Source organism: Bemisia tabaci, chromosome 1 (assembly GCF_918797505.1).
Source record: "Bemisia tabaci chromosome 1, PGI_BMITA_v3".
NCBI classification, from domain to species: domain Eukaryota; kingdom Metazoa; phylum Arthropoda; class Insecta; order Hemiptera; family Aleyrodidae; genus Bemisia; species Bemisia tabaci.
The window spans coordinates 68358894-68423401 of record NC_092793.1 but is presented as its reverse complement, the minus strand read 5'-3'; the positions used below and the strand labels follow the sequence as shown (position 1 = coordinate 68423401).

Below are 64508 nucleotides of genomic sequence, written 5' to 3'. Positions count from 1 at the left end.
ATCGTAGATCAATGTGTGTTTGATGGAGGTGGTAAATTAATGGGTGTTTTAAGTTCCACGTATTAAATGGGGATTCGATGGGTGGAAAATGTGTGGAGAATGTAAAATTTGGTCGTAAATAAAGGAGGCGCGGCGCCCGGGATATCGAAACGCGGACCGCTGATACACCGGGCAATAGCGCGCATACCGCAGAGCCACCGCCGACTGATAAGAAGGCTGATTGCTATACTACGTATATACGCTCGATGCGCTTCAAAGCAAGACTTTTCCGGATATTTTATTTTGGGGGTTTCTAGGGGGCGTTGGGAAAAAAACAAAAAGAAACTGGGTCAAATAAATTCAAATTACCATAGAGCGTTCGTCATGAATTTTTTCAGACCCGACCGGAGGCGGCTAGGCGGCAGCTTGGGAAGTTCCCCTTTTTAGTAAAAAAATTAGACACCAGCAACATCACGTTTTGGCTTCACAATATAATAATACTATGTATTTCCTACTTTACTCATACTTTTCAATTCCGATTTTTTAAAATTTAGAACCTCCTTTTCTAAATAATGGGATATTGTAGGACAGAATATCAGATGTGAAATTGTCCTTACCTTTGTATTTGCAGCATAGGATCTTGTTTTCTGCTTCCTCAAAGCAACCAGTTGTTTGGCTAAAATTGTGCACGCATCTTTGTCATTTTCTTTGGCAGCTTTTTTTATTTCTGCTTCCTATTAAGAAAAGCAAGATTAAAAATTGATGCAGAGGTAAAGCATAAAATCAAGAATATAAAAATTATATACATAAAAATATGGCTGAGTGTTTCCAAAAGTGCATTGTTGATGTATAATAGATTTTCAAAACCAAGGACAATTTAATAGTCCATTTTCAACCTGTTGGTAGCTTCTTGGATGGGAGTGGCAAGGCATTTTTGAAAGATTGCATTGCAATTATCTGATCTAAAATTTTGTGGAAAAATCAATTGGTTCATGGAGAAGTTTAAAGAATCATCTCGAAGGCAAATTAGGAATTTAGAAAAAAGCTAATCAAAATCCAACCAATTAAAGGCAACAGTCAAAATGGTGTACTCAGCAAGGCAACGTTGGCGAGGCTAGGCTCAGTCAATCAGCAAACACTATTTTTCATGTCTCGTTACATTATCAGCGCCAATCAACAATATTGTTACAAATGGGACCATTTTCATTAGACTTGTTTTGCCTCCATGACATGCTTCTCTGAATGGTTAAAGCTAAAGTGCCACCAAACAGCAAATCTCTATGAGGGAAATTATGCTCGAATGGACGTTTTACCTCAAGTTTACACACTTTAGCCCTCATTGACTAAGTCACTATCTGTGCCCATGTTTTCACGATAAATAAAATCAATCAAATTGTCAATCAAAATCGATTGTGATAATTTTAAAATTAATGAAAGAAATTACGGAAATTTTAGAAAAAATTTCTGTTACTTTTCATTAAACAAAAATAAAAAATTAGCAAAGGCTAATGAGTCACAACCAGTGATACGAATGTTTTTACTTCAGCATTGACATGAATTTCCTCCTATTTGTCTTACTCTCAACATTTATCAATTTTTTTAAAGTCTAAATTGTTCATCTCTACCAAATTACATCAGGTCCCTCCTCACCAGTTTTTTTTCCTCTCGTTCCAAAACTCTGCGATCTTTCTCTATTTCTCGGCCAGCTTTCCGTACAGCCTTATCATTCTCGCGGGTTAAATCTAGAAAACACAGGAGTTTCAAAAATTAAAGAAAACAGTAAAAACAAATATAAGAGTATTAATAACAATGGCAAGACTGGAAAGAATGTCGCCTTCATAGATGTGTGCTATGGTTAGGGTAATAACAATCTATCATCATGAAAATGATGAAAGTTTACCTACTAAAAGATATTTTCCATTATAATACATATTCTAATGCAAAAGTGGGCGCATCAGCTCAGTTTGAAAATTTCGATTAATCTTAATTGCATTTACAGTTTCTACTCTTTGGATTGTCAAGAAATCAGAGGACCGTTCTTTTCCTAGGTTCTCTTTCATGATTTTATACATAGGTTGTCTTAAGAGCAATAGGTCTGACTGATGCTTTCATTTCAATACTAATAATACCAGGATTGCTCTGCCTTTCTCCTAAAAATTTAGGAGCCACCTTGAGCGGAAAGCACAATTTTTTGGGAGCTATCTATAATTACCTTGGAGCCCAATTGACTTTTTTCACATGTACCACGTGCTACCGCTACTTAACGACTGCAAGTTAGAAAAAAATTTGACAAAATACATTGACTCTTAAGGCACCATAATGGTCCAACCCACCTAAACTAACTTCTCTGAGATTATCTTCTCTGAGAAAAGAAAATGCGGCAAAAACTTCAAGGCATGATGTCACTTTATTCTTCTTTAAAAAAATAACATAGAGACGGACATTTTCAGACATCGCAAACGAGATATGTGATTGCGAACTTACGCCGTTGACATACATGGTTTTCAAAGTGAACACTTCTACAACGTCTAATAGCCATTAGTTTGGCTCAGAATTGGCTCACTGGTTTCAAAATCTTCATGAATTTAATATAGGGTCAACTTTGCTGAAAAGTTCCGAGATAAGGGGCTTACCTTTAATAGTAGGAGGTTTACCAAATATTTGGTTACTTAACCATTCAGCCATGGTGTAATAAAGATGTATGAGGAATTGAATAGGCTTGAAAATATGTTCCTACAAGTATAGGTAGAGGACAAATATGAAAATAATTATTTGAAGATGAGGCTGGCTATGACTGAAATAAAACTAAAAAGATTAAGACAAACTACAAATAGCAGCTAGCTGAAAACACTAATGGAGGAGGGGGCAGACATAAAAGAAAACTGATTCCTGAGATAACAAGAAAGCACTGATCACTGACTAACTTTATAATATTTCCTTGTTGAGTTGATGACTCATAGGGAGGTAGGTACTTGTGGGAATTTGTTCATGTGAAATGATAAGAGACAGGGAATCCCTTTGTTTGTTTACGTTTTGAAGTAGATTGATGCTGAAAGTCCAACTGATGCAACGGTTTTTAACTGTAGAGCAATGTTGCCGAACTTCGCACTTTAAATGGCGCCTCGTTTAAATAATTCTGCTGCGTTCGTGGTCAGGGCCGGATTTGTACCTACTTGCCGGCCATGGGCCGCCTGTATTTTACCGGCCCCCTCTTATTCGTTTTGAAATATCAATAAAAACCATCAAGTGAACGTACCGGAGGGGAGGGGTGCATGAGACGCGTTTACTCGTGTTGGACACCTTTTTTTTTTTTAGAAAGCCCCGTTAACACTACTAGCAAAACTTCACGGAATTTTGGGCGAAAGTTAAGTTTCGTAAACCTACCTCTGTGCGGACAAGGCCCTCCATTTATGATAAATGAACGAAAAAATTATGAAAGAACAAACATAAATGTGGTTTTAAATGTTAACTTCCGCCGCCGCGCCGACCGCACCGTGCTGTTTGGCGCAATGCGTGAAGTATTCTTACAGTCTTGTAGGCGTTTTGCGTTTCACGCCGCGCGCCGACCGCTGCTGAACGCACTCTGTTTGACGCGATGTGTGAAGTATTCATGCAGTCTCGTAGGCGCTATGCGTTTCACGCTGACCGCAGTGACCACACTGTGATTGATGCAATGCGTGAGGTATTCATGCAGTCTTGTAGGCGCTAAAAAGCTCTCCTTTTGTACATACGTAATTCCGAGTAACTGTGCTTTTTCATCAAACTATCACTATTTGAATTTCCTCTCATTTCTTCTCCCCATTCCTCCTACATTCTCCTAATTTTTCATTCCTTCTTTATTTTTCTTCATTTTCCCTCCTTTTCATCTGTGTCTCCTCATTCTCTACCCTCATTTTTTTATATATTTGTTTTCATCTTTTTTTGTTCTATTGGTGATATGTGTCCTTACACTGATAGTTAGGTTACTATTTAATTGTAATGTGGAGAAAAACTTAAAAATATAACTATAGGTCAGTATGATGTGTCTCGAGATATGTCACCAACTCAAACAGAAAATACTACATCGCGCGCAATGATCCCTCATCATTTTTGTCAAAATTCGTTTATAAATTGCGTGAAAGACTAGACGAGCCGAAGTGTCGCGTCCTCGGTAATCGACTCAAAAAGCGCTCAGGAAGCCGGGTTTCTAAAATAAATCGTCTCCGATTTCCACGGAGGAACCTTTGATGAAAGCCGCTGGCATCTAGTGGTGAGGTGGGAGACATGAGCATCTCCGATTGAATTATTACTCAAAACTGATGCAGCTGTGAGTGGACCCAGACTGACCACTCCACCTCTTCGCTGCTGGGAGATCCTGACGAGTCTTCCGCTCGTGCAGTTCCACGGTTTTCAGTGCCGCGAACCGACGTGGATCCTCTTGGTATACATTCAGCTCGCGCAGTACACACCCCCCCCCCCCCCCCCCCTTACGTTCGCTCATCAGCAGGTGTATTTGCACCGATACTTCTACTGAGTTTTTTGGTGTTAAAGTACAATTTTGTTAGCTTTTACTGGACGATGTATTTATTGTATTGTGCCCTATCCTTATCTTGTCATAGCTGCTTACAGCCTTTTTAAGGCCCTCTCTTTTTACCAGCTACAATACATTATAAAGGAACGTTTCCATCAGCACCTTGGTGCGACTTCAAAAAAAAAAAGTTGTGCTTAAAGAGATTCTGCGCGGAATTGTTAAAGTTCCCTCTTAGATTTTTAGGATGACCCTTGATGACATTTTGCTCAATTTGAATTATAACTTTTTACCGAAATTAAAACAGCCGACGATCAACTTTCTCTGAGTACATTTTTTCCAAAATCACGTGCTCCTTCTGGCCCTCAGCCTTTGGAGTAGGTTTTAAAATGCTACACATTTTTTCCCCCATTTGAAGATCAACGTTAGGAAAGTGTTGTTTGAGCTGTTTTCACACCATGCTTTGTTGGGATGGAACTCGACTTCAATTGAGTGTAATCTTCCTATTTCTCACGTCATTATTCTCCACAAAAGGTAAGTTACATGGCTGAAAATAACTTGATTAAAAAAAAAAAAGTTACATGGCTGACAGACGTTTTTTTCAGAGGAAATAATTTAATGATGGAGGGAGGAGCTTCCCCAAAAGATGACTCAAAAACAATTGTATAACTTGCATTGCGCTATGATCATCATTTCAACTGCGATTCATTTTTTCAAACACTCAAGAACCATGTGATTTGATCCATTAACAGTTAAATTTTTTCAAAAGAAAATCGTGTAAGACTTCACTGACAACACGAACGGTCGTATATAAATGCTTAATCATTAAGAAGGGAAATTTTTTTTGAAAAAATGATGTTCAGAAATTTTTTCTCAAAGTCTCTCAAAGGAAGACAGACTCAGTAAGGAAAAACTCTTTGTGAAATGGTTTGGTAAATTTCTCATCAATGCAATTGGCAATGAATGTTCCTAATCAACTTTTTATTAAATTTTACGTGTTTGACATGAATGCAGCATTAGTAGTGCGTTTCGTAAAATAAATAAAAACCTAAACAAACGTGTATATTTTTGAACACTTGATTCAATTTTTGTTCTTCTTCTTTTTATTACATGCTTCGAGTAATAAGTACACAAATAGATATTCAAAAAGTTACGAATCCTCTCAATACAAGTTTATGATTAAGTTTGTTTTTCGAAATACGTTTACGTTGAAACATTTAGGGTCGGAACCCCAATACTCATATAGCTTCAAAACCGCGATACCACCTGGTTTTGCATTAAGATGAGGGACGAACGTGACTGTTTGTTTTCGCTAGTACTTAACCCGCACCAAAAATATGCAAAAAAAGCAAAAAAAGAACGGAATTCCGCTGCGATAATTTTTGCATTTCATGTATTGTGTTTTCGGATTAATTAGGGACTGGGGAGAATACCTTCGTATTTCACAGGTTCAAACCTTGCTTTTAAATACGCGAGGGCAGGTCGAAGTGGACAACAGAAAAGATCAAGTGGATCATCGAATAATTACCCGCAAGCTGAGGGGGGTTGGAGGTCGACGTTTGAAGGGGAGTCCGAGGCTTGCGGCTACAAAAAAACGACGGATCACCGCGCGGAAGCATCGCCAAATAGTGACCCTGGCCTTTCACACTTTCGGACCCAGCACCGAATTTAGGGGTGGGGGACGAGAAAAGCGCCTTCAGGCCCCCATCACAAAGGGGTCTCCCACCAAAAGATAATTATTATTATTTTTTCATTATGTAAGTTTCCTATCATCATCGCAAAGGCTTTAAAATGCATCTAAAATTGAGTCAATTTCCACAAATTTCTAGGGCCTTTACTGCCTGCGGGGGAGGGGGGGGGCTATTCCGTGCCCCTCCAGATGCAATTACAGAGTGTGCAGCGGCTCACAAAGCGAGACACACTGTTTTTTAGTCACATCACCTCACTTAATCTAGATGCAATTCTTGCAACCATTAATTCACGAAAGATTTTCTTCAACCTTGCAGCGAGGTTTCTGCAAGGTGCTATTACTTTAACAGAAGTCTTTTACCTGAGCTTGTATCAAATAGCTACCCAAATTTCTATATTAAAGCTGTATAAAATGTTTTAATTTTTTCTTCAGGCACATACGGTGATGAGTCAGGGGAAAAGTGCGAGAAACTAGCCGCTGCGATAACGAAAAATGACAAAGAGACACGCCTTGAGGATGTTTCGTCTCTCAGCGGAAAATGGGTGTCTGAGAGGTAAGTCAAGCAGATTTATACTGAATTTTTAATGGGCCGTCAATTTAAAAAAAAAATACTGAGATTATTTTTCACCAAGTGGTATGCAATGCTCAATAAATATATTTTGATTTTCAGCCTAAATACTGGAGCTTCAAATTCAATCCTTTGAAGTATTCATTTTGTATTAGTTGCACCAATATTATATTGTAATTCTGGAGTTTTAAATGACACCTTTCATTCATGGGCTGTACATGAGAATAATTGCAGCGCATCTTCGTTATGTGCGAATCTGCACATCTCAAATATTCCAGCGCGGCCTCTTTGAAGGAAGGGTATTTGAAATTCTGACGAGTGGACTGAAAGATTTACAGCGATAGCGGCACTTGCATTTATTCAAGTTCAACTCCGGCAGCGACTATAAATTACTCTAACTTGGGAGACAATGCTGGGGTGGAATAAACATGCCACCATGTTGTCAGATCACCGAAATGACTCGAGCAAGGAGACTCGAGACTAACATCTTTGGATAAATCGAGGATCAAAATAAAATCGTACGCAGTATCAATTAAAAAGGAAAAACATTTTATTAATTTCCACTGACCAGAATAAGAAATAAAAACAAAAATATATGTAAGTAATATTGGAACTTTTTTATTCCAACGACACTGTATTTATTCGACATTGGAATGAAGAAAGGGTGGTTGGGAGCTGTCAACGCGAGAGGCATTTCATGAGACGTTGTCAAGTTGCTGAGTCCTGTTCATGAATGAAATCATTAAGGTTCAAAGATCATTTTTAAATTCGAAACTCGGCACCACTGTTCAACTGAGGTTGAATTTGTATTCTGGAATGGTCACTGTTTGGTCCTGCTGGATTATTATTATATGCGGCGAATCGTATTTTTGTTTATTGTGTTGCTTGCTATTTCCATTTATCGGAGAGTCAGTCGTGGGATGTCCGATTATTTATTTCTGATCATGCAAAGAGAAGTTGTCAAACGAAATTCGATACCGTCAGTGTCTGGAACTGCGGAGCTCTTTGTAAAATAATTTTTACGTTTGAACTCTAAAATTTTTTCTCTTGGTCATCAATGTCTTAAATTATCTATTAATTCATGTGCGATGCGATCTTGGATTATGGGACTTGGGTCAACATTTTGATAATTAATTTTTTTGTACTCACATAAACCTTTTTTCTAATAGCTTACTTTCTTGACCGTGCGTTTGAGTCTCCAGCCAATACCTTAACAGCGCTCCTTTTCCTTTTCCTCAAGTGCGGGCTCATTTGGATAACACTGTGATTAAGGGAGGTTCAAGGGAGCCTTAAATATAGCATTTTTAGATAGACAATTTTTGCGAATCTCGAGTAAAATTCAGCAGAATAATTTTGGAAATGAATTCTTGCAACAATTAACAACCAACATAATTACAAGGGTTACAATGGCTATACGAAAGAATAAGTCTATGATTTACGCAATTTTCAGTACAGGCGCAAATCTAACTTAAAATTTAAAAAACTCGCAAGATATTTTCTTCCGTATTTTGTATTTTTAGTAGTGACTCAATATAATTCCTTGAGGGCCCATTTTAAAGTTAATGCGGAATTTTACTCAAGGTTAGCAAAAATTGTCCTTTCTATGATGCAACGTTATATATCCTTGAACCACACCGTCTTGATGTAAACCAGATGGGATCTCCTACACATGCACGGAAAAAGGAGGTAGGGGTTAAGTCCCAACTTGGACATTTTCAATTAATTGTGGTAGTGCCCCACAGCCCCAATCCCCAAATAAATCAAGTCCCTAACCGAAATGTTGCGGTACTTACTACCCCAATTTGCAGTGCTACCATAGTAAATTGGAAATATCCATTTCATCCAAAAAATTGGGGTAGCACTACTATTTTAGGGGATAACCCCTTATATTGTTTCCTCGTAACCCTACAAACCTCATTCTGGTCAAAAGCGTTTATTTGAAAGTGAAACTCCTCTTGATGACGTTTTCTCGAATTTACAGATGTGAAATCCGGTCGGGTCCCGAATTTCTTCTGCGGAGCTACGTTTTTTCAAAAAACGACACTTTCCACATAACGCAGTACTTCTACAGGGACGAGTCGTGCTCGACGCCTCTCTACGCGTTAAACGCGTGGGGCAAAATTCAGTTCCACGGGCCGTCGTGGGTGACGCCCGGCGCGACGGCGGGGGATTTCACGCTGTCCAGGGTGGCGATTCTGGCGCAGAATGACAGAGCCGCCGAGGACCTTTGGGCCAGGTTCAACTCCAGTTGCCCGTCCCTCGGCAGGAGGAAATGGAAGCCCTACAAGGAATACAACATCCTCGACGAACCGGAGATATTGTCTAATTCGGCCCCGATTCACGGTTTCAAGTTCACCGATGGCTACCCTCGGAAAAAGTACATCCCTTCCGACTCAATTGGTGAATTTTTTTAAGTGGAATTTCTCTTTTTTATTTAGAAAGGCTCCTAGATAGAAGCGGCATGATGAATCTGTCGCAAACTTTTGCTGATATGAATTTAACAAATAGAGGAGATTTATTTTTAAAAATGGAAAATGACCTGAGAATCAAGATGAGTGTATCAAGGAGGTCTAAAATTCTCCTAAAATGGAGAATAATTGCAGGTGTCTCAATTTTGATGAATTTCACGTTAAAATGGAAACTATATTGAGTGAACTGGGCGCGAGAAAATCTGTGATCTCTGACTTTAACGGTCATTGGAGATGTGACCAAATGACCTAATCTGCTAAAAGACATATGTTCAAATGGAAAATGCCGCTTGAAGACGTGACAAGGTGGCACATTTTTTCACTCCACAATATAATTTTCCATTATTTTAAATATCATATAATTAACAAACGATACTGCGAACGCAGTTTCTTGAGCACTCTCAGATGAAGCAATGAATTGTTTCCATGCGAATTCTCAATTTCGTAAGATTCGTATGAAGCATGGTGATTCTTGAATTTGCTGCAAAGAGTAATTCTTTCTCGATTCGAGCTAAATTTCTCCATGAAGAAAACAATTCTTTTGGTTAAGCAATGTATTATACATAGGCAATTGAAATGATGATGATATAATTTTTTGCCCAAATGCGCTGTTTATGAATTTTGTTTTTTCTAAATGTTGAGGAATATAATTTATTAGAGATACAGTAGATTAATGATAAAAAAGTCTGAACATAATTTCACGAATTCATGCAACGAGGAACTTGCCTGCAATTCAGGGAGAAAGGTCTAGACTATTTCAAATGCTCTTTATTTAATTTTATATTTCTTGAAAAAAAGCATTACTAATGATCATAACTCTAAGACCAAGATACTTTTCTCCACGATGAAGTGTACAATGTGTAATATTCATTTCACCGCTTTTACAGGTATGAGTCGGCAGGCTGCCTTCTCTACAACCGTAGAAGACTCGACTTGCATTCAAAATTTGCACCCACTTTTCAACGAGCTCCAGCTGGTCCGGATTCAAAAAAGGCCCCCGGGACCCCTGAATCCGCGCTTTTTCCGTCAAGAGATGTTACTTGGGGACATCCGTTCTAGATTTGAAAATCGAAGTCAGAACCAACCAACCGTCCTTCACACGCCTCTCATAAGAGTTGAACAGGTAAAACATATACGGCACAGTTTTATACTAAAAAATTGACCGACGTATCTTTGCTGAATCATGCAACAGTGGTTTGTTTGCTGATTTTCCACTGTTCCTGCGGGCTGATTCTTGAAATCGATAGGCAAAGCGATTGACATAGGAGCCAAATGAAAATGAAGAGATCCTATTGGTTGAATGGAGTCGTAGATGTTGATTCGTCGACCCCTCTCGAAAGGACTTAGCTACATTTCAATATTTCCAAATTTCTCCTCTCAAATTGCATTTTTATACCAGGAGAATCTTGAACTTTTTTAACTTAACAGTTCATTGATTTTTCTGCTGACGAAAATCAGACTAATTTTGGACAAATATTGCACAGGTGCTTTCTTGTAAGAATATTGAATCGTTTGAGTGAATTTTGCAACCTTGAAATGGAGTAACTTTCCTTCGTCCGGGAAACGACGGAATTTAGGGGGAAATGGTAGATCAATTTGACGTGTTTCTGCCAAACGGAACTATGTGCATTTAAACATGAGCCGTGAGACCCATAAGAATGTATGCATAACAGGGCTCACGTCATAAAGCACATAGTTCCGTTTGGTAGAAATACGTCCAATTATAGGACCTTTTGTGGGCTGCCGTTACTAAGATCGTCGATTTTGATCATACCCACCGTGTTTTTAGTATGCTTACCCCGTTTCTACATTGCAGCCACCTGCTTCTCCCAATAATATCGCTCCATTTTGCCTTTGTCTCCTTTGTCTGTCACTCCGAAAGCCCTCCGAATATACTTCCATTCCTCAAACCTCTCTCTCGAACCCCTTACACCTCCTCTTTGCCATCTTCTAATTTTCCCCCAAAAATAAATGAGTGGCCATACAAAGTATTTTCAGTCTGATATTTATTCATTTGATGCAAATGGAGATTTCTGCGACTTTTATATGAGGCACGGCAACAATTCCAGCGTCGAACATAACGAGGGGTTCTAAGCGCCTCGCAAGGTCGCCAAAATGCACGCCAAAATGTTCAAGTTTTATGGGGAAATCAGTGCTGCCTGCGCACGAGCGGACAAGCACGAAGTCGCGGTGCGGTGCGACAGACGTAACGTCAAGCGTTGCGTTGCATCAATCAGACTGACGTTGATCGACGGGTGCGAGGACGAACGCTGAGGTGGAAGCCATCTCTAAACAATGCCCCTCTTGTCTGCATTTTAAACGTCCACCCTGAATTCCAAATCTCGCTCCTCCACTTATCTGCAAAAATGTATGCAGCCAAGTGGTTCCCGCCATCGGAGACTCTAAAGAGTACACGAACGGAGGGAATCTGCTTACCGCAGCCAATTTTGACCGTATTATGTAGATAGAAGCTACCGTTTAGATAGCGTCGAGCAAAACAGTCACATCTACTTTGTGGTGTATCAGAATCTCATCTTCTTTTTTAATTTTATGGAAGGAAACCAAGCAACATTTTCGCGTAATTTTTTTTTGTGTGGAAAGTAACTACTACATAAGGGTACTACGAAAGTAACTACCAAATAAAATTGCAATAATTTTCGAGTAGGGATGTTGCTTTGTTATCGTTCAAAAAATTAAAATGAGAGATGAGTTTTTGAAACACCACAATGAAGATGCGACTGTTCTGCTTAAATCTGTCCATTTCTGACTCATTCACAAAAGCACCAATCTGCAAAGTGTAACTGATGGTACATGCGTCGTTTCTGAAATAGAGACAGTACTTATTGGTAGTTCCTTTTCGGCGTAATGTAGTCCGTTAAAGAAATAAAGACAGATAATGGTATTGCAAGGCAGTGTCATGGAAAAGAGACCTCCTCCAACCAGTAAATCACTTTCGGTGCTAAAACAATTAATAGTAGAAATATCGATGGTAGAATATCGAGTCCGGAGCATGTATGGCTGCTGAATATTCGGAGTTATATGAAAAGGGAGTGAAATCTACCGGAGAGCGGAGTTACAACAACATGTATAATTTGTTATACCCATCAGGGGTCTAATGGAATTATGACAGCAGAGTTGCCAATTCTCAAGAATTGCCACTGCTCCAGAAAAGAGACTTATTTTTTTCATGCCATATGGGATAAAAATTTGAAACCAGAAACCAGTTTTTTCATTGGAAGGATCTCCTCTTCAAAAGTAAAATACCGAAAGTGCATATTTATGGTTAGAATGCAGATTAAGATTGTGACTTTTCAAATTTGATATTTCAGGCACAAGGGTGTGAAGTTTGTCGAGCGATTATCCGCGCAACTGAGAGAACCTTCCCTCAGCTGAATGCTCAACCAAGACTGCCGATTTACCTTGGCGGTGAGTGGGTCAGTGGGCACTGTGAGACTAGGCCTTTAGGCACCTTCTTAAAGCGACGACTGCAAGTCATAGCCAATACATCTACTTGGCAAGTTGACTATAGGTGAGAGTAATCAATACACGATAAAATTAGAAATTATATGCTACGACAAAGCATCTTGCTGTATTTCTTAATTCAGGGAAAAAATCTGTGTCGTAGGCGGCATTTATAATAACCACCGGCAATTTTCAAGCTGTTCAGTTTTTGTAAAGGTACATCGCAATAACGCGCATACAAGCATAGTAAAGATTTGATGGGTACCGGGCATCAAAATTATGACCTCGGATTGGAGCGCCTTCATTTTTTGTGATACTCTACGCTTTGCTACGGAGCTAATTTAGTTGCTTGTCCGATCTGAACCCAACTGAGGTCGTGGTTTCCACTATAAGCTCTTCTAAGTGTGCTTGTTACTTCCATGTTTTTACGAGGAGGCTAAATAATACTACTCGAATCTTTTCCCTTTATTTCTAAATGTGCTTTTCTAATCACTCACTAGTGGCTTATTGCAAATTGCCCGGCGATTGCTACCTGTCTGCGACATACATATGGAGACGGAAAGACAACTCTGAGGCTGCACTGATACTTAAATCCGTGTTATCACTTACTTTTGGTTCTTTCGACCGATTCAACCAAAACGATTTGGTGGAAGTTTCAATATTTTAAATATACTAATAATTTATCATGTTTTTCTGCATGAACAAACTCAGACACATCATTCATTTCAATTTATTACTTTGGTTTTAAATTATTTTGCTGCTTGACGTTCATCACCGCTGGCATTACGACTATCCTCCTCTAGTGACGTCACTTTTGAACAGGTGAATTGGTGAAGATGGTTCAGTAAGAGAAAATACAAATTAATTTTTTTTTATTTTTTTTATATATATTGGGTTTGAAGGAAAGTAAAACTTTAAAGCCCTTGTTCCTCAATTCAAATTTGATGCGCTGACGAGCATCCACTCTACTAACTAACCAAAGGTAAGGGCGGCTACTCCTCCTCAGTGACGTAACTTACCGCGGCGTATGTGCATTCATTGTTTTTTTGTCTTATTTTTTGAAATCGGATTGGTATTTTCCCCCAGATTTTACTCTGATATGGCTTGCTCTGCTCCCACCCTGACTGCTACTGCTTCCGGGTATTTTTCTACTGGATTGCCGTCGATGGCAGTGCAAGGAGGCACGGAGTTTGACTTTCATGTCCAAAAAGCGTACATAATGCTTTTTGATGAGGGGCTTGTGCACACTTTACAGAATGACCCACGATGTGGCACACCTGGAACTTGGCGGGTGAGCATCTCCTCAGTTATCAAATTCCATTAAAACTAGTAGCGATTCTTTAAAGTTGGTAACGTTGTTTTTCCTCCATTTAAATGTACGTAAAACAATCGATTCTCGGTGGGGCAGCTTGCCTCACCTAAAATCGATATGTTTAGTGGATTTAAATGGAGGAATAATACTGTCGTGCCAAGGAAAAACGCCGTACGAGCCTTCAGACGTTGCCAAGTTTCCTGCGATACAAAACAAATTTACTGGGAAAATTGCGAATATTAGTTTCCAAAATTTTCGGACGATTTTGTACGCAATTTAATCTAGAGTATCTGAATATTTCAAGGAAAAATATGCATAAATGTTGTCCAAAATGCATGTTTTATCAAGGGAAATTTGGCAACTCTTGAATGTTCATACGGCGTTCTTCCTTGGCACGGCAGAATAGTTGTTGCAACTTCCAACATTTGCCATTGACTAAAACTTACTAATGTTTTTACAGAGGAAGAATCTTATTCAAATAAGTTATGGGTCATATTTTATTTTTTTAAGACAAACAGACAAATTGAAAAAAAATGTAGAACAAGTTTTAATCCTCTTTGATTACGTGGTAAAAATCGATGCATGCATTGTATATTGCCTACTTAGTAATTGAAAGGATTTCTCTTATTGAAATTTATTGCAATAAAAGTAAAATAAGTCGCTCTTTCCTTTGCATTGTAAATTGCCTATCTCTCTAAAAGGTACTCGTGCAATTTATTGATCGTTAAAAATTGACAATGATTATCGATCAAATGATGCAAAAATATTGCACTTTGAAAGGAATTGAAATTTTACCGCAATGTTTTGCAATCAGCTTCCTAAGTATCGATGTTAATTTTTATACGTGAATTCGAGATGAAAAATTGTTCGACGTATTTTGCGTGCTATCCGGCTAAAGTTTGGAATCTCATTTCATACTTATCATCAAAACGCACATTTCCGAGAAGAGCTGAAATTAAGTTGGAGGTCATGCTTGAATTTTTTTGCCGCCATTTGACAGTCGCATTTTGAGTGAATTCCGCTGAAAATGCACGACACGATATGAAATTTTTCTCTTTCTTTCGAGGAAAATTAATTTACTCTGTCTGACTATCAGGTTGAAAAAACAAGCGTTACTTTATAAAAAAGTAATCTCACGGTAATAAATGGTATAAAATTATTGCAGCATCAATAGTACATCGAATATAGATTTTTTGATCCACTCATCCTCTTCGTGCCCCGTCAAATTTTACCTGAGCACGGCGCAAGACCGCGCCTTTTCGAACAAGTAGCAAACGGATAAGCGTCTCATTTAATCTTTTTGTAACGATTTTTTACTTCAAAATGAGTCCATTGTGCACGAGAGATACAACCAATTAATTGGATTTGTTTCTCTATCAAATTGCGCACGAAAATCATGTGAAAGTGCATCTGAAATGTGTCAGACACTCTTAGTGTTAGTTCGTAAAGCAGGAGTTCTCAAATTCACTGCGCCCTTGGGCTTTTCTAGCTGGGTCATCGGCAGCCTGTTTTATCTACAAAGATCTGAGAATATTATGGAATATGATATGGAAGATATTTCATAATTTTCCATAATATGTACGAAATTATAATTACATGGTGTCCCCCAAGTTCTCTTTGATACTTCCCGGTGAGGGATTAGAATCATAGGAAATTTGCGTGATAACACTGTCGCTCCAAGAAAAACATCGTAAAAATATTGGTATTGCAGAATCTCCCACGAGAAAATATTTACTTTGTTGGAAAGTTCTGCATATTTTTTCTCAGAACTCCAGGCATTTAAAGAAAATTCACGGGTGAACGTCTCTGATAAAAAAATTTACAAAAGTTTGTTCACGAATTCCTATTTTATTGAAGTTAGTATTGCAACGTCTGGAGGCTCAGACGACGTTCTTCCTTTTGGCCAGTAGCAATTCTTAAATGTTGGCAACACTGTTTTCCCTCCATTTAAATGTATGTAAAACAATCGATTCTCGGTAAGGCACCTTGCGTCACCTAAAATCGACATTTTCAGTGGATTCAAATGGAGGAAATACAGTGTTGCCGACTTGCAAAATTGCCACTGTCTATAGCACGGCATAACAGGCCTCGTTCAAGCCGCAGTATCTACAATCCAACTGTCCGCCATCCGTTGATTCAGGTCATTTTCGAACGCCTCCGGCGACAATGCATTGATACAATCCTCCATCTTGTAGAAATATCCAGACATTGGAAGGTCATATCCTGGAGAGGTTTTCATGAAGAAGGAGCATTTCCACGTCCAACCATCCGTCGTTTCGTTTAACCATGGCCAAGGACGCCATGGTTGACACATACCTATGAACGCATCGCCACACGGGCCGCGCCATTTTCTCATGATGTTCTTGAACTCTGCGAGCGCGATCGCACATTTGTTGCCACTTTTTCGCAATACGACTTCATCCGAGTTGCAAGTGTCCTCATTCACTTTTTGGAGGAGGAAGTTCTTTTTTTGCCTGAAGAATTCAACCTAGAATTGAGATACAGTGTACATTACAACACTGTAAAAAAAGTTAAGGGCTGTATAGAATAGACGTACCGTCCGTTTTGGGCTCAGAGGCCAAACCTTCCGGGTGCTGGAGTCGTAGCACCGGGTGATACGCTCGGAACTTTCGGTCTCTGAGCCCGAAACGCTGACGGCATGTCTGTACAGCCGGTAAGTACGGCCTCCGCGGCCGGAATTTTGCTTTTAGCGAATCTGCTGAATTTAAGTCACTCAATTTCTCGCTGCGGCAAAATAAAATTCAGTAGACTCTTGATTTTCCGACACTCGATTATCTAACACCTCTGTTAACTGACAAGCTTTTTTCACCGCTGAAGCATGGTATTTCCGGGCATTACAAGAGGCTTTCGTTATGACTGCGAGCAGGCAAGCTTTCTAAGCTAGCACAAACATTTAGTCTCACGGGTTTTAATTTTATTATTTTATACATAATATTCTTTTCCGATGCCTACGGAACGCTCATAAATTACGTAACGCACTTTTTCAGCATTTTCATTTCCCCTTTCCCCCTTGTAGCGCTTTTGTGATGTAGGTCCCTATCTTTCAATGCGTAAAAGCAAAATGGGGTAACGCTCTTCTTGACCCCTCCATCCCCCTATACTGCCGTGCTAAGGAAAAACGCCTTATGAACATTCGAGAATTGCCAAATTTCCCCCGATAAAACATGTATTTTTTTTAGGAAAGTCATGCTTATTTCCTTGAAATTTTCAAATATTTTAGATTAAATCACTAACAAAAATTTCTGAAAATGTTTTATAAAAATATGCACAATTTTCCAGGTAAATTTGACTTTTATTGAAAGATATTTGGCAACATCTGTAGGCTCATACGACGTTCTTCTATAGAACGGCAGTATAGTGTTACGTAATTTGGCCTTAACTAAAGGTGACTACACAACCAGCTGAAACATCTCGAATGGAGATGTTGCATGTGTAAAGAATTTGCGATTTGACTGTTGCTTCTTATGTAAAAGTTTGCGAAAAACACGATGTTGCCACTGGTTTTCTCTGAAATCAACCCCCAAGCTAAAAAAAACCCCCAAGTTGAGCCCAAAATGGAGGGGATATCCCACGCTACCGGCTACCCTGAGAGTCCTTCTCTACATCAAGACAAACTCTCCATGCAAAGATAGGGAGCAAATACATTGACAGGGCTGCCATTTTATTTGGGAACTTCAAAACTGAAAGCACGGCAGCCCTGTCAATGTTTTTGCTCCCTATCTTTGCATGGAGAGTTTGTCTTGATGTAGAGGTGGACTCTCAGGGTAGCCGGTAGCGTGGGATATCCCCTCCATTTTGGGCTCAACTTTTTTTGAGAGCTTTTTTTGAGATTGGGAGTTGATTTCAGAGAAAACCAGTGGCACCATCGTGTTTTTCGCGAACTTTTACATAAGAAGCAACAGTCAAATCGCAATTCCTCGCACATACAACATCTCCATTGTATTAACCCTGCTTAACCTGAGGCGTCGGTTCTCGCGTTTCGTTTTTTTCTTTGCCTTTGTCTTGGTTGCCTTGATTTCGTAAATTTTCATCTTAAGTTACCGTCATTTGTTGGTTGCCCGGTTTCATATGGATCCCCTGAAACTTTCCGATCACGTCAAGCATGCCGGGGGTGTCTGTCGTGAATCTGGCGGGGAGGTAGTGCGCGAAGGCCGGTTGAAACTGCGGTGGTTGGAGATTCGGTGACGTACTTCGGGGCCTTGGGACGAGAGGGCAATGAGACTCTATACTACGACTCTGCGAAATCAGGCTGATTCCTGATTGGATGCGGCTTACAGTAGCGGGGGTTGCCGCTTTACGCTTCGAGCGCGTGTTCCGCGGAACCCGAGCAGGAACGCACCGGGTCTCATCGATCAGCACCAGACAAACGATCAGCCAGAGGAAGAGCCGAATCACGATTTTAGGCATCGCAACCTCACGGCTCAAACGCTGGATCGCGGACTGACTTTTGACGAATTTTTATACAAGACGAGACTCGACAAAATTGATGCGAGGGGAGAATAAGTCATAGAGGAGCGGGGAGGGCAGGGGAAACTATTTCATATTCGAAATGAAAGGGAGCTGTTACGACGATCGGATTATGATTGCAGGTCGCATGCAAGGAGAGTGCTTTGAAAAAGAATATACGGTCGTGCTAAGGAAGAACGTCGTATGAGCCTTCAGACGTCGCCAAGTTTCCCTCGATAAAAACCTACTTTATTCGAAAAATTGTGAATATTTTCCCCCAAAATTTTCGGACAATTTTGCACGCAATTTAATCTAAAATATCTGAAAATTTCAAGGAAAAATATGAATGAACGTCGTCGAAAATACATGGTTTACTATCGGGAATTTGGCAACTCTCGAATGTTCATACGGCGTTCTTCCTTCGCACGGCAGTTCGTTCCGCTGTATATTCGACGCATTTTATAAATTCACAAGGTTCTGAGAAATAATTACATTTTTTCAGTTGAAAAAAATCTCAGATCCGGATTATTTTTAAGTAAATTTCCCCCTTTTTCGATCCTTACTTTCCTCAACCAACTTTGATATTGCAGGTATTCAAGTTGACATTTTTTTCACATTTAAAACACACAGTTGGTTTCAAAACTGCGTAAAAACATTCCAGTAGGTGTTCCTTAGTAAATTTCACAGTGTTACTAACAAATAAAACCATATTATTTGCACTTTTGATTTATTTGCGTGATTATTCGACGTTTATTTTGGGCTTTAGGAGCTCCACAAAGTCTACTCGGAGCGAAAAAACTTCATGCATGGGACCTTAAGTTGATGTCAAATGGATCTCCGAAGTTTTCGTTTCGAATTGAGGTCCAGCCTCCAAAGTCCAGGCCGCACATCTGAGGTACTTCAGTGCTTCGGTCGAAACTGCTGTTGAGTCAACCGCAGTACCGATGTGCTTACTACGGATGTGTGACCCGAACTTCGGCAGCTGGACTGTAAGTTTGTGGATGCAGGATCAGAAAACTTCAGATGTCTCTAAAACTTGACCGTCAGGTCCCTTTGGCAAAATTTGTTTCTTGCCTTGTACACGGAGAAAAAAACTTCGAGCATGGGACCCAAAGTTGAGGTCATATGGATCTCTGAAGTTTTCTGATCACCGCATCCGAAAACTTGAGGTCGAGCTGCCGAAGTTCGGGTCAGACATCGAGGCACTTCGGTATGTACCGGAGTACTTCAAATGTGTGACCCAAACCCTTCGGTATGTATCGAAGTACTTCAGATGTCTAACCCGAACTTCGACAGCTGGACCTCAAGTTCATAGATACGTGATCTAAAAACTTCAGAGATTCATATGACCTCAACTTCGGGTCCCACGCACGAAGTTTTTTCCTCCGTGCGGATGTTGAGAAACAAGTTGGGTCCAAAAACTGGCAGACATGATGAAAATGCTCAATACTGATAGGGACGAATTTTCTTCTATCAACAGGCAACGTCTACTTTTCGGTGCTTAACTTGTCAATATTTTCGAAAATGTTTATTTTTCCCGATTCTGAATGAATCGACGATTCTACCGATTTCAACCATCATCTCGCAAAATAACGGATGGCCGGCCGAACTTCGGCAGCTCGACCTCAAGTTTTTAGGTACGTGATCCGAAAACTTCAGAGATCCATGTGATCTCAACTTCGGGTCCCACGCACGAAGTTTTTTCTCCGTGAAGGTGGTTGGGCCAATCACGAGTGGAATCTTCAGTAGCCGTGCTCTTTCTATATAGGTTAGACTAGTAGTCACTGTCACTGTCTAGTAGTCCATTCATATATTGAGGTAAACATCGTTGATTGATTTTCAGACGGGAGTCATGCACGACCTAGCGCCCTCGAACGGATGCGTGACCGTGGGGATCGTTGTGCCGACGACGGTGTACGAGCTGGTACGCCTGGAGATCAACTCCAACGGGATGCCGCTCCTGTTCATGGGTCAGCCGGACCCGGATGACGCCCCTGTGAGTGTCCGACTCAGGCCCACCAGCTACCAGCCTCCTCTCATCCAGTGCGCCAGCCAGCTACCCCCTTACACCCACTTCATCACTGCTAGATCCAGCTCAAGTCGCCGGCAAATCACCTGTGCCCTAGTCTTCTTTCAGCTCATCTATGTAATATGCAATGTATAATCGTCGCTCCTCAGCGGGTGGATTAATGGAATTGATGCACAAAGCGATAGACAAAGAATACAAATGAGAATGGAGCGATCCTATTGGTTGAAACGCATGTTTCTGATAGAACGAGGGAGATAATAATAGACTAACTATAGGGTCGAAGAAGTTGCTTGATTGGGTTCCTCCTGGGAGGAGACAAAGGGGACGCCCAGTGAAAGGGTGGCGACAGGGGGTTTTAGAAGGAATGAGGGTTTGCCAACTCCCTGAAGGGCTTTGGGAGGATAGGGGACTTTGGCGGCTAGGGGTCGCAGAGCGCCAGAGAGCGCTATAAAAGCGGCTTTGTACACACGTACATACTGCTCTTATGGGTTGCTGTTAGTTATTCTATTTATTCTTTGTCCACTTCAACCACTCACTTCGACAGGGTTGCTCCATTTTCTCTGCCCTCTTTGCCTATCGCTCTGACTGTCGATGTAAAAAGTGTATAATAATTGTAATAATAATCAAAGTAAATTCCCGCAGTCGAAAGAACGTAACTACATTGCATTAATGCAAACTTTCTATTCCCAAACTGTATTTTCACCTAATAAAATAACAACTTAATTCGAGGAAAAGGCTGCAAAAAAACAACAAAGGATAACAAAAACTCGGAAAGTTTCAAAATATTAACAAATTCATTTTCAACCGGGAAAAAGTGAGCCGTCGATTCGCTGTTATTGCGAGACTGAGACTGATTACAAGGTAAACAGACTCGGCACAGTGCAGCAAAAAAAGTTAAGTTGTTTTTAGTTCGTTAGGCGCGTCCCTGACTGACAATTTCAGAAATCGATGGCTATAAAGAGCAAGAGAGAACGTGCCTCCGTTTGTGAAGTTCCAGACTTTCAATCATATTTATCTTCACTATGGACGACTTATTAACTGCTATCAGTTTTCTTATCTGTTGGCAGACTATTCTGTATGAGGTTCGAGGTATAATAGTTGACTGGTTCCTCCTCGAAAGAATAAAATAAAATTGGACATTTTGAAACACCGCAACGGAGGTACGTGATTCTGCTCTGTTGCCATCCCAGAATCGGCCAAAATTTCGGACAAAAATTGCATGGTCATATTCTTGTAAACAATTAATTTTTGAAGTCAAATTTGCAACCTTGGAATGGAGTTACGTGCTTTTTTGTAGGAAACGACGCAATGTGTAAAAAAATAATAAGATTCAAAACTTAACTTATCTGTGATAATAAATGAACTTCAATTTACTAAAATGTGATATTAAGATTTCTGATGTAAACTATAAAGTTTAGGGCTGTAGATGTCGAGTGGATTCTCTCCTTCTTAAAGGAAAGAACATTTGATTTTTCTTACCAGAAAGATCTGTCTTGCATTTTAAACATCTTACGAAGACAGACAGGATCCACCAACGATGCAAATGTGTCAAGTAGCAATACCTCAACAATTAAAAATTACTTTTTTGACGCATTAAACAACCTTTCATACCGGCAGGACTACTATTTCAATCCTGAAACGATTGAGTACTGCCAGTTTTTTTTCATTCAATGCTTCTTTCAATATATTGCTTTCTTAGGTATCGAAATGACTTTCTTCAATGACAGCCAGCAAATAGTTATTTCAGTGTTTTCCTATGTACAGGGTGTTCGAAAAGTCCCCTCCCCCCCCCTCTAACTTTTGACCTAATTGAGGTAGAGATTTGAAACTTGGAGGGTGTTCCTAGATCAAAGGGAGCTACTTTTTGACCCCCCCAAAATTTTGGGGGGGCCCCATTTTGGGGGGGTTACGGACCCTAACTTTTAATTTTCAAATGGGAAGACCCCCTTTGTGATACCTCGTTCGAAAGAGCATAAAAAAATAAAATTTTTCGCGCAAACCGGAAGTCATTATCTCAAACCGTTTCAAAATGGCGGCCGGTCAAAGTTCCAAATGGCCGAAAATTGGCACCTCTGCTATTTGCACATGGATTTGCTTGAAACTCGGTATCTGGAGGTATTTTGGCACGAGAAAAACGAATTTAACGTTAGATTTTCAAAAAAACCCTAATTTTTCAAAATGGCGACCGGTTTAGGCTCAAAAAGGCCGAAAATTTGACAAACTCGATTTTTTTGCCAATGGATTCACCTGAAATTCGGTATCTGGGGGTATTTTGACCCAAGAATAACGAATTCAACGTTAGATTTTTAAACAAACCCTTATTTTTCAAAATGGCCGCCGATTAAAGTTCAAAATGGTCAACAATTGGCAACCTCGACTTTTTGCCGATAGATTCGCCTCAAACTCGGTGTTTGAGGGTATCTGGGTGGGAGACAAACGAATTCGACGTTATTTCACCGAGTTTCAGGCGAATCTATCGGCAAAAAGTCGAGGTTGCCATTTGTTGACCATTTTGAACTTTAATCGGCGGCCATTTTGAAAAATTAGGGTTTGTTTAAAAATCTAACGTTGAATTCGTTATTCTCGGGTCAAAATACCCCCAGATACCGAATTTCAGGTGAATCCATTGGCAAAAAAATCGAGTTTGTCAAATTTTCGGCCTTTTTGAGCCTAAACCGGTCGCCATTTTGAAAAATTAGGGTTTTTTTTGAAAATCTAACGTTAAATTCGTTTTTCTCGTGCCAAAATACCTCCAGATACCGAGTTTCAAGCAAATCCATGTGCAAATAGCAGAGGTGCCAATTTTCGGCCATTTGGAACTTTGACCGGCCGCCATTTTGAAACGGTTTGAGATAATGACTTCCGGTTTGCGCGAAAAATTTTATTTTTTTATGCTCTTTCGAACGAGGTATCACAAAGGGGGTCTTCCCATTTGAAAATTAAAAGTTAGGGTCCGTAACCCCCCCAAAATGGGGCCCCCCCAAAATTTTGGGGGGGTCAAAAAGTAGCTCCCTTTTGATCTAGGAACACCCTCCAAGTTTCAAATCTCTACCTCAATTAGGTCAAAAGTTAGAGGGGGGGGGGAGGGGACTTTTCGAACACCCTGTATAATATAAGTATTTTTAGTGAGTGCGGAAAATAATTTTTTAATTATTTTTTATAGGCGGACTAGACATCTATGACTGAATCTATCCTAAACATCAGATATATAGAGATGTAAATACATTTAAATCAAATTCTTTATGTGATTTTAAATTAAAATTGTTTTAATTCTCCTATTTTACTTTTTTCTTTTTTATTTAATGATTTAACTTGGATTTAACGAGGTAAGGTCAAACAGTCTTGATGAAAAGGCCGTGGAGGAAAAGAAGGCAAATTTTAGATATTTATTTAATTGTTTTGATAGCTAAAGTGCAGAAAAACGTAAGTTATCTCCGAAACGTCTTGTTAAATTTACTCCCTCGAGACTCTTCAGAGATTCGTTGTGTTCATACAGAGTTAGCAGGAGAACTGATTGTGAGTTGTTGGTTATGTCATGGAAGTATACAAAATTGTATTACAGAAGATTGAAGGCGTTTTATCTACCTTTTTCCTTTAGTTCGCACTTAAATCTGAGCCAACTGATTCTCATATTGTCAGTCCGGCATTGGCACAAACATAGACGTATTTTTGATCGCGTAACTCTAATCCATCCTTTTACTATGAAATCATTCTGTTTTATAGTTTGCTTTACTTGATTTATGACATATTTTCATTGCTTTATTCCACTGAAAAAAAAAAAAAAAAAAAAAAAAAAAAAAAAAAAAAAAAAAAACTGCGGGCGTGAAAGACGTCGATCATTATGAGTTTGTTTATGCAGGAACTTTAACAAAACTTACACTTAATGCCATTTGTTTTTTAATTATAAGCACAGACTTTTGTGCTAAAATACAAGAAAGATTGTTGACTATATTGTAAATAATAAATACCAGAGAGACAATTCTTACTCATTTATGCGCATGAGCACAATCTTTCTCTGAGGAGGAAATCTTAGTATTTGGCAACTGCAATTGCCAGTGGTTGAATAAATAATAATCACTAATCATTACTGGTTACCGATAACTGGCAAGAATTTTTCAAGGCAAAGTTATTCGATTTTTATTTACTTCTAGAACTTATGAACGTGTAGACTTTGTCCCAAGGACTGTCATTTTGAGTTCATCTGATGTCATACTCAGTTCTGACGTTTCACCACGTTGGTCGTGGGATTAAAGTAATGCACGGGGGAAAACGTAAAGAAAAAAACCTAAGCGTATTAGCTGCTTCTTCTTTTTAGTCGTTATTTCGCTTGTAATTGGGAAACGAAGCGGTGGAGGATTAACACTTGGGTAGGAGAAGGCAAGGACTGACGTGCTAAGTAAGAACGCCATAAGAGCCATCAAGCATTGCCAATTTTCTTCGACAAATCACGAATTTCCAGGAAAATTTGTGAATAATTTTTCAATTCTCTAATTTCTTCTCTAATTTTTCAGAGGTTGTCGTTCGTAATTTGATCTAAAAGAGTCTGAACATTTCAAGGAAAAATATTCACAATTTTCTTCAAAAATAAATCTTTTCAAAGAAGAAATTTGGTAACATTCGGATGCTTATGAGTCGTTTTCACTCAGCACGACAGAGAGGGGTCACAGCGTGACATGCACACACGTGACAGGCATTCGTTTCGACAGGTGGACTTTTAGAGGGATGAAGAGGCATTATGAACGTGAGAGATGCCATCAAGGTAAATAGAGAGGGTGGTTTAGCGCTAGGAAAACCACTCATTCTTTTTTTTCTGGCGATGTCACTGTATTGACTTCAGATTATTTTAAGGGCTTTAAGGTCGGAAATATTCGTGACTTTTCTAAAATTTTGGTTCATTATTGCAGACATTTTGTTGCAGAAAAAATGGTTGAGACGATACTAGACTGAATTCATAAGGACAGCCCTTTAGGGTCAAATTTGGGATAAGTATGAGGTTTAATTCGCAGCTTGTGACATGGTCTAGATTTTAACTAAACCGTGAAGTTTGCAAAAATTTGTACTTTTGACAATAATTTTCCTCGATTTGACACGCCAGTAATCTTTACAATGGTCTCTACTGAATTGTTTTGTAGTTTAATAATGCTGAATTCAAGATGGTTATCGGAGCATCGGATTTAGTGGGGGAAAAAACTGAGAGCTCTGAAATTATTGGTACAAATCTGATTCAGATAGTAGGTACCGAAAAATTCACCAAAAATTGTTTTCCCCTTCACAAATCGGTATGTAGGTATTCGAAATTCGAATCCTGATTAAGAGCGATGTGCAGTTATGCACCTTTATGATGTTTAAAAGCAACATTTGCAGCAAAGATACATGATTTTGTACAAGTATTCTCAAAAAAGTCAGCTCGGTTGAAAATTTCATGTGCTGCAAATGGGTCACAAATACTTTCAAATTATTTCACGTTTGCCAGGTATAACTCTTTTATAGAATGTTTAAGGTAAAGGAAAAAAGTAAAAATGCATGGATATTTTTGCTTTTTTTTTTATTCGGAATAAATTTTGATTACACGAACAGCAATTGTTGCTGTATCGATGTTGAGCCTAAAAGTCTTGAGGACAGAACTCAGATATTCATCATTCTGTCTTTGTCCGAAAATCCTTCCATCTGCTGCAAACAAAACCAAAAAGAACTATTAAAAGTCAATTTCTGCATATGATAGCGCAGAAATGATTAAAACAATTTTCTTGAAAAGACAAAATTACGTGAAATCCTAATATTACCAGAAAAATATGATTCAATTTTTAAAAAGCCTATTTATACTACAAAAGCACAGTAAAACGCTCCTATGAGTCGAATTTGTTTCATAATGGAAAATTCAAATATTTGCTTTGCGATATAAATAGCTTGATCTGCTATTTAAACCTACGGAATAGGTTCGACAGATAGGGTGTTCCGTTTAACAGAAGTTCCGTTTGACAGAACGCGCTATCCGGGATGCTAAAATCCTCAAAAGGAACTCAATTTGGCGCCTAGTTCCGTTTAACATAAATACGTCCAAATATAGATAAATGAATAGACTTTGTAGTTGTAAAATCGTCCACAAAATATGATGACCACATCAAAATGACTTTGAACGCAGGAAATTTAGATGAAAAATGATACGGACTATGAAAATTGTGCATTGAGGAGGTGCTAGTACTTTCAGATTCTGAAGTGCTTATCAGTATTTTCATACAAATTTCCCTTCAATATGCTTTTTTAGTTTCATCTATATTTTGTGTCCTACAGACATTTTTGTTGATAAAATGTGCTGTGGATTGCCTGTGTCACGCGATCAAAATATAGAACCCTCAAAAAAATTCATTGATGGAATTGTTGACCGTTAGCCCCTTAAAGATCGTCGGCGCGAAGATTTGCTTTGATGCTAATTGATCAGCTCGGATTTGGAAATTATCAAGAAATTCCGTGCAAAACTGCTGAGATATTGAAAAATTAGTGCCACTTTGAGAACTCTACTTTGATCGTGTGATACGGGCCTAAAGCTTCAATTTTGATTTTTTCGCACCAGCCCATCTCATGACATTAGTAATATTCTAAACTAACCGGTTTATTTCAGATGAGAGGCTTCGGCGAGGAGCTTATAAGGAGATGATGTCGAAGGATGTCCTCTCCTTTCCGTTGAGGGTGACAACATCGAAAGCAACGCGTTCCTTTCCGTTGAGGGAGACGATGTCGACAGCGTTGCGTTCTTTGCCGTTGAGAGCGATGACTTCGAAAGCGACGCGCTCTTTTCCGTTGAGGGAGACGATGTCCATGGCGTTGCGCTCTTTGCCGTTCAGGGCGACGATGTCAATAACGTTCTTCTCTTGTCCGTACATGGTGATTGGTTTTGGTTTTTTGGGAAACTGAAACGCAAATTTTGAAAAGAGATTCTTACACAAGAACAAGAGGAATTTTCATGATAAATCGTAGAACCAAAGGTTTAAACAAGACTCATGGAAGTCTTGTGGCAAAGAGGAGAAAAAATCTTAAGTATGAGTATTTTCAAAACAATTTTCTGATGAATTCATTTTTTCACGTATTTTTTTGTGCACATTCTACCCACAAACTTGAGGAAACTCAAGAGACCTAGACACTTTAGTTAGTGGGGAACCAACTCCGCATGGTTCCTTTTTTAGAATTCCTATCGCTCGTTGTGTTTTCAGAAGTTGAGAAAAAGGTCTTGAAATTTTAAACAAATTGATGATTTTTTTTCAGAAAATTTGATTTTAAAGTCAGCCATAGATAATGAAAGTGTCGGTTTTTAATTCGATGCAAAAAACCTTTTCTCATGAAATATAGAGAAGTAATTCTGTTAAACTTGTGCTCCCAAACTTTGCATCATTCGCTCCGGCTTCATACCTCAAAAAAATTATAATTGAAAAAGTTTGATATGGCCTGAATGAATTCCTGGATGTCTGATAATGTTTCTTACTATGACGAATGCATTTACATTGTATTATTTTTTTCAGTCTTACAGTGTTTCATATTGATACCAATTTAATAATGTATGTACCTATCCTGGTGCAATGAATTTATTTAAATTTATTTCGAATTTGACCAGTCGCTAAGTCAACTTGCTTGGCTACTATGTGCTAATTTGAAAAAAAGAAAAATACAATAAATTTTTCCAACAAGCAGACGTCTCTTTTCCAAAAGAACTCATCTCCTCTCTGTTAGGCTCGATTCAGTCAAAGGCAATAACACACTAACGGAATATTCGTGTCTGAATAATAATGTTAAAAATGCGGAACAAGAGAATCACATACCTGCGAAAATGCAAAAGCTTGACACTCGAGAGAACTGATTTGACTTGCTAGAGATCAAACGGTGTTTATATACGCAAACTTGGGTCCATTATCGGATGGTAGTGTGGCGTGGTTTTAAGGGGAAAGATCGCGCCAGAGCCCACGCGAGCATCGCACGATCATCTGACATTCCACTCGACGCGCGCCCCATTCCTCTGCCTCTGTGCACTGATAAGTCTTATCAAAATAATTTTTTGCTTCATGAATGGCAAACCCACACTATTTTTACACCCATAATTCGTTTATTTTATTTAAAAAATCAGTACGTGCAGCGTTTAAATGTTAATGTCTCATAAAGTTAGAGTAGTGAAACCAATTGGACGTATTTCTGCAAAACGCAATCAAGTGCATTATAACGTGAGCCTTGTTATGCATATATTCTTATGGGTCTCAGGGCTCATGAGTTAATGCACATAATTTCGTTTGGCAGAAATACGTCCAATTGAGATAATTTTTAATTTATAATTAGGCCCCTGGAATATTTTAAGTCTCCTTCAATACCTAATTCTAGGAGGCATAGTGTGCATTACAGTTTGTATTTTCATCTTATTTACCGTGTCCCTTCGTAGAGAGAAAAATAATATGACGAAAAGTTTGTCATCTTTCGTCGAGGCGGGGTTGGAAATCAACGGACGCCCTCTTATAGTGACTTCGGATCAGGGTTGAGAGATTTCACGCGAGATGGCAGCACCTGAACTTGAAGCTGAGGGTATCCCATACGAACACTTTCACCCTATTTTATCCCCTGTAACCGAGAGAGAGCGCGTGAATGAAAGAAAAATGCAGATGGTGAGACTCAAAAAACGTGAGTCTTGTTCTAGGTGTTGCAGAATTTTATGCATGCGCCCTGTTTTCTGTATAATAGAGGGCCCACGAAATTGTTGCAAAGAATTTCCTGAGATTAGTTTTGATACGGCGGACAGAGATTTCATCGAGGTTCGATTAAAAGGAATGGATGATTTTGCTTTTACTATACAGAGAGAAAGAACGACAAAAAAAAAACTCGCAAAAACGGCATTGAAACGAATGGATATGCTTGCCTCTAGATTTGCTTCATCGCAGTATACCTAAAAATAATTTTTACCGCTCCCCTTCAAAACTTTGCAGGTAAAATTACTGATTGTGAGTCTAGATAAATTTAAAATGTATGGACTGTAGCAGAAAAAAAGGCTATTTGTAATTAAATTAAGATAGAGAAAAATAGGTTTGTATATTTATTTGTCCACATGACTCGATATAAAAATAAATTCTCACAAACTTATAATTTTTTCTCTTGATTCAGAAGTGGTAAAGTGGACAGCATATGGCCAGTTTAGCTTAAATCCACCCATTCTTTGCCTGACTAATGTGAATCGCCTCCCATCTGACAAAATCAATCCAATCATGGATTGCGGAAGATAGTAGTCCATATTCTGGGTATTGTGCGGTGACTCCCTCAACCGTAGCAATTCTTTTACATGCAAGAGTGATGAAATTTTGATCCGGAAGAAAGTATAGTATGCGGGCTGATTTTTGATCCACGATCGATTTATAGACGCAACATACGATTAATTTTTTTTCTCTTGAGGATAAAATATTTTCAGGGCTGCTCTTCATTGGCCCATACCAAAATCTTACATACGGTGGGGTGCGCAGACGGAACAGCAAGTAAAATATTTTCAGGTCCACTCCTTACGGAATTCAAGCCTTTTCACATACTTACTGAGCAGAGTGTCTAAAAGCCGATCGGGACAGGAATAAGAGAAAGGAGGGAGAGAGGAATTATTACTAATTTCAGAGACGAGAAAAACCGAAGGCATTTCTCATTTCGAGCTGGAAGGTGGAGCAGAGAGAGAAGCGAACGGAGGAGGAATTCCTTAATTCTAAGCCATGCTCAAACTAGCGTAAAGAAGTCAGAAATACTTAGGGTTAATTCTACAGGGACCGAGATACATGATGTAAGTCTTCGGCCACGCTGCGCGAGTGGTCCGGGGAGGAGGGGGCGGCGGAAAAGTCCAGCCCTTTGTCGTGAGAAGGCGGGGGCGGGGGGTGGTTGAATTGGGTCATTTATCTAATTGCTGAGACAAGAAGCTTTAAGCAGGGCGCAGCGGAGTGATTGGCTTAAATTAAGCCTGGCTCTCTGCTATCGCTTTCCAGCTATCTGGACTAAGAACACCGTTCCAATTGTCTCTACCAATAACGATCAACGGATTAATGTGCCCTGCCTCCGAGGGGGTTCCATCCCCCACCCTCGCCCTCGATTAGTTTCCGAATCTGCGCGCTTTCCTTTTTCCGACGCTTGCCGAGGTCGTTTCGGCTTCTCCTGTCAGATGCGTGCTCGTGTGAGCTTTCCCTGCCCGCCCTGGGAAATGGATGCGTTTCCGCTTTCCCGTACTAAGAACCGACGCCGCGCCGTACGAACATTCAGATATTGCCACATCTCCACCGATAACTGGACGTATTTCTATAACTAAGCGCCAATTTGAGTTCCTTTTGAGGAATTTAGAATCCCGGATAGCGCGTTCTGTCAAACGGACCTAAGCGCCATGGAAAAGCATTGCGAGTATAGGTCGGAATAAGCCGGACGCCCGATTCCGCCGCCAATCCAAGCCCCCCTCTACCTTCCTCACCCTATGCCGCTTAGGTCCGTTTGATAGAAATACGTCCAACTTATTCACTCTTGAAAAATGTTGTGAAATATTTTGCCTTGAAATGCACTCATGTTACTGATTCAAATGCGGGTGGATTTCTTTGATTAACTGGGGGAAAAGATTGACTTAGTATTCCTGTAAATTCGTGTCTTATCACAGGAAATTTGGCAATATCTGAAGGCTTATACGGTGTTTTTCTCGGCCTGGCAGCGCTTCTCATTCTGAGCGAGACCCGCCGCGCATTTGCTGCCGGAATGAGTTTGTTTGTTTCGGGGGTGTTCGCTTTCCCGCGCTTTCCCTTTCGAATAACGCTGGAACCCGGTGACGTATGCAAGGGGGATATAGAAGATAGATTTCCTCCCCCCTTCTCCCCTGTAAGCCCCCCCCCCAAAGCGACGGAAAAATCGAGAGAGGCATTGCCCTTCTCGTTGTCGGAACGGAGAGAATCATAGCTACAAGCTCCCAAACGACTGTGAAATAACTGCTCTGAATTTTAAAGTTTTAAAAAGATAACAGCAACTTTAAAATTTGGTACTTCGTCAAAAGTAATAATATTCTGTTCTCGTATTGAAGATGATATTGAATCAAGTTCAACCCTAATTTTCGGTCAAAGTTGCCTTGAATGTCAGCCGAGTCGCAGTGAAATTTTCGAAGTGTCGCGCCTTCATTTCGAGAAGTATGCAACAAAAGCTCCTATGTATTGAAATCATGTATCCAGGCGCTACATCCAGCTGTATTCTTGCAATGGAAGTTTCGTCATTGTTGTGGAGTAGTTAAGTATGGGGGGTATGGGAAACGCATTGCTTTGTTTTTGCTGGAAATGAACCGAGTGATCAACTCGATTTTAAAAAAAACGGAAATGAACACGAAGATTATATGGACGTATTTCTGCCAAACGAAACTATGTGCATTATAACGTGAACCCTGTCATACATATATTCATATGAGTCTCATGGCTCATGTATTAACGCACATAGTTCCGTTTGGCAGAAATACGTCCATATAGAGACGCGGTGGGCGGTGATGTTGCATCCAAGTAGAATGTTAGGTCAGAACACAATGAATTGTCATGTGCGATTAATAATCTTCTCCTCTCCCGTCATCATGACGATATTTTCAAGATATAATTGAGCAGTTACCTCTCTAAGACAAATATTCGCGACGCTACTCTATTTATTTCCCTCTAGAGACCGGGAAAAGACAAATTGCAAATTGGAAATACGAATCGGGAGTGAGTGAATAAAGTAGGAAATTATTGTGAAATTTTCTCGAGGAAAAGAGGAAACGAGAGTGGATATAAACTAACTCAAAATAATTATCAGGAGGAGATCGCAAATTTCAACTTTAGCCATTTATCCACTCAGTTTCGAGACGCGAATTTTGAGTTGCATGATCTGCCATCGAGTTCTACCGTACATCCGTTTTAAGATACGCGTATAGGGAGGGTTGACGGAAACTGCTTTTCATCGTCAAATGTGCGTTGAAATTTTGCGTCCCTGGAATTGGATAGTTTTTGAGCTGCATCGGTGGTTCGAAGTGTGAGGCGTGAGAGTGGCATCAACTATCGACTACCCGGGGGGCATAATAGGGTTTTGGGCACAGGACTGCGCAAAAGAAGAACGAACTCTCCCTTTTTCAGGACGATGTGATCCCAGAAAAATTAAAAGTTAACGGTCGTATTTGCAAGTAGCGATAAAACCGCTAGCCTAACAATCAACTTAACCTTTATAAAAGAATTTGTGCTATGATCAAAAACAGATGCAGCAAAATTATTGTAAATTCAGGACCGGACTGGTCCGGATGGCGCGATGCAGATCGCCACCTCGGAGCCTGCTTCTGACGTCATTCTGTGTAAAAACTACTACTTGTACGATGGGCTGGAGTCCAACCGAGGAGAAATTAGCGGCCCGGCCTGCTTTTTTTTTAAAAAAAAAAAAAAAAAAAATCTAATAGGATTGATTTTTATCATTTATATTTATTTATTTGTTTATTCATTCTTTTTTAATTATGCAAATACTTTGGCACTCAAATGCAGCAATTTAAAAATGATAAGCGACGAAATGTCTCAAAGAAAGTAAAAAATGGGTGGTAAAGTCTCCACCTCACGCCGCGCTGGGCGGATTCTTCTGCTTTCTTCTTGGAGAAATCGTAACATCCGAGTGATACCACTATTCGGCCACGTGGGAGCTTGTGTTGCCTACACTGAAAAGTGAAGGCAAATCGACAGTGAGGTAAAGTCTCCACCCCACGCCCCATACTGCTTGGCGCATTGCTCCTGATTCCTTGCTCGAGCAATCGCATCCGAGAGTGATATAACTATTTGGCAGGTTCTCGGACTTTTCAGCACGCAGGAAAGTAAATGAGATCAAATTATCAATATCCTCATGAAATCGATGGTTCAAAATTTTCTACATAACTTTTCGCAGGCAAATTTTCATTTTATGAGGTATTTAGCAATTCTGCGAAGAATGTATACTCAAGGCTAAAACTCTAAGAACCACAAAAGAATATCAAGGATTTTTGCGTAAATACTCTATAGGTTTCGTCGTCCAAAATAAGGAATTTCCTTAACATTTGCAATTAGACGGAGTAATTGACTATCATCTGCTTCGGCATTTGAAAAAATGCCTGATCTGAGTATCATCCTGCGATATATATCGCTGGCCAAAGTGCAAAATCGTGCGTATCTCTATTTGCGACGTTGCAGACTTCCTATCATACTTAATTTTTCTTTGATAAACTAGTTCACGTATTTTCTTGAAAACTTCCTTGATATTTCCTCTCTGTTGACAGAATAATCCACATAAATTTCAAGCTATTAAGTTGGTTTGTTTCTCTGATGGGAAAAAAGTAGGATCGGACATTTTTACTTTCTCGCTCCCCTAGGGTAGAGAGGAAGTATTGTCATCCTCCAAGAAAGAAAAAAAATGTTGAAATTTCATCATTTCTAGACGTTTTAAGGTCCCAGGAGTCAAAATAACCATACTTGAAAAAATGTGTGTCCGTCCGTCCGACGTCCCCCAAATCTGTCTACAGCGATATCTCAGAATCTATCTGTTCGATTTCATTCAAAATTCTCACAGAACACCATATCTATGGTCTCCTTATGCACGTCAAACGATTTTGGGGAACGCTAAAATTTGGGGGGGGGACTAGGCTAAATTTTTCATTTTTAGCAAAATCACACGGAAAGCTCATTTTGAAGGACTGTAAATTTTGAAAAGTGCCTTAAATTCTTTAACAATGGGCATCAAGCACATCACCTGGGTCATTTTTTTAACATTGCAATGGAGGTACATGGTGTTGCACTTGGGCCATCGATACATCGTTTTGTTTTTCAAGGAGAGGAAATTATGTATCGATATGAGCGGATGGGAGTCCCGCTGAGCGGCAAGGCGTGTGATGCCGCGACCGCAGCCCTGTGGTAATTATGCGAGGAAAGCGGTCGCCGCGAGGGACACTCCGGGTCGGGCCCCCGGGCAGGGATGCTGGGATCACGCATCGGCATGGCTCCAGCACGGGACTGGCCCTGGCCCTGTCCCTATCTGCCTCGCACGTCCCTCTATCACCCTTCATCTCCGCGCTGCGACGGGAGGAGCCTTCACCCCACATCTCCTCCCTCAACCACCCCCGACAACCGACACGCCTGCCATTTTCCGCGCTTCCACCGAGACCGTCTCGCACCTCGCCCGACGCGATTTTTCCCAATACGCCGGTGACCTTGATTTTTGTCGAAGTTTGAAAAGTAGCCCCAATTGAACGTAAATATGCTACATTTGGATTTAAATCATTTGTACATAGGTTGTTTTTGGCAAAAATACTTCCAATTAATTTCACAACGGTTTGCAATTGAACGGGTTATTTGAATAATGGCGGAGTTAAGCTCTAAGAAAACACGAAATAACTTGATTTCTTTGACAATTTTGCACGTAAGTTGTTTTTGGCAAAAATACCCCCAATTCCACAGCGGTTTGCAATTGAATGGGTTATTTGAATAATGGCGGAGTTAAGCTTTAAGAAAACACGAAATAACTTGATTTCTTTGACGATTTTGCACGTCTCTGCTCACAAAAATTAATTAATGCTCTACAAACCATCTGGACTAAATTTTGCAATTAGAAACTACACTTTTTGTCCGTTAAAACACTTGAGTGCATAGGGAAACTAATGGTGCATACTTTTTTTCTAAACTGAGCCAAAAATAGTAGTTCCTGACTGCAAAATCTGGTTCATCTCTAATACGACCACGGTCACACGAACAGGGTCGGGGAAATTAGGCAAGATATACAATTTTTTAAAAATTTTAGTAGGTACGCCACCCTTCTACAAAACCGCATATAATTGACATTTTTAGGGGTATGTTATGACCGTCAAATTGTATGCTTGCTCAAGATAACATTATAAAACTTTATAAACCGTATATTAATTTCATAATAAGTATCGATTATTCCAATCCAGTTAAAGTAAACTGAAAAATGAAGTAAAAATAATGAGACTAAAATTCTAAATAAGTATTGTTTTTTATCATGACGCACGGTCTAGACAGTTTGAAATTTCGAAGGACGAAAATCAGGAAAAGACAAGGAGGAAACCCGTCCGCCGAAAGGAGATTACAGTGAATGAAAAATAGGGGAAGGCTCCTTATTGATAGAAAATGGGAGGATTTCCACGCGAAATCAAGCGGAACAACTCAACTTTATTTTAAACTTCTCAACTAAAACACATCGACGTGGAAGGATCGGGCCAAGGAAAACGAGAGAAAATTAAGCGGGAGGAGGAGACAGGAAAAAACAAACGGAAAAGGAAATGAAAAATTACGGAGAGCTTTTGACGTTCTATAGGAAACGTCGGGCGGGCAAAGTTTAAATAGAATAAAAGATTAAAGAAAATAAAAATTAGACGTGGATATAATGAATTAAAAAATAATGGCCCGCCCGCGGAACGGAATCTCAGATTTTCCGCCCCCGCTCGCCGACCTGAGCAGCGATGGTATTAATTTTTTTATCCTCCTGTCACTGTCTTCAAGGTCTTATTATTGTTTGCACCGACAGTTTTTCTTACTCTCCGAATAATTAAGTATAAACACGGCGTAATTAATCATTTCACTGCGGTGGAAAGTCTTTGCCTCTGCTCCCAGATCGCACGACAAAAACTTCCGACTGAAAAACAATGGGTGGGTTCCTCAGGGAGTGGAGGGCAGAATTTATCAAGGAAAGACGAGGACCCTTTAGTGACGTCTTCGAGATGAAGAGCACACCTCTACATTACTTTCTTGCCAATTTTCTGGGTTTTAAGCTTGGGATGTAGCAGCGTTGGTTTTCAAGAGCTCGGGGCTTTTCACTGAGTCTGATCCGAACTCTTAAGACGTGTATCCTCGGGGTCTTTCTCTCGTCAAAGAGTCTTGAAAAATCTGAGTAAAAAGTTACTGATCACCCGAATAATTTTCCTGCAGTTATTGAGGGTTTTAGCAGGATGTCATTTCCGGTGTGATGCAGCTTTTGATCGCATGGATTCATTTCCCCAATTAGCTAATTTCTCGACTGTAAGACAAGAGAAGATTTCAAAAGCATTAATATAAAAACACCGTTGAAGAGAGGTTTCACCGTAACGTAGAAAGTACTAACGCAGTGCCAGTATGCTATTATTTTGAAGTAGCAAAACATGTTGCCATTAATTTTTATGACGGCATCACAAAAATTAGATTGCGAAATTTAAACAGTATGTGATAGTCTTTTTTACACTTTGTCTCTGACATATTTTGAAAATTGTTGAAATAATGTTCGAATTATTTTATTATTTATCACAATAATTACATCAATGCATTCCAAATGTGTCTATGGATTTACTAGTGGGACCTCTCGGTGTTTGTCACTAGTAGGTAGTCTGAATACATTTTTGCATCCCCTGATTTGCTATGAAAATCTCTGTGAGCAAATCTCAGAAACAGTAGAAACCAAATGCACTTCTCTTCGTGTGAAGTATATTTTAGGAGCAACTTGCAACCCCTTCCACACTCAGCACACAGCACGGATCTCCACTAATATTTTATCGTTCGATACTGGCAGCCTTTGTAGCGTTCATTCCTAAAATTTCGGAATGTCAAGTTCAACTGACCAATGGTGATCAGGAGTTTTTATACAAATTTTTCATGATAGATTTAAAATGAGAAATACAAGTCAAGATAAAGTGAACCGATTGTTTTGTCTGACCAAGCTAATTTTGACCTCGTTATCTGCGCGCTCTCCAATTTTTGTGTCAAACTGCTTGTTCATTTATGCATGTATTTATTTTGTTATTCCTTTCTTTTTCACTATCTCATTTAACCTTTTGGAGGAAAATAATCAAAGTCCATAATCTTTGAACCATAGACGCAAAAACGAGCTGATAATAACGCTGATTGTCAGTAAGTTTCTTCGGCGCTATTTCAACTCCTCGCGCCCGTTTACTTCGAGGGCTATAAATTTCGGATCCGCTCTTGTTCGCTCGAAGGCTCCTACTCATACTTCTTATACCCTTTTTGACGGGATATTACAGATGGACTAAAATGAAACATTAAAATAATGTTTCTTATCTTATCTCGGAAAAATCATGCTAGGTTTTAAAGTGTCCACATTGGTTTACCCGCATTAAATAGGCAATGGAAATTTTGCAACGTCGCAAATTGAGGTATGAGAGTTTTTTACCTCACCGTCGCGTCGATGATGAGAAACTATCTGACAACGCACGCGCTAAGCTAGGGTGTATTTTTACCGGCGATGTTCATCTGCCGCCATCAAGTCGAAGCGATACCTTTGAAGGCGCTCTGAGCAACTATTCCACCACGGAGGTGTTGCACAGTATCAGCTGAAAATGAAGGCGCAGTGCCGTATGTAAATTGACTGGTATCGTTTACCACTAGGTAGAGGCTTGCCGATCTAACTACATGCGGCTTCTGTTCCATTGATTTTTGAGAAACTTGGTACCAGCTGGTACTTTATGACGGAGAATTCAAATTTCAACTCAAACTTTCAAAATTCAAAAATTCAAGATGGAGGATGTGGCCAAAAATGACATATTAGCTCCTGTTCTATCGATTTATTTGATGGTATTTTTGTTATAAAAAATTCGAATTTCAAGTCAAATTTTCAAATCATAAAAATCCAAGATGACGGACATGGTACAAAATTCTATATCAGTTCCTGTTCGATCGATTTAAATGAAATTTGGCAGTTATTAGTGTTTCTTGACGAGAAACTCGAATTGTCAGTCAAACTTATAAAATTTGAGGATCTAAGATTTTGCTTATGGTTTAAAATGGTATCTCAGCGCCAAATTAATCGATTTGAGAGAAACTTGGCATCAGGTGGTATATTTTGACGGGAAACTCGAATTATTAGTCAAACTTTCAGACGTGGCCTCTACTTTTTTTTTTTTTTTTTTTTTTTTTTTAGCTAAATTAGCTTTTCCAGAAGTATCTAACCATGCAATCTAGTTATGTATTTATTTCCTGTCCATTTCGAAATCAATTTATCCCAAGTTTATATCAACCTCAATACGGTTGCAATCTTTAACACCTATGGGTTGAAACGGCTTGTTTTTTATTTATCACCTTAGACTTCTAATGACGGAATTGAGTGGTCTGAAAATTCACTAAAATGTATAATAACCTTTCAGCATATTTGTCTTTTGAACTTAGTCAAATACATTTTACATTCTCGACAAAAAATGAGTAGAAAAAATAGGTTTAGAGTGACATCGAAACCCCTATATTTCTAAGTAAGGGAGGTATCTCGTGAGGGCGCGTTGCGTGTTGCGTGAAGAAGGAGAAACAAGGGGTGGGAATCCAGCGTGACTGAGCGACCGTGCTTATAAGGAAGTGAGAAGTTATGAAGAGTTCCTGTTACACCTGAAGCCCGAGTCGTTTGAGGAACATTTCATTTTCGCGAGCCCGGAAACATCCGTCGCAAATAGTTATCCAGCCAAGACCTCCTATCAAAATGGACATAGTTCTGACTCATTAACGAATCGTTTCCACCGTCAAATTGTATATTAGGAGTTCCCCCTTGCAGGGTAGGCGATTTCCGATCTCTGGTCATGCGAATATTGAATTGAGTAGCGAGTCTCGTGTAACTGAGTGGGATTGATTTAACCTATGATATTTTATTAAAACATTTCTGAAAATGTATGTTCCTATGCAGTGTGTGGTCGTTTTTACAGCGCATTAGGACGCTTTGCGACACCCAACCGCCACTGGAATCTGTCTAGTTATAGAGACTTTCCGGAGGTCGACATCTCTCAACCTCTTTTTGAAGGCCATCAAGCGACCTTTTAGGTGGTCGTCTTCTAAGACGTTTATCTGGTAGAGCCCACTCAAAAGTCTTTTTCGGCTACCGGGTATCTGCCATTTTCTGCACATATCCATACCATACCAACTTTTTGGTCATAATATCGTACAAAATTGTCTCTTTAACCCGCATGATCTCTCGAGCACGTTCAAATTCATCTGTCATCTTGAGCATTTCTTGGATCCGCTTCTGAAAAAATAGAGGGGCTAATTGAATCAGGACGTGCGAAAACCGCTAAAGTCCATTTTCCCAGTCTTCAGTTTTTTTGAGTTGATAATACTTTTAAGGAGTTGATACATACATTGAAGTAACGAAAGGACTCTTTTCGGGATTAAGGTATAATCCAGAGACGGGTATTAACGCCATTTTTGTGGTTGCATCCAACTTCGAAAAGTATTATCAACACAAAAACACTAAAGACAGGAAAAATGGACATTAGCGGTTTTCGCACGTCCCGATTCAATCGTACGTCAAAACCAGAGGTGTATTTTTCAACGACATAGAATTTTTCAATTTTTCATTCACCTCGAAACTTGATATTAATCCTATCGGCGCATCGCACTCATTTCAAATTCGTGGATTTAACTGAGAATATTCAGGAAAACCCCACATCATTAACGTTGCGTCTCAATGGGCAGCGTAAACTTTTAATCGAGGTGGGTTTTCAAGAAGAAAACTTTTGGCGCCCACTCATTATGAGCGCCACGGCGAGCTTCGGAGTGGGTATGTTATCGTCCGCGCACAATTATAGGCACCGATCTGTGAAAGGAGGAAAAATCCTTAAGGCATTAGGGTTGTTGAGAACGTGTTGGATCAATACTTATTATGATTACACTTTTTTCCACCCTGTCTATTTCAAAACTTCACCCTCGCGATTCGGGTTTTTTTTATATTCGATCACCCCAGCCCTTCCTCTTTAATTCATTCCGACTCAAGTGTAAGAGAGAAAGGAGAGGGAGGGGAAGACCGAAGGAGTGCGAGGAAAAAAAAAGCTCGCTGTTTTTTCTCCGTCCGTCTCCCTTCAACTTTCGTCCCGGGTCGTAGGTTATCCCTGTCTAAAGAGAAACAAAAAAGCGTGGAATTATACATTTGGCGTCTCTCTCTCTTCCTCCCCCTCCACCCTCTGGTTGAGCCACAAGAGCAGACCACTCTCTTGGGCGTCTAATTTTTTTCTCCCGGTGCCTCGCTTCGGCCGGGCCACTAATATGATATACCTCCCCGAGTATGGTCAAGATGTATAATATAAATTTTACGATGAAAACCCTCATCTCGTATTTCCATGATCCACGTACGGGGATCATTTCTCTCGAGTTGAAAAGCTCCTGCATGGGGATTCCAGCGAAGTTTTAACCTTACGTTTGCATTCAGTGTCAGCTTGGCCAGCTCGTTAAGTCCGAGTTTCTTCAGACATAATTATGAGCGCTCTGTTGCCAAATCTCAAGCTCTAATTCATACTCTACATCCTCCCAAGCTGCTTCTTGTCCACTGCGCGCTCAAACGGCTAATGGGCACTACGCGTCCCTCAGTAAACTCCTCTTTAAAAACAGAAACCTCGGCCGTTTTTGAAAATCAAGACACGTCATTTAGAGAATCTGATAAGAGTATTTATAAAGGGCTTTCCAAAAAATAATTGTACGTCACAATTTTTAAGGATGTGAACGGAATAAATGGACGTATTTCTGATAAATGGAACCAGAGACAAGTAGGAAAGAAGGGGTGTTCTCATTGGTTCTCGGACAGTAAGAATGGATGATCACTATAAAGTAATAACAGTGGCGCCATCGGCAATGCGACCACAAGGATGCACACAGACAAGTCTATTCAACGCATGAGCCCTGTTCACAACGCTCTTGTGACATGTCCATGGCTCATGAATTATCACGCAGTTGGCGCTCGGTTCCGTTTAATTCAATGTAAAATTCTACTTTCCCATCTAGCCCAAAGAAATCAGGCCCACTTTTACATTGTTTCTTATGCAGCTCACCACGAGCATACCCTGTCTTTCCCAGACGTCTCTAGTTCCAGTTTGCAGAAATTGTCCAAATACTCGTAAGATATAGCGCAATGTTCGTTAGTTTCGAAATTGAAGAGGGGGCTCAAAAATGTGTACATTGATATAGTGCACATTGCAAAATTGTCATCAGATCTGCTTCTGTAGTCTGGAGGAATCCTGGTAATCATTCATGACGTCAAAATAAGCAAGGAAGTATCAGCTGTTGAGTATAATAAGGATAGAGCCATGTTTCATCATCAATGTAATCTGTTTCACTTCGAAACGTATGATACCTCTGTACAAAATCGAAAAACTTTCCACCTTCTCCCTTCTTGTTTTCACATGAAAGTTAGAATTTGCAATTTACTGTTGCGGCCTCCAGATGATGAACCCTTAGATGATGTTGCTCTATTACAGCTAATTGGTGAATGCAATTTTTTGTGACTATAAAATGAGAAAATAGTGTAATGGCATATATACATATTGTGCCACGAAAGGTATTGTGACAGCTTTGGAGTTTGTAAGGGGAAGCATAAAAAGAGAAGGATAAACCATTTGTTTTGAGGCTGATATCGTAACTTCAACCGTAAGGCTCGAGCAAAACACGAGCCTTTACGAGTGGCATAAAAACAGGTATTAAAGCAATTAGTTTGAATAATTACGACAAAAATGGGCGTTGAGTTTGGCCGCAACTCCCCAAACAAAGAATTAAAACGGAAGGAAAATGAGTTTTTTGTCGGTCATGGCGAGAAAGCTCCTTGTAAAAAGGTCGAAAAAAAACGGCAAAAAAAATCGGAAGGGATAAGAGCACGAGGTAAGGCTGATTAAATAATAGAGCGCAATTACAGCATTAATTACTCCAGAAACAAGACCCGAACAGCGTGGCGAAGGAAATCAAAAACTGAATTACTAATTAAACAAGCGGCTTCCTTGTGGCATTGCCACATCGGATGAAATTTGATAAGGAATTTGAAATATTTCAATATTTTTGATGGGGTAATTTGGCCACACTGTCATCGGGTGGCTCGTTGGAAATCTTTCCTTCTTTTTTTGTGCATCTGCTCCAGCCCGAGGAACGCGGGTTGAAAAAAATGAGCGAGCAAGAGTCACCCCTTGCGAATGATTTTTTAGGGGTGAGTGTACTTTTTTTTATCGTGGCCGCACCCTACTCTTGTATGCATTAAGAACATTTTACCCCTGCAGCCAGCACGAGCGGGCCCTACCCTCGTGCGGCCTCGTTCTGTCCTTCTCGCTCGCCCATCGACCCCCGACAGCTCTCTCTTTTTAATTCACATTAATTTTTCCTCTGCATTTATATTTTATTGATTTTTTTAACAGAATCCCCGAGCCCAGCATCTGCAATTAAAGCTCTCACTGTACTTTCCGTTTCTTCCGCTAGCGAGATATTTCGCCCGAAAACCGAATAATCTGTTTTCGTTCAATATTCCTCGAGGGTTTACTCTTTATTCTTATCATTTCCATAACTCTTCTTGCACTCAGTATAATGTTGAGTATTAAAAATCCGCCCATTATGCTCTCTAATGATTGTAAGAAAAATACAATTTATTTTTACGTTTATTTTTAGTTCTTTTTTTCGTCTCTCCTTCTCGTGAACTTACGTTTTAGGCTTAATTTCGTCAACCTGCTAATAAACCGAAATTCATATCGGTGTCGAAACAAAACGAGTCGTGTGACTTCATTTGCAGCGTTCAATCTCGCATTGCAACCCATTCCTCTTAACGTCAAAAACAGAAAAACGTCTTTTATTCTTTTAAATTTCCTCAGACTTTTCCGTTGCGCAGAATAAACTGTGAAATTTTGAAGAGTAAAGGTTGGTTCTTTTCCCATATGTATAGATATGGAATGGACTTCTTAGTGGAACTATGCATTTTTGCACTTAAACCATTGACGTGCAAGTGCATGAAGGATAAAAACCCAGCATAATTATATCTCAGCGAGGTCATTCTACTGAAAGACGAATTGAGTGTCTTATCATCGAAGTTTCCTCTCATGTTGTACTTTCCCCCAATATCAGCTAGATTCTAAAATCTCGCTAGTTACGAAAATGGGTATAGTTCAAGTCTATGAAGAACCTATTGGAAAACGGTTATATCAACTAATCGATGTACCGAGAGTCAAATACCGTGTATCATGTGGATTGCATTTTGCAAAAAGGAACCACTAGCATTGCAATGTTGCCAAGATTGTGCAACTTCTTTTGTCTTGGAGGAAAAACCCGATTATCCATTAATAGTTTCTTTACGCTAAAAACTGTGAATTTAAGACAAAAATTACCATCTAAATTTCATAGTTTTTCACGATTTTTGCAATTTTCTTGCAAAGGATGAAGTTGCACAATCTTAGCATCATTGCAATGCTAGTGGTTCCTTTTTGCAAAATGCAATCCATGTATACCACATTAATTTGACGCACATCAAACATTAGGTTTTACCGCAACGTCCAACTTTGCAGATCCTATTAAAAATGGACTGAGCTTAGTAGAAAGTACAAAATCAATTTTTATTGAAACAAATAGGCAAACGTTTGAAGTTATCCTCTTTTATAAGACTCGTAAAATTACTTTAAGCCCACGTTTTGGGCACTATACTTTCTTCGTAAACTGAGATTCTTCAGCAGGAATTTATACATCTTCTATCGGGCTCAAAATAACTTACAATTAAATGTTTTGAAGATGTGATTTGATTTTTTCCTACTAAACTCAGTCCACACATATTGTGTAAAATTATCAATAATTTTCCACCTCCATGGAGAAAAAACTTTGTTTTACACATGCATGGCCCACGAAACTTTCCGTCTCAGGTAATCGAACTTTTTGGTCATAAAAATCAAATTTCTGTCCAGGTAATAATTAAGTTTTTAGCGGCCAGTAGTTCATAAATTTAAGGCATCGTCTTTACGCGATCTTTAAATTACGGAAAGGACTTTTCCGACATGTTTGACCCCCCGTCTTACGCTTGTAACGCTTTCGTAACGTAGGTCCCTATTTTGCAAGACGTATAAACAAAATAGACGTCTTTCTGCCAAACAGAACTATGTGCATTAAGACATGAGCCCTGAGACCTATAAGAATATATGCATAACAGGGTTTACGTCATAGTGCACATAGTTCCGCTTGGCAAAAATACGTCCAAATGGCGTAACGCTCTCCTTAACACCCCCCCCCCCCCCTTAGAGCGTTACGTAATTTAGGGGTTGCTTTATACCGATAATACGAGTTTTCTGAATCGAAATTCGGTTCTTAAGATCTAAAACTTTGATTCCTTGAGCCGAAAACTTTGGTGGGCCATACAAATCGAAATTTGCAGTTATGACCGATCGTTTTACCCTCGATGTACCCGTGCAGAAGGAAGCTGAATGCGTTGCAATGTGACGGAGCTCTTTGAAGCACACCTTCCTCTAGCATCCTTCGCATCACATCCAGCTGATTTTTTTAATTCATCGCACGGGCCCCACCCCACGTTTTGCACGCACCCCTTCCCTCCACTCCGGCGCGACCCTTTTCTTTTTTTTATAACATCACCCAAAAAAACAGGGCCCGCATGGTCCTTTTTTATACTAGCATATGGGTACCGGTTTTTTTCAATGCTTTTTTTCTGCCTCTTGTACATTACCACGATTTGAAAAGGTACGATGGGTTGTTTGATGTTGGGTGCTCATTTGTTCGCAGGGTTGAGTTGGGGCTAGTTTTAGTTTCTTCCTTCCTGACGGTATGATTTTTGACTATTGCGATTTTAAAACCGGAGCATCAGTTTTATGTTCAACGCGGTCGTAGTCGGTCATTCGCTCGTGTTTTTGAAGAATATCGGTTGTGAAATTATGAAATCACGTATTCTGGTTTGCGACGTTGCAGTTTTAATGACCCATTTTACTTTTCTGAAGGATAACCGATTACCTTGTTGTAGCTAATTTTTGAATTTTCTTCGTCTGTTCGAGAATATTTAGCGAAAATTTCGCATACTGTTATCATGCAGGTACTCTTTTACAAAAGTAAACGCGGAACCAAACTTTTTGGAATATTGCAATTAAGATACGTTTTTTCATAAATTCGCATTCATATCGTACATTTTTATTTTGATAAACGTTTTAAATACTTGTGATTTTTTCTTTTTATTTATTTCTTTTTTTCCGCGCGTAAAGAAACTATTGAAATGATGCGGCAGCAGGAAAAAGTCGGTTATTTAACTCACGATTCTGGCTTCGTTCTAACAATAAAAAAGAGAATACGTTTTTGAAGATTGTCTGAATAAATGTGTTGATATTTTGAAGTTTGCGTACTTGTCATTTAGGTTCCTTCTCATAAATAGCCTGTTTTTTTCAGTTTTCTTGTGCGAAAAGTTTAGTCCAACTCAACAAAACTTTTTTTGAGTATCTAATTCTTGAAGGTCAAAGTTTTCTCGTGACAAATTTTTTTCCTGTGTTTTGCTAAAATATTTGTGTTATTGCAATTATTTTGTTCTCTCCCAAATTTCTTACTTAAAATTCAGTTTTTTCCCTCGCGAAACAAAATCACCGTTTTCACGCAATCTCGCCGATTTAGATCAGCGCAAAACAAATGACGAGGCATTAAAAGATTGATCGCGAGAAATGGGATCCACATAGAACTAATCTCTGGTAATAAACGGTAATTTATTGTAACTGTTTTAATTCAATGCAAAGCATGTGATTTTATGCGGTTTTACACATATTTTTAGCGACTCCACCATTTCGGTTTAATATTTTTCAATCATCTATATTTGTGTATATAAAACCAGATTTTTGAAGTGAGATGCATTGATGCTGGATCGTTTATCAGAAAATTTGGAAATTGTTATACAGCGTACAGCTAAGCAAAATAGGAGAGAGTTTTTTTTTCCATTTATAGTTTGTAACATATAAATAATAATTTAATTATCATATTTTGGAGTCCTCGATCACGGATTCATATCAAGGAATTTATTACAGAATCACCACTTGGTATTGTTTATCTGCATACATACATGTTTTGTGTTATCAAAATTCAAATGACGAGTCCATTCAGAGGAGGTTCTTAGTTTACATGAATGAAACGAGGAGTTTTGGGGAAGAAATGTTTTAATGTTTCTATGCGCTGAATTTCAATAATTCATTCCAGAAAATGATAAACGATTGTTCTCACTCACTTTATCTATAGATAGAGAAAACGAAAAAACTTTAACAACTTTTATTATTTTTTTTATCACGAAAAAATAAAAACAAATAAAATGTTTATGTTTCCCCAATGAAATGAGGAAACTGTTCAGCCACCAGGAAGAATTTCTAATTCTGCACGCTAAAATTGCATCCACATTGTATCAGAGTAATTGAGAACCTAGATTAAAAAGGGGCAGCTGAAAAGCGTAAGACTTTTTCAACTTTTGGCATGAGCGTAGCAAAAGCTTAATCAGTGATAGCGGTTAAAAATTGCAAGCCTCCGACACCTACGATGAAAAAGTGCTGTAAATTTACATTTCTTTAAAAGAGAAAAGCAAGCAACAATTTGGTTCTTTAGCTTTTTGTGTATTTTTCATACTCTTTCGAGCATACGGGCAACAAATTAGGTTTTATCTCAATTTGATAACTTCTTTAAAAATGAAAAATACTGCAAGGGTTTGAAACGTTTGGCGACGGAGACGCTCATTTTTTTACTTTAGCAATCACTGGAAAAAACCACATTTGATCTAGAGTCCAGACTCTTAAACACATCGACAAGAGAATGTACTCTTGATTCAATCAAAATCTAGCTTAAATCAAGAGCCATGCCTCTTAATTTAAGCGGATTTCGTTTTGATTCAAGCAAAAATCCGATTGAATCCAGAGTATTTTTTCTTGTCAATGTTTTCAAAAGTCTAGACTCTAGATCCAACGTGTTTTTTTTTCCAGTGATGGGTTATTAACTGCAATGAGAATTAATACTTTTACTTGTTTTTTCGTTGAATACCTAAATATCTGCTTCGTTAGAGACACCAGAATTTCTCGGTGCAATGGAAAAATGAGCCTGAGGCGTAAAATATTTCCGGTAACCCCTGCATATGATTTTTTTTTCTTTTTGACCGATGAATAGAATCATCGCTTTTGAAGGCGACCTCGCTGATATCATGCTGAAAGCACCGGGGACCCCCGCTCGCCGCTTTTTTATTCTGATCGACCTCATTCCGACCACACGCATAAACTGACTCTATTTGATATTCTAATTCGCGGTGTTTACAACGGAGTTAATAATGCAGAAAAATAATTTAACCCCGGGTGCGTACTCAGAGTGACCCCTCGTCCATTGTCCACGGGCCATTGTCGGCCCTTCAGCGCATAATTCGGATAAAAATGCGGTCCGTAGATCCTGTTACACTAATCCCTTTGTGGGACAATGTCCGAGCAAAGCGTTTACTCATAGGCTCGTGTTTCGCTGGTGTGAACAAGTGGATCAGGTGTATTTCCATGGGGTCAGTATATTCCTTCGGGGGTCGAAGTCTATTTTTAGGGGAAAGATTCACTGTTTTTCAGATTTTGTGAGTCCCCAACAGAGTTATCAAAAATTCACCTACCATCCCTGTAATGGAGAATTTGCAAGCGGATTTTTTATTGCTTCATCTAAAAGTGGTGAAAGAGTGGTGAAAGAGTAGATCTGCAGTATTTTTTAAAATTTTTTCTGATATAGGATTGTTTGAAAATAGATTTGGAAGAAACAAAATGTACCACCTGGTGAGGTCATCTGACGGCATTTCCCATTAAAATACTTGTATTTTAGAAGATGAGGTTATCTCGTCATATTTCCTCCAATAATTTTTCAATTCATGAACCAAAGGTATCCTCCCCTTTAGTTCACTCAGTTTTTTCCACTTAATAACAAAATTTATCAAAATTCAGACACGTACGAATTCTCCATTTAATATTAAAACTATGATTTACCTTAAAGGCAGTCAGGGTGGAAGGGGAAAGCTTGAAGCCATGAAGAATGAACATTCCACTCAAAAACTGTAACAGTGGTGGAATACGACTTGGTTTTGACTTCCTCATTAGTAGTCGCTCAAATATTAATCATCGGTGTTATTGGCGGATCTAGAGAAAGGGGGCGCAGGGAACTTACGCCCCCCTTTTCACCCTAAAATCTCCTGCAAATATCCCCAAAGGGTATACAAACCCCCGACTTCCCGGGTGGGTGGGATCAAGGAAAAATCCACCCGCCTTTCTAATCGAAATGTTTGGATTCGCCAATGATCAACGAGACCAATTTGGAAAACCATGGTCAGCACTCAATAACTACAAATAAACTGAAAGTGCGAGGTAAAAATAAGCGACAAAAAAAATGAATATAGTAGCTAATTTTGACTAATGTTGCTGGTACAAATACTGTATGAGGGGCTAACTGAAATCTGAATAAGAGGCAAGAGAGAGGTCAAAATATTGGACTCTTAGAAATAGCTCTTTGCTGTTATTATTTCATACATCGTCATGATTTCTCGGAAAATCTAGTCCAATTTCACCAATGAAGTATCTGATACCTATTCTGATTGGTTTTTAAAATAAATTGCACCATTTTCTGCTTCTTTTTGCAGTCAGAGAACGAGAAAGTAAGGCGGGAAGCTCAAGAAAGTTTGCCAAAGAGAGGAAGATTTAAAAAAGCAGGAACATTGGAGGGTATCAGTGTACAGGTGCTCTTCCGGTATATATTCTTAGATTCCAAGAATATAATTCTTCGTGTTTTACTTTTGATTGGTTGCTTAAATTGGAGTTGCTACGCTAGCGAGACTACTCAGATTGGAGCGAGGAAAAGTTTTACTCATTAAATTCTTCCACAAAAAATAAGCACTTTTTTAATGAATATAATGAGCAGGAATGAGGAGAAATCGAGGCGAACTATTCCATAAGCAGGCGAAAAGTTGGGCGAAGAGTGCATCTTTGAAGGGAGAAGAGGAAAAATAAGAAAAACAACAAGGCGAAGAATCGTGGAACGGGGGCAAGCTCAAAAGCAAAGGAAAGTTGTGAAATTTTAACCGCAGAAAGTCGTTAATTGAGAAATATAAATTGGGTTTTAATAAGACGTAAAAGTTCGTCGCTCGGAAGAAATAAGAGGAGATGAAAGCGAGAGGCAAAAGAAAACGGAGTCGCTCGAGGAGAAAAGAGAGAGAAAGGAGAAAAGTTCCGTCCCCCGCGCTTTTTAATTTTTTTAAAAAAAAATTAATGACCCCGGATTAATAATCGTAACACAAAAGTACGGAACATAAAAAATTGTGGTTTTTCCGGCTTGCTTTTGTTTCCTGATTTAATAGAATAACTTAAGACTCGGTGGGTGTAACAACAGAAACCGAGGATTCCGGGGGGAGGGAAAGTCGAGAGGAGTTGCGGGAAGGTGGTTCAAGTTCCGAAGGACAAAGGGACAGGGGGAGGGAGTTTAATGGGGTGGACATCTTTCATTCTAGTCGCTCACAATTTAGATGAGTAATTTCCAAGACGAAACTTTGATCTTAATAATGAAAAATATAACTGACTTAACACATTAATGAGATTTGGCTCAAGGAGCCTTCCTTAAACGCGGGGCCATCACTTTTACAACTCCCCTCCTCCCTCGCCCCCTCACATTTGTGTCGCGCTCGTAATCAAAGTTCGTCTCTTCCGTTTCGAGATCTGCAGATTTTAAGTGCTAGAAACTTTCTCATTAAGGAAAGTTAATGTCTTTTGTTTAAATAATGACATTTTTATCTTTTCTTCCGTGCTGTATAATTCTCTCGGGTTATTCATCATGTTTAATTGCCTCGCCGCTCTACATCCTCGGTCTTGTCTCCGTGCTCTTCACTTTTCAACGATTTTATGGCGACCCCCGGATTTTTTAATCTACGTTCATTTAAATTTTATTTCTTCAAAATTTCATCGTTTGTCACTGTCTTGAAGCCCTCTTTTTGCAACGCGGGCCGGGGGAAAAATGTGAGCCTTTAAAAAGTTCTGAGGGACATTTTTGAAGGTGGTACATCTGCATAGGTCACGTTCTGTCTTGACAGTTTCTTCATCGCTTCTGTACATACCCGAAAGACTGGACAAAAGTTTAAGCTTATAAATATACATTGAATGAAAGTAGGTCTTGCAAATACTCTTTAGGTTAAACATTTCAAAAAATGTAAGTTCTAAAACGGAATATTAGTTTTACTCCAACCATCTAAAACGTTTAGAAATGTATAAAATACTTGTAAGATATACTTTTAAAATACTTTTAAGATACCTATTTTAATCTTCGCAAAAACTGAGGAAAAATTATGGATCTTGATCTTCATTCTAATTAAACTTAGAAAATTACAGCAATACTAGAAAAATAGGATGATAGTTAAAGGCCATAGCTCATGATCATCCCATTGATAGAACCATATTGATTGCCAAACAAGGAAATAACATTGATGATTATAGCTTTTCCAAATTTTCATTACTTCGTCAAAAATCTGACAGAATGTTGCCTGGATATTCAAATTCATAAAATTCACGTTTAGCTTTGTTAATGGTGACTGGTTGCACTATTTTAAATGGAACACACTTCAGAAGACCGAGGTAGAATGTTTTGGCTCTCTGAATTTGACATTTTATTGGCAGATATGCAAAATGATATATTTTCTTCCACTCATATTGCAAATTCATTCATTCTTTGGCTTAATTAAATATTTTAGCCAAATCGATATTCATTTTTTGAAATATTAATTGCTTTCAAAAGTTTTTATCCGCATTAAAAGGATAAGCGGAAGAAAATAGATACATCAAATTCAAATCTTAAAAAAGAGATTGCACGGGTGTAATTTAATTTACAAATGCACGGGACGAAAGGAAAACATGTGCGTAATGCAATGTGCAAGAAATGTCAACGAAAAATTGATATATTAATTTTCCGCATCAGAGCTGATATTTATTGCGATTTTTTTTTAGTCGAAGCGAAAGTTGCTACCAGTGTGAATTCACTCAAAACTCACAACACAGGCATTTGACAAGTTTGCATATCATTTTAACTACAAAATTTGGGAAATTTGTGTACTAATGAGGATCGCGTATAAAAAGTAGACGATGATGATCTCAGAAACAATATATGAACCATTAGTTTCCTCGTGCAGATGCACGCTTTTAATTACTGATGAGTCAAAGATTGTAGTTCCTCGGGCTTGGTATGCTGGGAACTTTTCAAAAAACAGGAAAAGATTAGGTCGACAGATACATTTTCAAAAGCTCACTTTTTTTCCTTCCAATTTTTATAGTTTTCGACGTATTTCGAATTCTTTTAGAGCCCACCCTCAGTTCACGATCTGTTCAATGGACTTCAAAGTAGTCTGAAACGCGTCCTAACGAAGCCCTGAAAATTGGAAAGGAAAGAGGAGAGTTTTTCAAAATCTATTTCACACGTATCGACGGGGTAAGTCTGCAGAACAAATTGACATCATTCCTTGAAGTTTTTGCAGAATTTTCTTCGCACAAAGAAGAAAAGTCACGGAAATTTAAAGAATTGCCGTTGTGTGGTTTTCCGTTTGAAACATAAAGAATGACAGGAAGTCTGCGACGTTGCAAACCGAGTTATGTGATTGCCGACTTACACCGTCGATATAGTAGTTCCGTATGCCAAAATTTAATCTATTGATCTCCTCAAGTTCTGACCTGGAGATTTTCTCTTAACGAAGCCTGATGCGTCTTAAAAGACGACCCCTTTCTCCAGTCCGGGGGACCAAGCCCAGCGGGAGGGAAAGAAGTGATTTTCTCAAAATTTATTTCACACATATAGTAGTCCCTTTTACCAAAATAAAGTCCATTGATTTCCTCAAGTTTTGTTCTGGGAATTTTCTCTTAACGAAGTCTTAAAAGACAACCCCTTTCTCCAGTCCGGGGGACTAAGCCCGGCGATAAGCGGGGAGTCATCAGGGTGTCTTCCCCAGGAGCGCGAGAAACGAAACAGGTCCGCAAAGGGCGTCATTTTATCTTTTGATAATGCAGTATCCGGGCGCGGGCTTAGACGCTTAGCGCCCGGCGCTCCTCCACAATAACATGACAACATGGCTCCCTCGAAGTAAGGGGTAAGAGCCCTCCCCCGGAGCGCCGGGACGCCGCGACCAATCCGACGCCTCGCCGGGGGAGGGGGAGGACTAAGGTCAACATTGCGTTGCATTTTTAATATCCTTGTCTTCCCACCCTCCACCCCCTCGGCGACCCTCGCTATCTTTAATTGAAACTGCTAATCCCAAGGTGCGGCCACTATCTCTCGCTCTCCCCGCGTGTCCACCGGGGGTGCTTTTCCGGGCCTCTCATTGGCCGCCGTAATGAGTCACGCTCGCATAAACTAATTGCGGGATGCTGCCGACGCCGCACTCTCCCCAAGTGAGAACCTCGCATCCCCCCATAGTTGCTCGTTGGAATTATGTGTTTCTTCTTTAGCTGTAGGGGTGGAAAAGGGTAATGGAGACGTGGGTTTGACTGGCGGGGCGGGGTGGGGGACGTCTTAGATTCGAAACCCTCATCTTAACGATGTCAATACAATAAGGCTCCGAGCCGTCCGGCGCATTCATATTCCCGCGATGTATGGGCTCTCGACGAAATGAGGGACGAAATGCGCGCGCCCCGGGGGGCGGGGGGTCAATTCGATTCCGCAGCTTCGATCCCTTCGATTCCCTTACGGGGTTTTCGGTGAGTTACTGCAAGCTTTTTAATTAAAAACACCGGACTTTGGACCCCAGGGTTCCGAGAGCTCTGCTAGCACTCAATCAGTTGCGTGGCGTGCTCTGCGATATATCGATTGATCTGCCGTTTGAACCCATGGAAGAGGATCGGTAAACAGGGTGTTCGTAACGGCCACCTTAATAATCGATTCTTTACTATGGCTTCAAATGAGGAGATATCGATAATCGATCGTTCACGCCACGACGCAGCACTCAATCGGCATTACGTCTAATTAATTGGATAGAATTCGTTCGAGTGGAAGTTTGTTTTTTCATATAACGGAAAGTAATTTTTATGATACTGTGGACTTGGAGGAAAAAAAGCTTGGACGAAAGTCACATAGGAAAACATCAGCAATCGACAGAAATGCATTTGTGGATCAATGGATCAACCGTTGATTGATGTGCGCTAGGTGTGACATTATTTTTCGTCCATCTTTTTCCGCCCTCAAGTCTACGCAACGAGATATTATTTTCATACGGTGCGGTGGCTGCAGGTGTAACATGCCCTGTGGTAGGTATGTACCGCTTTCGCTTGTTGGATGAGCATTATCGATCCTTTACATGACTGCTCGAAAAAAAAAATTGCCGCAATTGCAACAATTCAGATTTTGGATTTTTTGTGGGGTAAAATGCCTCATCACAACAATATCTGATTTCTTTTAAGTCCTACTCTTAATTAGATTTAGGCTTGATAAGTCGAAACTTATGGTACGAGGTAATAATATTATTGAACAGATTTAGGAACAAGTCTCGCTCAGGAAGATTATTGCCTTTTTAGTTTTCTATTCAAACGCGTTACATAGGGATAACTCTCTGAAGCGCTTAGCGCCTCAAGCGTTTTTCGTTACGTGTTACTATTATGATTTTATATTATAGTGAATGATATAGAGAATAATGATTCGATCCAAGTCTTTCTTTTGGAGTTAGCATGATGGTAGTACTCGATTCGATCAGTTGGTCTTCATTTTGCAATTATTAGGAACCAGAGAGTATAGAAGGTTCTATACTCTCTGTTAGGAACTACAATTTCTGGCTCATCCATAGAAACACTTATGTGCATAAGGAAACTAATGGTATACGTGTTTTTCTTAACCTGAGTCAGAAATTTTAGTTTCCAATTGCAAAATTTAGGTAAGTTATTCGATGGTTTTCCTCTGTTTGGGAGTCAACACGATTACCAAAACCGCACTCGAAAAAAAAGTCGCTTGGATCCAGACTCTTGCTTCAATAGGATTTTTTCTTGAATCGATAGGAAATCCGCTTAAATCAAGAGGCTCGGCTCTTCGATTCAAGGAAAAATCAGATTGAATCTAGAGTATTCTTTCTTGTCAATGTTATTAATAGTCTGGACTCCAGATTCAAGCGACTTTTTTTCCATTGCGGGATTTTTACAGAAGCGTAGAACTTCACCCAAACCTCACGCAGAATATTAGCCTCACCCTGGCTCTCTTGCAGCCCACCCTATTTTTTTGGGGCGGAGGAACAAAAAAGTATAGAAAGACAGCAATTAGTTATGACGAGTCTACACGTCTCGCGGGCAAGGTGTCGCGCCCTGGCGGCGGGGTTGATCGGCGTGAAACGGAATTCGCGTATTTGGCCGCTTTGTGCAGGACCCTCGCCTTGCGATCGGCGCATTGTTCTTGGGCGCCGGGCACGAGATAGCGAGATGCGAGCGAATTAATAAAACGGAAAAAATTGGAATAGTCGCAGGAGCAGAGCTTAAAAAAAGTCAGCTGGCTCGGGACTCGGTCCCTACCCCTCGGGCCTCTGAAAAAAATAATGAGTTACAATCGAGGGGGTCGTTAACTTCCGCAACCGTGAGCGCGGCGTTGTCAATTCGTGCCTTATGGATGAGCCTTAAAGCGCATTATGTAAAGAATTCATAAATGGAGGAGTACAGGGAAAAAAGAACAGAGTGTTCACTAGATTCCTGTTTTTAATGACCTCGAGGAAATCAGATGCAAAATAGGACACTCGAAAGACCCGAAAAATGTCGTTCTATAAAATTTTTTGGACTTAATTTAGCGTGAAAATCACATTTTTTGCTCATCCTGTCCCGCCCCCTACTTCATTAAGGAATTTTATTCTACACCCACAGGAAAAAAGTCGCTTGGATCTAGAGTCCAGACTCTGAAAAACATCGGCAAGGAAAAATACTCTTGATTCAATCGGGCTTTCTGCTTGAATCAAAAGGAAATCCGCCTAAATCAAGAGGCGCGGCGGCGCTTCAATTCAAGGAACAAGACTGTCGATGTTATTATGATTCTAGGCTCTAGATCCGAACCACTTTTTTCTCCAGTGCGGTTAAGGGGTGCTGAAGTTTAGTGTAGCAAAAGGTGTATTATTAAGCATGCTCAAATTGGGGTCAACTTCCATTTTGGTCCGTGTTTCGTTAAGAAGCTTGCAAGTATCCCTATTTTTTTCTCATACGCTCCCTCTTAAAGGTGATTAAGTTAAGTAGAGATTAAGTTACGTAAGTTCAGTGCACGACTTCTAAATGGGCCCTCTAAAGATAGGGCCAACTATAGTGTACTGCATTTCTCACAAATCGACACTTGACCATTCTTCAAAAATCTTCATCCCTAATATCACTCATTCAGGCAAGTGCAGTAGAAGCAGAACCACCTCAAAACTAGCGAGCCTCCAGTTTTTCCGCTTTATAAATTCAAATTTTCGACGAATTGGCAACGCTCTGTAGATCCTGTGAGGAGTTCGCGTGCAAGCTGGGTATACGCTTCTTCCCTTGCCAATGTCGGCTTAAAATCACCAAATTGTAGATAGCACAAGGGTTGAAGAGCATGTTTTGAAGTACAGCTGGCACCTATGTTGGGCTGTATGCAGTCCCGTTTTTTAAACCCGAGTACAGTTTCAAGGTTCCAAGGTCAAACGACCCTTTTGCAATCGGCTCTGTGATGCCGGATCGACGCCCCTCGAACATCCCTCAGGACTTTTTTTTATCGGGGATTGGAGCATCAGATAACCGGAAGGTCTAAGAGTATGGATTGCAGCGAATTATTTTTAATTTTAGACATTTTAGATAAGGTGCGGTTTGCGGTCACGATGTTCAACGCAAGACCAATAGCTTCAAGGTCTGGATTCCGCAGTTTTTCATCAAATTTGTATTAACTTTGGACTCATGTCAGTCACTTCAGATACGCGATTAATTTTGAAGTTCAATTTAAATTTGAGGGTTAATTTGAGACACTTATAATCGTGGTCACTATCAGCAAGTCATGGTGCTTTTAAAAAAATGTTACTCGGGGGCTCAAAGTCCCAAATCAATTACCAGAAATTTCGACCGATTTTTAATAAAAAAGTGACGTTATTTGACTGAAAGTTTAGAGGAAGCAGGATTTACAAGGCAAAAAATTGGAGATAACATTCTTCATTATTGCTCCTTCAATATCCGAGGAAGGCTAGATACCATCTTTCGTGTAAAAATAGCAATCAAACGAATTTTTTGGGGGGAGAGGGAGGGGGTATGGAAATGAGGTGCGATTTTGATCTTAGCTTTGTTTTTATTTTTGCAAATTTTATGATTGACAGTAAATATGTGGTATAAATATAATTCTCACCTAAATTTTTGTGGTAACATTGCTTTTCTAGCACATTATATAGAGATCACACCATATAGGAACAGTGATATTTAATTTAAAAATCCACTGATGTACTTATTTCTCTCGAGATTAAAATCAGGATTGATTTATGTGTCCGGCAAATTTCCGGCAGCAGGTTGAATTCCTACCGACAAAGTGATATTGCTGGAAAAAAAAAAATGCACCGCTCCGTAGCTGCAAGAGTATATCGACGGTGAAAGTCGGCAATCACATAACTCGATTTGCGACGTCGCAGACTTCCTGTCATACTTTATTCTTTAAACGGAAAACTACTCAACGGTAATTCCTTAAAACTGCCGTGATTTTTCTTCTATGTGCGAGGAAAATTCTGCAAAAACTGCAAGGAATCATGTCCATTTGTTCTCCTTTAAAAAAATAACATAGTTACGGAGATTTTCAGACACCGCAAACGAGTTATGTGATTGCCGACTTGCACCGTCGATATGTGCGCTCTCAAGTATGTTTCTACTCAATATTCCTTGCAATAGCAAGATGAATGTAGAAAAGAAAGACTCTCAAGCAGTTGGAGGGTTAGATTCTCTCCTTTCTGCTCATCTTTCTAAGAGAGTCAGAGCAGTGACGTGGCGTGCTCTGCGATACATCGATCGATGTGTCATTTAAACCTATGGAAAAGGATCGATAAACAGGGTGTTGGCAACGAACACCTTAATAATCGATTCTTTACCATAGGTTCAAATGGGGGTATATCGATAATATCGATCATACACGTCACGCCACTGAGTCAGAGTGCTCTTCGGTTGAGTTTAAATACAGGGCAAACTGCACATGCAAAAAAGCTTCATTCTTTCATACCGTCATCAACCCTTTAACGAGCTTAAAGTGCATTAATGCGTCAAAATAATACTCGCTTAAAATTGAATACCACGCATGTCCAACGAGCGAATGTGCTCGAGCGTCAGCACTTTTCAAAGGATTAAATATTGAAGAGGCAAAAAAACAAAAAGAAGGTACGCCACGCGTGCGTTTTTTATAGGTGTATTCATTTAGCTGCGGATAGTAAACAAGTTTTTTGGGGCTCGAAGATCGCTGCACCGAGCAGTGTATGCTAATCACGGGTCCTTCAAGAAGCCCGCAATCCTTTTTTTTACGGCGGCCGGAACATCTTCCTCGCAATCGGCACGTGTCAGCACTTTTGAAATGATTTTTTCCCGACCTGAGGGCGGGATACATTCAAATGCTCCTCACGTGATTTTGAGTGACGTCACGAGTTTTTTCTTCCGATTGGTCCGGGGCCTTTCATTATTACTTTTCATCTCCGGTCGCACTCTCTAATATACTCCCGTGCTAAGGAAGAACGCCGTATGAACATTCGAGAGTTGCCAAATTTCCTTCGATAAAATGTTCATTTTTGAGGAAAGTTATGAATATTTTCCCTTGAAATGTCCAGGAACTTTCGGTGAAATTGCAAACAACATTATCTGAAAAATTGAAAGAAAAATATTTATAAGTTTACCAGGAAAATCGTGTTTTAAAAATGGTAATTTGGCAACGCCTGAAGGTCCATACGGTATTTTTCCTTAGTACTGCAGTATACTGGGCTGAGGAGAAACGCCGTATGAGCCCTTGAATGTTGCCAAATCTCGTCTCATACGCGGATCCAGACACTAAGAACAGGAGGAGGGACGCAAGGGGAATCTTGGCGGCTTCCCCTAATTTTTTCCCCCAAAATTTTAAACCATATAATTTGCAGTTGAATCAATATCCTCATGAATTACCATATCTTAGCGAGCAGAAATAGTATCATCATCGCTTTTTCTACAGCATACTCAAAGTTTACACTACAGTTGGACCGCGTTAAACAGAAAGGAACCAAGCCACATCAGCTATTGCCAAATTTAACAGGGAAATTTCATTTTTAACGAGAGAACGTCTGTGCAGATTCCTTTGAAAATTTTAATGAATTTTCTTTGTATTATGGAGAAAATTCACTGTAACTTTCACAAAAATCCGCACAACCGTTTTCATGTAAAAAATTAAATTGCTCGATTAAATTCGGCAATAGCTGATGTGGCTTGGTTCCTTTCTGTTTAACGCGGTCCAGTTATACGACCTATAAGTGGGTAATTTGCACTTGTAACTCCTGAGCCTCCTTTTAGGCCCTTGGCAGACGTTCGGAATACGACGGAACGTCCATCAAAATAAGCTTTGGCGAGGCTAAGTGACTGTCATCAATCATCGTCCATCAAACTTAGGTATGAATTAAAGCACCTCGTAACATTCAAAATTAAAAAAGAAAAAATCACACCACGGAAAGTTTTGAAATCCAATCATAGACGCGGTATAAGTGATTACATTTAACATTATTGATTAATTGACAAAAATACAAAAGAGGACATTTTTTGTGAGCTAACTTACATTTGATTCGTGTTAAAAATACTTTTTACTATCTCGTCCAAGAGTTGATTTCCTAACTTTGGCTGTTCTTTCGTTCCAAATCTTCCTCTATCATCATCAGAGTAGGTAACATGTATCCTGAGGGACGAAGCGCTTGGGGGTTGGACCGTGAGGCGGTCAGGGAGCGTCCCTTACGCATTGTCTCCACGCAACTTTTCACGGGATTTTTCCCTAGTTCGAATCGCAGGAATGGAACCTCTGAGCTTTTTTCTCGTCAAAAAACACAACAAAATTTCTTCTTCTTCTTTTTAAGTCGTTTCTGGGACTCCAAAAGGACTTTTAGTTGGTACTGTGATGAGTATTGACTAACTCAATATTTTTCCCAACTTTGCAAGCGAGATTTTTGCCTGGGACAAATCCCATGAAACGTCCCGTGGAGACAAGGCCCTAGAAATATGCAATTCACCTCTCCAAGCTGTATAACCGTAAATGACTTAATTGTCCACCTTGAGGCACACTAGGCCTGAATCCATCATGTGCATATACAATGTCACTGTTTCTGTAAGTTGAAAGCACCAATACATATAATCCTCTCATCAACGAAAGTGACCCTCTCTCTTACTCAAAATTCCATTGCCCGATTATTAATATGGAATGAATTAGAAAATTCCGCGAGATCTGCGTTTCAAGATCAAAATTCGTAGGTGTCCAATTTTTCACGGTTGAATTATGCCGCGGACGATGGAGCTGCGTGCTGCAATGTTCGGACCTTTTTTCTGGCGGGATTCAATCGGAGAAGGGATGCTCTATTGGGAAGATGTGGGTCGGGGATTGAGAGGAGCAGATATGAGATGCGGTAGTATCGGAATGTGAAGCTGCGCGGAATCACAATTATAAGCTTTGGGCTGGTGTAAATCAAGGTTGTCATATCTAGAGACTCGAATAATCCCTCCTGGGAAACCTTTGAGCTCTTGGAGATTTTTTCACATCGAAAGCACAAGAACACGCATGCATAGGTGTCTTTGCTTTTCGTAACCATGTAAGTGTAATAATTTAATAAATTAATATAAATAAATAATTAATGTGTATTAATGTTGTAATAAATTAATTTTATGCAAGTATGCAAAATCTTGGTTCCTCATACGAAAAATAGATTTTTATGATTTTGTTAAAACCGTCATGTTACTTAACATGTTTCTAAATCCAACCTAGGAGATCAATTTTAAGAGCGTATGAGAACGGAATGTGACAAGGAGAGAACACACGCAAAAAAGGGCAATCAAGACTATATAAAAGGTGTTAAAACGCTCTTTTTTATTTCATAGAAATAGTCGCACGGTGCATTGGGTTCAATTTATGTAAACAAAAGGATACAATAGTATTCTTAAACCCATGCAGTTGACGACTTGGAATTCTGCAACATAAACGAAACTAGAAGTAGCTTTTCCTTAAAACTGAATATTTTTGAATGGACAACTTGAGACATAATTTCGGCTTAGTTTGCCATTAATAGATTCACTCTGAGTTACGATGTTTGTAATATATGTAACGGTGCCAATGACTTAATTTTGATACTTTTAACGTAAAAATCTCTCCAGGACTTTTTACCAAATTCATGACGCGGCGTGGGCTAGTCATTAAGTGCCAACTTATAACTTTAGTTTGGCAATTCTGGGAGCAATATTTTTTCCCTTTTTTCGGAGGCGTAACTGCTGCCGCCACCTCGGCCTCGCCGCGTCTCGTGCAAAATGGGAAATGAACAATAAAAACAGGAGATGATATTGATACGGGCTCTCTGATAAAAGACGGAAAGACTCTCCTCGGCATACGAGCTTTTCTTCGACCAACCCCCTCGCCACCCCTCCCTCCCACTTTCCTCCCCTCCCGGCTAGCCTTTCCTCTTCTCAAAAGAGCCCACCCCCTCCCTCGCGCCACCCTTCCGACACACTCACACTCGTTTCCACCCCCCAACCCCCGCCACCCCACTTCCTTCTGCGTCCATTTTCAAAATGATGTGCCCTGATTTGAAGAGAAACTATGCAGTGGCTATTTTCATACTTTCATTAATTTCCATTCTCCCCCTCCCCCCCAGCTCCCCCGCATCTTCCAATTCCCTCTCCAGCCCCCTCGTTACTTCCACAGCCTTTTATTTCCCCCCTTTTTTATCCACTTCAAATAGGTATTTATTTTTCTATGATTAATGACTCAAGTCAAAAGTCTGGATGATAAATTGAATGTTGATTAATTTTTTCTCATTCATTCCGGCGTTTTTACTCTAATGCCAAAATACTGTGCTTTATCAACGGTCGGCGTCTACGGGATCTATCTTCACTCTTCGACTCACCATGTGAGCTGTAATGCGAGGGAAAAATTAGATGAATTATGGAAAGTTTGCAGGTCAATATCTGGATCCAGACATGTCAAGTTATGGTGCGTTGAACATGAGAGAAATGTTGCAAATAAGTCTCAAATAATATCCTCTGGCAGATAAGATAAATTGACCCTGCAATATCTACAAAGTAAAGATTGAAAATCACTAATGATGACCGAATATTTTTAAAATAATCTGGACGCTCTAATGCTTCCGTTTTTCAAGCGGAAAAACGTCACTGACTATTTATTGAGGAATCGTTTGGCGTTTCTGATTGGGAATTTTACAGAATTTTTTTTCTGAAACGCATTGATTCGAATCTACGTCGAACATAATTTGAATTACTCCAATTGAATTTTAATTGGCTTTATTTTGGCTATATAGGATATTAATTATGAACAAAACTGACTCAGATTTTTTGCTATGGTGACATAGGTATAGGAATATGCCCTTAAAAACCGCCAAGCACCGGAAATGACATAAATTCGAGAGGCTCATATTTATGTTATTCTTTAAAAGTATTAGAATTTTTCATCAGAATACAGATAGTCAGTTTTCTTCGAATTATTTGCAGAAAAACTCTACACGGAAAAAAATCAGGGTAGGGTTCGGCACTACCTATGGGTAGTTTTAGGGTCGGTAGTCCTGAGGAACAGAACATGTATTCGTCAACGCTACCTCTCGCTGTCCGTAGCGCCTACCCGCCGCTTGACTGCAACACACACGGCAAGCTTGTTTCCACAAGTAGAATTTTCTTGCGGAAGGCTAGAATGTCCGAGATGCGTATGCGCCGTGGACTGCTCGACTACGTCATCGTATTCGCCTCGGACGAGGAAAGAAAACATGGCTGCCCCGCGTCGCGTTGCCCAGTCCGGCGCTTTATTTAAAGTAACAGTTTAATACTATGAGGAAAGAATCAACACCCAAAAACTCAGATTTTCCTTGACATAAGCAAGCTGGCCAGGACGGCCTAGTGGTTAGCGTGTCTGACTCTAGACCCATAGATCCCGGGTTCGAATCCCGGTGGTGGCGACAAATTTTCACCGAACTGACGAGTGAATCTGCAGAAACAGATTCTACTCGACCTTAATCCCTGAAAATTTGAAAGCCGGAGCTATGGAGCATGAATGTTCTAAAAGTCTCCCTGATGCCCGTTGACAATCAAATAATTTCTTTGTAAAAACTCGTGTCTATAGCTAGCTATGGCTTCCTGAGCAACAAAAAAAACAGGAAGAAAAGCCAAATAAACTGCAAGAAAAATTTTAAAAAATAAAAAATTAAAAAAAAAAATAAAAATAATTGAAAAAACTATATTGTGCGCAGTGAAATTATGCTCTACGGGTATAATCAGATTTTTTCGCACATTTTGGCAACTTTGCATCAAGTAGGCTTCAGCCCTACCGGATCTATCCTTGGAGCCTTCTGTTTCTGTGCCTACGCGCTGCCAGATCTGTTTCTGAACGTCACGGGTCATCTAGCGTGGAACGCAAGCGCGAGGTAGGCTTCAGCACTACCTTGGCTTACGACTGCGAAATCAGGTACCGCGCGGTAGTGTTGAAGGGCAGAAACTAGTCCTCAACCCTAACTCATTTTTTTCCGTGTAGAGTGTTAGACGAAATTAGCACTTTCAGCACGCCAGAAAATGTTAAAAAAAGCTTCGCTCATAAGTTCATCAAAGCGAAATTATTCCTGAAGATTAACACCCCCCTCCCCCCTAATCGGAGCGCAGGCATAGAAATAAAATAAAGAGCATGTCATTCACTGCTTTCACCTGATAGTTCTAATCCACGAGGAGCATCCCCCTCGGTTCTCCGTCAACCCTTCTCTCTCTCATTTCATCCCTGTCCCCGCCTCCGCCTCTGTTTTTCCCTCGCCTCCATTTTGTGTCATAAAGCTTTTAAAGAGTGAGGATTTCATGCGCCTTTCCGTGGATCGAATGCAACCGTCGCCAGGAGGACCGAAACCGCCATGCTACGCAAGACAGCAGTAACTGCATCTCGGCGTAAGCCCTGTTTAGCACTCATCCTTACGGACCTCGAAGCTCACACTCTCGGCTGTCTTCCGTAGTGTTGTGGAAAACGGGCACGGCGTTCCCCCTCCCCTTAGGTTTTCCCCGTCGCGGGGATGCAGAAGGCGGGCGGTAGGGTGGGGATCGGCGCTAAGAAGCCATAATCGGAAGAAATGGTTTTGTATATGTGTTAGGAGACTCTTAATGGAAGTTCCACATATTATATAATATAAAGACCAAACATTAACTGTTTCAACTTTTTTCCACTCTCGTCCCCACGTCTAAGCTTTTGTTGCCGGGTTGGGTGCAGTGACCCGGAGTGGCGGTGCAGTTCGGTGAGGGATGCTGCTCATGCCGGCAACGTTCTTTCTGCTATTCACACGATTCTTTTATCTATATCCTCCGTTTTTCTTCCCTTTATTTTTGCCCTCAAAACTCGCTCTGAACCCGCGAGTATTTCTTCTTTTCGGCTGTGGACGTCCGCTGAATTTATGCACGGAGAGAAATGCAGGTGCCCCCATAACCTTAATGTCGACACTGTGACGATTTGGCAACACTTGGGTCTTGTCTATTCAAATGCATGGGAAAGAATCGATACCTACGTCACCTAAATCGATTATTTATAGGGAGTCAAATGGAAGAAAAACAGTGTTGCCGACTTGCGGGAAATTCCATTTTAGTCGGTATCAAATGGAGTGGATCATTGCAGACAATAGCGGTTACAGGTACCATCAAAACCGAATGATGCGAGAAACGCGACGTTGAAAATTTGGTTAATTTAATCACCCAAAAAATTTGTCAGCCTAACTTGAGATACATTTGTCAGAAAATTTTTGTGCACTTCCTCGTCAAAAAAAAGTATTTCTTTTAAGCATCATCGTCGATACTTGGACAGGTTCAGCAAACAGGAATTATGTCAAATTTGTCGAAAAATTAAATAATAAAGGATTTTTATTGAAGGTATTGTAACTACACCTGGCAAAGAATCTAATCACTTAAAATCTTTGAGCAACACCGACTTAAAGTTCATTTTTCAAATTTTGTCCTGTGAAAGGCCGAACCTTTAAACATCCTGAATAACTATATAAGGTATTATAATTTAGTTCCTCTCCGCTGACTGTAGTTCATTGAGAATTTTCGAGGCATTACTTTAAGATTGATGTCTTAAGTAGACCATTTTTAAGTAGTAAT

At 39.7% G+C, this 64508-nt stretch overlaps 2 protein-coding genes and 1 long non-coding RNA gene across 3 annotated transcripts; 1 reads left to right on the top strand and 2 right to left on the bottom strand.

Moving 5' to 3' along the window:
• Nucleotides 1–596: 596 nt before the first annotated feature.
• Nucleotides 597–3019, bottom strand: CHMP2B (Charged multivesicular body protein 2b; the record flags this gene model as incomplete). Its single annotated transcript, XM_072306058.1, is given in 3 exon segments — nt 597–713; nt 1630–1721; nt 2613–3019. Coding segments are annotated over 3 exon segments (261 nt in total), but the record flags the coding sequence as incomplete, so codon positions are not given.
• Nucleotides 3020–4485: 1466 nt separating this feature from the next.
• On the top strand, nt 4486–22248 carry LOC109031647 (protein APCDD1). Its single transcript, XM_019043290.2, has 7 exons — nt 4486–5020; nt 6609–6729; nt 8726–9144; nt 10100–10335; nt 12542–12741; nt 13761–13965; nt 20297–22248. Exons 1-7 carry the CDS (start codon nt 4945–4947, stop codon nt 20615–20617), a joined length of 1578 nt encoding a protein of 525 aa, XP_018898835.2. The 5' UTR covers nt 4486–4944; the 3' UTR covers nt 20618–22248.
• A 3764-nt stretch (nt 22249–26012) lies between these two features.
• LOC109031658 (uncharacterized) lies at nt 26013–28431 on the bottom strand. The gene is made up of 3 exons (XR_002008823.2): nt 28294–28431; nt 27089–27390; nt 26013–26152 (listed from the first exon to the last, which is right to left on the bottom strand). It is a non-coding gene; the product is annotated as an uncharacterized lncRNA (long non-coding RNA).
• Nucleotides 28432–64508: the final 36077 nt, after the last annotated feature.

Bases quoted from the DNA above. Each gene is read 5' to 3' on its own strand.
- LOC109031647 (XM_019043290.2), top strand. From the start codon at position 4,945: ATGCTTTGTTGGGATGGAACTCGACTTCAATTGAGTGTAATCTTCCTA. The intron at 10,336-12,541 runs GTAAAACATATA...TTGATATTTCAG, and splicing joins CTCTCATAAGAGTTGAACAG to GCACAAGGGTGTGAAGTTTG. The intron at 12,742-13,760 runs GTGAGAGTAATC...ATTTTCCCCCAG, and splicing joins ACTTGGCAAGTTGACTATAG to ATTTTACTCTGATATGGCTT.